This window comes from Microtus oregoni, unplaced genomic scaffold (assembly GCF_018167655.1).
Source record: "Microtus oregoni isolate MIOR12 unplaced genomic scaffold, Mior012 000006F_ref0000085, whole genome shotgun sequence".
NCBI lineage: Eukaryota > Metazoa > Chordata > Mammalia > Rodentia > Cricetidae > Microtus > Microtus oregoni.
The window spans coordinates 39,028,986-39,101,074 of record NW_024543065.1 but is presented as its reverse complement, the minus strand read 5'-3'; the positions used below and the strand labels follow the sequence as shown (position 1 = coordinate 39,101,074).

The window sequence follows — 72,089 nt, the reverse complement described above, 5'->3', positions numbered from 1 at the left end:
TTCTTTGGCAAATGTGAGGCCTCCTGGAGGCTCAAAATTTCAACAGTCCTTTTTGTCTGTATATTGCTTTGTGTATATAGGTGAGGGCAAAAGCATACCTGCTGTTAGTATAGACGTTCCCTCTGCCATCTGTAGAGCTTGTATCAAAGCCACAAGTTCAGCGTTCTGGTCGGGCCGCCATCCCTGAAGGGAGGTTACTGGCCCAGATCATTTGCTTCCTGTCCATCAATGTTGCCCCCGCCTTCCGTTTACCTTCAGTCTTGTGTACCTGCTTAGCTCGGACCGCCAGCCTTGTGCCCCTGGCAAGCTTAGCCCTCATTTTCGGCTCTGCCTGGCACAGCTTAGCCTGCCATTTTGCCATTCGCCTGTCCTTTATGCAGATGCTGGTAGGATAGGATCCATAGTCCGTCGACGTCAGCCCAGCACAGGAGCAGTAGTCTGGCACAGGAGGGCACCTGTGGTAGTATGGTGACTGCTGTATCGCAGTCTGACATGGGTGAGGGGAGCGAGACTGTAGAGTGAGCAGTCAGGGCTCATGCAGGCTTTAGAGCAAGCACAGCACCAAGGCAGTTGCTAGGAGGTGAGGATTTCTTCAGCGGTGAAGGCAGGGAGAGGTGGTCATCCTGGCGAGGAGGGCGTGGTAGAGGCAGAGGCGGACAAGCAGCCTGTGTCTCCTGCAGAACTGAAAACAGCATTGAAAGCAAAAGTCCCTCGTTTGGTCAACAAAAGGCTTTGGTCATACATTCAGAAGTGACCAGGGAGGAACGAGTCATTTATTTGTCTTTTTCCCGAATTTATAGTTCGTAAGGTGTCCAGTTTGAATTCTTTACTCAGTTCCAGTGTCCCTCTTCATTTGTCTTTGATCTTCTGTTGCCCAGGCTCCTTATCTGTCTGAGTCCTGTCTTTCTTTTGCTTCCCGCCTCTCTCTCTCTCGTTTAACTTTTTTTTTTTGTCTCTCCAAATTTTACTAGGTATAATCTTGTAACCTATCTACTTGCTGTAACTTTTTTCTTATATCTGATGTTGCCTGTCCTATGTAGGCCATGGCTACTGCTGTCTGCTGACCTTCAGATGTTAGGTAAAATGCCTGTAAACTTTTATTAATCATTTAAGGAACACAGATTTTAACTGGCCCCTGGAGAACCTCTCTTACCTTGGCCTTGCAGCCCCCCCCCCTGAGATTTGCCATGAGCCCAGCATTTTGACTGTCAGTTTCTCCCTTTAAGAATTAATTAGACATTATCATGTAGAAGAATGAAGATAGATCCATATTTATCTCTATGCACAAAACTGAAATCCAAACAAATTAAAGACCTTAACATAAAACCAACAATATTGAACATTTTATACAAGGAAAAAAAAGTTTAAAATTTATTTTCAAACACAGCCTCAGTGGCAGAGACATTGAGAGAAACAATCAATAAATAAGATTTTTAGAACTGAGACGCTTTTTGTATAGCAAAGGATATAATCAACGGAACGTAATATCAACCTGTAGAATGGGGAGGTATCATAAAACATATAAGGAACTTAGGAACTTAATCCTCATAAAAACAAATATTTCAGTACAATTATGTCACAGACCAAAACTGTAAATTCTCAACAAATGAACTTGAAATGACTGAAAGATATTTAAAATTTGCTTAAATACAACATCCTTAATCATCAGGGAAATGCAAATTAAACAATTCTGAAATTTTTATCTTATTCTTGTAAAACTGACCAAGATTAAAAATATCATTTGACAATTTATGCTTACAGCTACTTTGAACATTAGCATGGTGGCTTTTCAGAATTAGATAACATATTACCTTAAAAACTTAGCGACATCCTTTATATTATCATTGACAGAATCTGAAAACAACCCAAAATGCACCTTTTTTATATTAATAATAAATGAGAATCTTCGCCATGTTTTTTTTAAAATAGCCATAAACATTATAAAGAGTCAAAAGGGCCATTTTAACTCAACCTCATCATTTAGTAACACCCCCTTTGCCATCGTAGTGGGGTGAGAGGCTTTAGCAGATCTTTGCCATGTGGGGCAACTCGGGGCCCCCACCTTATCACAAGCATTGTGAGAAGACAAGTGTTAAATTCAGATCTAAACATGGGCTGGCTTAGAAGCTCAGCTGGGCTGTTCATATGGCCCTGGCCCTGTGCCAGGGCTTTTACAGCAATAGTTCTTGAAAACAGTGTAGTCCTGCATCCACCTAAACAGAGCTGGGAATTTACTTTCCTCTGGACACACTGCATAGTAAGAAATATAGAAACCAACAATCTGTAATTTTGAGAGATGCTATCAGGACTGGTAGGCCCTTTTAATGTCAGCTTACTCCACTACCTGCCACTCCAGAATCCACATTCACCATTTACCAACAGCCACAGGGATATTTACTTGCAATCTCTTGCCCTACTGCCAAAACGAAAAGGTCCAGGTTCTTTAGGGGACCTTTGCTTTTTAATAGGGTATCCGACCCCAGAGAAATAGCCTTCTGCAGGTTCCCAGGCTTACTGGGTCCTGTGGGGGAGGAATTAGCACCAGCTTGGACCCTACTGGCTGGCATGTGTCTCCACAGGAGGCCTTAGTTCCGTGACCCTGGCGCTAGCACCAGCTACTTCCCATGGGCAAGGGCCACAGATCTTTGGCACAAGGTTTTACATGGCATTTGCAGATGGGGGCTGCCATTCAGTCTCTAGCACCTTATTTTCCAAGGAAAACAAGCCTTCTCCACAGGGAACCCCACTGGGGATCCTCCCAGGACCTGGCTTCGGCCTCAGCTCCGTCCACAGTGAGCTCCTAGTTGTATAGCACAAGCTTCCCACACCCCACCTCAGTACTCACAGCAATCTAGCAGCTTTTCTCTGAATGGGATTCCAGAGGTCCCAGGAGGCATTCCCTCCAGGGAACTTGTGAGGTCAGGATTGGTCGGCCATCTGGAAGCCTCAACTCAGTTCCTTGGGGATGCCACATCGGCTCCTCTTTAGCCCTCACACTGCCAGTAGCAGCTGGGAAGACCTTTGCACTGGCTGTAGGGGGAGGGAACACCTTGGACTGTCTAAGGCAGCCCTCCTCCCCCAGTCCTCCCGTGCGGTGCTGGTGGACTTCAGGACAGCAAGGGAGGACGTCACTCTCAGCACAGGGATTTCAGGGGAGGCCACGGCTGCCCCCTTCTCTGACTCGGGCCAGGGTTGCTGCCATGCCCCGCCCTGCGTCCTGCTGAGAGGTTTGCTCAGAGCTGGAGCTGGTTGACCCCCCTAGGCCTGGCTCCAGGCTGTGCCGCAGGAGATCACAGCCCTGCTCCCTCCCCCCTCGCAACAGCAAGCAGGGCAGTTCAGCAGCACAGCCTCAGCAAGGCACAGCCTAGAGAAGTGAAGGAGGGGCAGACTGTCAGCGTTCCTTTTGGATTTTCACAGAGTTAGAGTCAAAGAGATGGTTACTTACTGCCCCATGGTACCAGATTTAGACTCGAGTACAAACAGATATACAAAACAAAGAACATATTAAACCCGAAAATACAACAATTAGACACAGACAACACAGACATGCTGCGCAGCTTCGGTGTAAAGCTGAAAGCAAAATTTCAGACGGAGACTATGGGAGTCCGGACCTCCCTTCTCCAACCAGATCCACATATCCTTCCAATACGGGTTGAGCCCCGAAGGCACCAGACACCCCTAGAACGTCTTCCAGGGCTGCAAGGGAAAGTCCGGGCCCATCAGCCCCTTTCTTCCTCGCCAGATTCAGAGCACTCAGATCTGAGTATACAGAGCTTAACAAAGAACACAAATGACAGACACAGACTAACGAATCGGTGCCGGCCAGCTTACCTCCCGGTGGTGAGTCAGTAGCTCCTGGGTGGGGGTCTTCAATTCCCGGCCAATGCACCAAAAGAAAGACCCTCAGAGAGGACCTTTTCCTCCAATGAAGTCCCCAGAACCAGGACACTCCGAGTCCAGACCACAGGATGCAATTAGCAAGAGGTTTATTGAGTAAACACAGGTACCTGCTGGCAGCAAAGTCTTTCGGAGGACTTGCACACCTGCCAACTGGAGAGCGGGCTTTTTATAGGGAAGAGCAAAAAGCAAGTTTACAGAAGCAAAAGCGTGGTTATCGGAATGAGGGGGGGGGGGCATGACTGTTCCTATCTCATAGATATCCTGTTTTGCAGTCAACCTGCTTTGTTGATGTCCTATCTTATTGACATCCTGCCCTGCAGTCTTCCTATCTCATAGACATCCTGCTCTCTCAAGCACTTGGGATGTTCTTACGAGAGCAGGCTGGCTGCTAATCTGGAGAATTTTTTTAAAGCAAAGAGGACGTTCCCCCGGGAGCATGCTAGCTGCGGGTTTTGAGGAGGGGGTCTGTAGGGTCTTTCAGGGGTAGTCTTGACCTTGACCAGGGTATAAGCCTCTGACGCCAAACCTACGTGCTGATAATCCTGTAATATTATTAAAAGTCTGTTTAGAAATCTTTTGGTTCTTTTTGTGAAGAAATCAAGAGAAGTTTCTAAAGTAGTGTATGACTAGTAGTATTTAAAAAAGGAGGAAAAGGGGTAAGAGTGGTAATATCCAGCTCCATTTTGGGCTTTCAGTTGTTCCCTGGCCAGAGGCGTCAAGCTGTCTTGTGTTTTTAGAGACCCATCTGGACTTGTATATTATCTATTGCTATACCTGACTGATTGACATAGAAGCAACATTACTTCCTGAGAAAGACAAAGATGACCTTGCTGTAGTGTTGGTAAATCTAACGTAGCCAACATTATAGAACTGTGGGGACCAGTGAGTCTGTTCGGCCTTGGAGGGTGAGGATGTCCTGAGGCACTTAATGGAGTTCCAGGATGAATTTAGATGAAAACTAATGGTAAATAGGGAAGTAGTTAGTTCTGCTACTCCAGTTGCAATGCTCTCAGGGCTTTGTGCAGAGATCTCCTGTTGTAGTTCCTCAGCAGTCTAGATTATGAGGGTGAGAATGGTTTTCAAGTCTCCCTTGCTCCCCTTCAGGGTTCCTGGGCAGACTTCTGCATGAGCGTGAGCTGTGTGTGAATGAGTCTCACGTCTCACAGAGTAAAGTGAAATCCTCAGAGAAAGAGACATTTGTCTTGATATTTTTTCTCTTTCCTTCATATTTATCCTTTTGGCCGATATTAGCATCTCTTCTTTTTGTTTCCAGGTGCTTTCTGAAGAACCACTTTCTCATATGCAGTCTCTCATTGTTCAGTAATCCCTGCTCACCTGCCAAGCAGAACAGAGAGCCCTGGATAGAGACGAGAGAGGAGACAGTAGGGTCGAGGTATGTTATAGGGATTGAGGAAGGGATGAAAGGACGGGGAAGGGCTCAAGGCAGAGTAGAACCAGGACATTGGTTTTGCCACATTTTCTGTTATTAGAAATGATTCTAGAGAATTCCACTGAGAATAATCTCAAGATTGTCCCATTGTAGATGTTTGAAGACTGTGTGTTAGGGTTTTTTTTTTTATTGTTTTGTTGTTATTGTTTTGAGACAGAGTTTCTATGTGTTGCTTTTTGGGCCTGCTTTTTTGGGAACTTGCTCTGTGAACCAGTCTGGCCTCGAACTCAGAGAGATCTGCCTGTCTCTGCTTCCCAAGTGCTGGGATTAAAGGTGTGTGCCACCATCACCTGGCTGTGTATAAGTATCAATACTCAGAGGCAAATACATTTTTCTTTGACTATACACGGAAATGATGTTGTCCCTCTTCTATTCACAATGCTAGTTATGTTTTATACCACTACTAAGTGGTTTCATTATTACAGTTTTAAAAAGGTATTTAGTTAGCATCATTGAAGCTTCTTTGTCCTGCACATACAGTTTTTGGAGCATCTCATTGTTACTCCAGGTTTTGCATCTTTTAGGATTGAATTCGCTGTTTTCTAAAATAATGCCAGCAGGATTTTTTTTTTGATTTTTCTAGACAGGGTTTCTCCGTAGCTTTTTGGTTCCTGTCCTGGCACTAGCTCTTTCTAGACCAGGCTGGCCTCGAACTCACAGAGATCCGACTGCCTCTGCCTCCCGAGTGCTGGGATTAAAGGCATGTGCCACCACCGCTCGGCTGCCAGCAGGGTTTTGATAAGATTTGTTTATTACCTCTGGTGAGTACTAAACTCCACCTACATTGTCTTCTCTTCAATATCCACCGTCTGCTTTTGACACTCCATGGTTTGCATTGCTAAAATTTTTATATATTTTGAAATGACCTCTGGGTTTAATCCCTCTCATAATTTTTAAAATCTGTGGTTTCACACAATTTTATAAATCTTAGGAAGAATTTCTCCATATATAAACAAAATGCCTGTAAGAGCTTGCTACAAATTACTTAGAATGTTTGTAGACTATAAGCATTCTTTTTTCATGTTTGAATGAGAACATACTATCAATGAGTCAATATTTTTATGTCTCTTTTTAATTCTTTTCTTCTGTCTACTACTGATGTCATCATTTAGCTTTTTTTTTTTAATTTCAAGTAAAGGCAGATAGAAAAGAGGGATCCTAGGCCAGCGCAAATACTGGCCAACCCTCCCCCAAGAACAAGGATAGGAGGTGGTTCTACACCCTTTTCCCATCAAAATGGGCCCTTTCCTCACTTTTCCGGGACATCCAAGAGGCAGGGCCCCATCTTCCCTGGTGTGAGGTGGTTGGTAACCAGGCTGCTGTGCCCCAACCCCTTTCACCTTAGAGTGTCTTGGGGAGAATGCAGGCAGAACAGGAGGATAAACTTTTGGCGCTGGTAGCAGCAGCAATGGTGGATGTCTAAAAATGAACACTGAACAAAAAAACAACACAACTGTCCAGAGGTAGTTTGTGAACAGGGGAAAAGATAGAACCAGAACCTTGGGGAGCAAAAGGAGGGGGGCAAGGCTAGCTCCTTAGTGCCCTGCTGGAGGAAAGCTAACAGCCTAGGGTGGAAGTGGGGGAGGCAAGTTAATACCTCATCTACCTTAGGTGAATGCCAGAAAATAGGACCTCACCCTGGAGATGGGTGGTGACCCCTATCTGTCACTGTATTGGGTCCCAGATGAGAACAGGTGGGTGGGACCATCATGTCCTACTTCCTGTAGTCCAAGGGGCTTTAACCAACCTAGTTGCAGGGTCAGGAGGGTAAGTTGGGGCAGAAGTGACTGAGAAACTCACCTGGCGACAGCTTGGTGGGGGGGCGGTCATACTGGGATCTAAGTATCCCTGCACCGACCACACCTGCTGTGGCCAGGTCAGCCAATGGGGCTTGTCTGAATTAAGATGGGGATGTGGCCCTTTAAGGCCAGGGAATGTTCCCAGGCCCTATACAAAGAAGCCAGGAACAGCAGAGCAGAAGCAACCTGAAAACCAAGAGCCCAGAGAAAGTTTGGTGGGAAAACCAAACTAAACAATCTGGGATGAATAAGAGTCCAATCAGAAGAGTCCCAGACACAGAATGACTTGGACACACAAAATGGGATAGAAGTAAAGCCTCCAGCCTCAAGGCAGCACATAGGTTAAGAGAAATGGGTCAAGTTGTGAGAGTTAGATATTAACAATCCGGAGCTCTCAACTGAACATTTACATTTAATATTAATTCTCTGGGTTGTTTATTTGGGAAATGGGTGCCAGGACAGGAATATTTCCACCTACAAACGACTTTCAAACATGTATCAACTATATCCACATAAAACCTGAGAGAGCTTGTGAAAGGGTTCTATATGCACAGAAACAGAGCCAAGAGTGACTTTCTAGTCTCATGCCAGCTAAGGCTGCTGCCTAAAGGTTTGAACTTCTAGCTCACCATAAGATAAGCTCCATAGCGGCTTTCTGTAGTCTCTTACATTGGCTATGAGTTTAGCTATGTGGCAGGTTCCTGACATCTCTCATGCAAGCCACCTCTCCTGAGAGCTGCCCCCAACCGTCACACACTACCATCATCCACTATGCTGAGAAATGGCAGTAGCTGATGTGGGATTCTCCTCTGTTTGCTGTGATTACCATTAATGAATAGAAACTTCTTTGGACCTATAGTAGGGCAGAACTTAGCTTTGGACTTATAGTAGGGTAAAACTAAACAGAATGATGGGAGGAAGAAGGCAGAATCAGAGAAAAGCCATGTAGCCCTGATGGAGACAGATGCTGGAACTTTAACAGGTAAGCCAGAGCCACGTGGCAATACACAGACTAATAGAAGTGGGTTAAATTAACAAGTAAGAGCCAATAAGAAGCTAGAGCTAATGGGCCAAGCCGTGATTTAATTAAGGCAGTTTCTGTGTGATTATTTTGGAGCTGAGCTGCCAGGTAGATGGGAAACAAACAAGTGGCCTCTTTACAACAAGTAGCTAACATACCAGTTTAAAATATGACTCATGTGATCAAAAATACTAAATACACAATTAATACAGATTCGGATGGAACAAAAAAACTGATTGAGTTACAGTGTATTTAAAAATATGCATAGATGTGGGAGAGGGAAAAGAAAGAGTATATAAAAATTAGTTTAAGAATCGAATCACAAAATCTTTTAAAAAGGAATAAAATGATATAAAAATATAATAAGACATATAAAGATGGAAAATACACAGAATCTTGGTTCTGTATGTTATTGTTTCCTTTCAAATTTTTGACTGCAGAACCAGGAGGTGTGATGCACACCTTAATCCCAGCACTCAGGACACAGGCAGATATCTGTAAATTCCATGCCAGTGTGGTCTACAGAGTGTGTCCCAGTACAGGCTCCAAAGCTTCACAGAGAAACTCTGCTTTGAAAAACTAAAAAAAAAAAAAAAAAAAAAAATCCTGCTTAGAGATGCTTCCAAAAAAAAAAAAAGAATATGGCATTTAGTATGTTAAATAATCTAACGCTTTTCCTGACAGTGAGACACATCTGCTCTTGGGAGTACCCATTCACTTCAAAGGAATGTGAAGGAACTGAAGAACCTCTATTGCTGTGGGACAATAGTTTGTACCCTGTCACTTATATTTTAAATAAACACTGATTGGCCAGTAGCCAGGGAGGAAGTATAGGCAGGGTGACCAGGCAGGAAGTAGAGGTGGGACAACAAGAATTCTGGGAAGAGGGAAGTTTCAGTCTGCTGTCATCACCCAGACACAGAGCAAGCAAGATGTGACTGCCTTGCTGAAAAAGGTACCAAGCCACGTGGCTAACACAGACAAGAATAATGGGCTAATATAACATGTAAGAAAGAGTTAATAAGAAGCCTGAGATAATAGGCCAATCGGTTTATAGTTAATGTAGGCTTTTGTGTGTTTATTTCAGACTAAACGGATGTGGGACTCAGGCAGGACAGAAAACCTCTGTTAACACTCCATATGGAATTTCTTTTGTTTATGACAAAAGCTAGCCATTTGTGCAAAAAAAAATTACTCTCTCTTCAATTTGCTAACAATGTACTGTTCAAAGTGGACCAGCAGGATGCAAGAAAGGCAACTGCCAAACTTTGCTAAGACAAGGTAGGACAGTTCTTCAAAATTCCCTGCTTCACAGTTTATTCTGTCAGATATGCTAAGCTTGAAGGCCAGAGTTGGATGTCCCAATAATGCAGAGGAAACTTTGGGTGTCTGGCAAGGAAGCCTGATGTCAATATCATTAGGTACCATTTCGTTCTGAAGACTAAATAGTTACACTTATAGCTTTCCTTAGTTACGATAGAAAGCATATTAAGTATAAACTTTGGAGACTCACAAAGATAGAATGATAGTGGATTATTTCTCTGATTATGCCAAATCCAAATGGACTGGATATAGTAACTGTGATTCTTGATAAATGTTTTGTTGCATATAATTTTACTAGGTTAAAATTAAAACATTCCTTTTTTATTAGACAAAAAGCAATAAATGCTGTGGAACAATCTTTGTACACTGCAAATATGTTCTCATTATTAATAAAAAGCAGATTGGCCAGTATCCAGGCAGGAAGTACATGCAGCTAAAACAAACTAATGGTGCTGGGAAAAAGAACAGTGGAGTCAGAGGAATCATCAGCCAGATGCAGAACGAGCTTGATACACAAAATGGGATAAAAGTAAAATCCGTGAGCCTTGGGACAGCACAATGATTAATAGAAATGAGTGGATTTGTAAGAGTAATTTAGCAATAAGCCTGAGCTATCAGTTGAACATTTATAACTAATATTAGGTCTCCAATTTGGTTATTTGGGACTTGGCTACCAGAACAGACAGAATTCCGCCTGCAATATGACATTGTTTGTGCCAGATCTCCTGAGCCCATCATTCCAGTCTCCGTTTCTCTGACCCTCTGTACCTTCCTCTTCAGAAGGCTATCTGACACTGAAGAACAATTTCCTGGTCCGGGTCAAAGGAACACTGTAGAAGACATAGTGGAAAGCCAGGTGGTGGTGGCGCATGCCTTTAATCCCAGAACTCAGGAGGCAGAGGCAGGTGGATCTCTGTGAGTTTGAGGCCAGCCTGGTCTAGAATAGCTAGTTCCAGGACAGGAACCAAAAGCTACCGAGAAACCCTGTCTCGAAAATCAAAAAACAAAAAACAAAAAAAAAAAAACAAAACCAAGACATAGTGGAAAACTGGCAAAAACAGAGCCAGAGAATGGGGAAGAATGCAGTCTCTGATGGTAAAGTTACAATGAGCAAAACTATGCTTCCAAATCAGCCAGCTCTACATTAAATCTCTGCGGTGCATATCTACTCATCAAAAGTATCTTATAGCAAGAAATTGAGGGCAGGAGTGAGTATAAGGGATTAATCATTAAGTTGGATCATCACCCAACCCTAGCAAGGAAGGTACATGAGGTAGTAACAATTGGTCTGCTTTGTATTTTTGGCCTAAGCCAAAATACAAATGTGTCCTTTTGAACTTTAGATTGTTTTCTAGGAATTTTCATCTCAAAGCTTTTATCAAAGCATATGATCTAACCAGTAGTCATTTTATGGCTTTGTTTCAGCTAATAATGCACACTGAAACCTATGACTGTGTCTTTCAGCATTAAGATTGAAGGAATTTAAACTAGGCTGGCCCCTGGAACTCAATTGTTTTTCTTAATCATTAACTTGAACTACGATTTATGTAGCTCCTTAAGTGAAACTCATGACACGTCTTTGTATTTGTTTTTTAATTATCAAAACTCTGTGCATGTTAACATTATTATTAATTAGACACAATAGCTTTGGGAGGAATAATCTTCATAAGCCACAGGTAAAAAATGCCCAGTAGAATAGAATGTTTCCATGGGTTAAACACTACATTACAGGCAGCAAAGTTCTCCCTACACCCATCCACACCATGCAGATATCAGAGAAAGATAGCAGCAGCAAACATGTAAAAGAACAGAAGAAGCAAAAGATGTTCTAGGGTCTAGGGTTTCAGGGCCTTGCCCCTCCAGGTTTACTATCAGGGAGTTGCCTTCTGGTGGGAATATACCTTGAATATCCATTGCTCCTCTGATCTGGTCACCAGTACGTGGTCACATAAATTATATTTTCTTTCAGTATTTTCACATTTTACATAGTTAAAATTTGTACAATTGAATAATCATTAGATTATTTATAGCAGAATCATCCAGAACTGTATCTCTAGAAACAGAATATAGCAAAATCAATGTCATGTCCCATATGTGCCTTTTATTTTAAAACTTTCATTAGGTTTTTTCATTTAAACTTATTAGTAGAAATGATTTGCAGCATGTGTGCCTGTGTTCTGTATTTTTTGCCAGGTGCCTGCTAAGGTGCGAGAAAGGCATCAGATCTCTTGCAACTGAACTTATGAATCAGAAGCTGTCAACCGGTGGGTCTTGTCCTCAAAAGAGATAACGTAACAACTTTAGAAAACACATATTTCTGATGGTCTTAGGAACTGAGACACCACTGCTCTATCAGTAGGCAGGTCTGCCCCCATGCAGGTATGCCCACATGTAGATACATGGAACTCTATTAAATGGCAAGAGCTTTAAGAAGGTTGCTTTTCAGCCAACATGTAAGTGCTGAGAACTGTACTCATGCCCACTTAAAGACATGCAGGTACTACAGACAGTTGAGCCAACACTTCAAGGCTCCTCCCCATTCCATTTCTACTGTTCCTAAAACTCTCCACCAACCTTACTTCAACTCCTCCAAAATACCTGGTCCTCTTGCTACATCCCCCTTTGTCTACATCTTCAAATTCCATTTTTCTGCTTCACACTTGTGCAGATCACGCTTAGTCATGATACCTCCATATAACAAAAAGATTCTTTAGAAAGCACCGGGATCTCTAACACAGTTCTCTGCTCAGTAATAAAGTAGCAAACTAAATAGAAAATGCTACAAATGGTTCACTAACTGTTGCCCAGTATAAGGAGACTTAAAATTCTTTGTAATCATAACTTGAATTCCAGCACTTCTAATCACAGCTCAATGAAAACTAAAGAGAACCAAAAAGGAACTGAATGATTGGAATGACAATATCTTACACTCCTGAGTTTCTTAATGTATAATGGGGAAAAAAAGTACGTCCCAAAACAAACAACATGAAGAACAAACAAAATACCACGCAGTACCTTTCTATCTTCCAAGGACGTCATTTTACTTTGTGAGAGGTGAGACTCATTCACACAAAGTTCATAAATTTGTAAATTTGTAGTATTCCTAAGAATCTTGAGGAGCAATAGAGAATACAAAAAAAAATAGTCTCCTCACACCCAGAACCTAGACTACTGCAGTTCTGCAACATTTTATCTGTATTGAAAGCCCACTGAGCAGGGTCTGCGCTTTTTCCCTCCTCCTGAAGGTAGGCAGCCACAAAAGTGTCATTAAAGACAGAAATTAAAATGTTTATATTTGAGCCAGATTTGTAGAGTCATTCGCTTTAATTCCAGCACTCAGGAGTCTGAGGCAGGTTTGGGCTACATTTGAGTTCTGAGCCAGACATAACTGAAGAGGCCTATCTTAACTGCAGAATAACAATACTGGGACTAGGCCTCACCCCTACAATAATGAGGAAAAACCACAGACTGTACCCTGTGGGGGAACCAATCAGAATCAAGACAAGTACTAGATGCTCTAGAAGATTAGGAATCACTTACCTAGATTATATATAGATGGTCAATATCCTTGCTACACCACCAGTGCTGATCCCTGTTTGACAAGACTTGTCCTCACTTCTGCCCAATTAAAGTTCCAACTCCCATCTGAATCTGGAATTCCCGTACTCCCCCATCCTTTATTCCTTAAAAACTCTACCACAGCTGAGCTCAATGATCTCCTTGATCCAGCCTCTGTGCTGCTGTGTCAGAAGGGACTGAGAGCCCAAGCTCAAGTGTGCAATAAAGGCTTTCTTTTGCATATGAACTCAGATTCCTGGTGGTCTCTGGGGAGTCTCATGACCCAGGCATAACATTACAGGACATGTCCAGTACCTCCCAGATGCATCAGGACCCTGACCAGTGGAACCTTCAACCAGCTGGTGATTATCTGTCTGTCTTGCTTGGCTTCACTTTGTCTCTGTTTTGCATTGTACTCTATACTCTGCCTAGGCCTGTTTCTGTGTTGCCTACAAAAAGTCTAGGCAGATGCGCTTGAAAGACCAGTTTGGGGAACTGGGAGACATTCCAGGATTCTTCTGTATTGGATTGAGCCCTCTGATTTCTCCGAATAGACAGGCAGACCACTCCCACCAATCGCCCACAAGCCATTGTCTCAGTTTCAGTTTTTAATCCAGTTGATCAGGAGGAATCATTCTTTCTCCGGTGGCCAGGTGGGATCGGCAATATTTTCAATATTTTGTTACTTTTATTATTTTTGATAGTCATCAGACATAATTTATTTTTATTGATAATGAAATTTTTTTATTGAAAAAAATTTCCACCTCCTCCCCGCCTCCCATTTCCCTCCCCCTCTCCCCACTTCTCTCCCCCTCCCCCCACTCTTCTCTCCTCTCCCCGTCCCCCCTCTCTTTTCCCCCTCCCTCTACAGTCCAAAAAGCAGTCAGGGTTCCCTGCCCTGTAGGCAGTCCGAGGTCCTCCTCCCTCCATCCAGGTCTAGGAAGGTGAGCATCCAAACAGGCTAGGCTCCCACACATGCAGTAGGATCAAAACCCAGTGCCATTGTCCTTGGCTTCTCAACAGCCCTCATGGTCTGCCATGTTCAGAGTCCGGTTTTATCCCATGCTTTTTCATTACCAGTCCAGCTGGCCTTGGTGAGCTCCCAATAGATCAGCCCCACTGTCTCAGTGGGTGGGTGCACCTCCCGCGGTCCTGACTTCCTTGCTCATGTTCTCCCTCCTTCTGCTCCTCATTTGGACCTTGGGAGCTCAGTCTGGTGCTCCAATGTGGGTCTCTGTCTCTATCTCCATCCCTAGCCAGATGAAGTTTCTATGGTGATATGCAAAATATTCATCAGTATGGTTATAGGATAGGGCCATTTCAGGTTCCCTCTCAGCTGCCCAAGGAACTAGCTGGGGACATCTCCCTGGACACCTGGGAGCCCCTCTAGAGTCAAGTCTCTTGCCAACCCTAAGGTGGTTTCCTTAATTAAGATATATACTTTTTTTTTTTTTTTTTTTTTTTTTTTGCTTTTTCGAGACAGGGTTTCTCTGTAGCTTTGGAGCCTGTCCTGGAACGAGCTCTGTAGACCAGGCTGGTCTCGAACTCACAGAGATTCACCTGCCTCTGCCTCCCGAGTGCTGGGATTAAAGGCGTGTGCCACCATCGCCCGGCAAGATATATACTTTTAAACTGACTGTTTTGTGTCCAACACTTGGCACTGCCATTATGCCACAGAAGCCAAGTACTCCCACTCCCTTGACTAATTCTTGACCATTTTCAGTTTTACTGGTTGTCTGTAGAGAATCAGTCTGTCCATGTCTGTTAGTTTGTAGTTTTGTTTAGAGGCTTAATTGTTACTCTGTGTTTCATAGTACAAAAAAAAAAGTCTCCTTTATAAAATCTGACAAGCTGGCTCTGCTATGGGGGTGCTGTTCCCACGGCTCCTTTAAACCAAATACAATGTGGTTACAGAATGAAGTACTTGGGACTTCCCAGTTTTCTCCATTGCCCCTGAGAATTGAAGCAAACAAGTAGCAAGGCACTGGTCCTTAAAATTTTAGTTGGAGGCTGGCCAGATGGTAGTGGTGACGCCTTTAACCCCAGCACTAGGAAGGCAGAGAGGAGCAGATCTCTCTGAGTTTGAGGTCAGCCTGGTGTACAGAGCTAGTTTCAGGACTGGCTCCATAGTAAGTGAGAAACCCTGTCTCAAGGGATAAAAATAGACCTGAAGGAAGTTCAGAAATGTCTATCTGTTTCAATGTATAAATGTATGAATGGAGCCACTGTATGTTTATATCTGACTGGTCTTAAATGTATGAGTTTACTGTTATATATATATATATATATATATATATATATATCTTGGTTACAAAGTTCAGCTGTTACTGTAGCAACAGGACAATGGAGCTCAAAATTTATCTTCTAGGCATTTTGGCCATTGAAACTAATGTAATAGGTATTCAAATGTCAACTCATTATAGATAATAATAAAGTTGTTTTATACTGTTCTGTTTTTATCAAAAAGCAAGCTTCATATGAAAAACAGGTTTCAGATGGAACATACCCTCCAATGGCGGTTCTCAATAATAACTATTCCTGTCTCTGGTAAAATACACTTTGAAATGATGTTGAGAAAAAAGACAATAATCAAATTGGTCCATATATAAAACAGAACCATAAAATTGGCTCAGTCTAGCTATGTTGAGAGACATGTAACATATGTTTTCCAGGTTATGTTTCTCTGTATGTTCCCTTAATAGTCAAACATAAAAACTTGACAGGACAACTGGTCTTGGACATTAATCTTATACACTCTGTACAACTTAAAAACTTGACTAAAAGTACAATGTTGTTTAAATTTCCTTTAATTGCCTTTTAAGCATAGACTTAAAGATATTTTTCATCAAGCTAACCCAAAGTCATAGCTTTTGCTGTGTCTCCTGGGTGTAGATCTGATCCAGCTATTTTACAGAAACTTGACTTCTTTCTTTACAAATATGAACTTCAGTATAATTAAAATGATAATACATCTAAAACATATATCTTTGGCAAACTAAAAAATCATGTAAGCTTCAAAGAGTCAAAAAGATCATAAGGCTTAAAGCAATATGTCACAGGTAAAATGGACTTCAGATAAATAAAAGTTCCAAATATAAGGTTCCACCTAATTTTTAACTTTTGTCCTTTGTCTGTATATGTCTTGGCAGATTTAACAAACAGCATCCAGGGAGCACCTGTGGATTGCAAACTGTTAAGCTCTGGACTTGCTGAAAGCTGATGTGAACCAATTCAGCTTATGGGATTGCTCCCTGTTCCTTCACCTGGAATCAGGCGCTCCTGATAAATGTCCCATTACTCAGCCTTTGACTAGCTTTTCAGCCTTTCTGGACCCTGACAACTGACACCTCAAATGCAGTTAGCAGCAGTACATGGTCCAGTAAAAGAAAAACCCTGCCCATGCAAAATAAAACTCATTAAGCTGCCCATCTGGATGATGGGCCTGCATCTGGGTTGACCCTATACATTCATGATAATGTCCTAAATGCAGGAAAGGGGTAACGTGTGATTGTCTAGCTCTTCCTGCAGAAGGCCCATTAATTAGAGGTGAAGGGGGGGATGAAGAGGTCTAACTTAACATGAGCGCAGCCATGACATGCTGCAGACTAACAATATTGAGACTACGCCTCATCCTTACAATAACCAGGAAAAACCACAAACTGTACCCTGTGAGAAACCAATCAGAATGAAGACAAACAAGTACTAGATGCTCTAGAGTATTAAAAATAGATAACCTAAACTTGTTTATAGGTTACCAATTTCCTTGCTGCATCACTAGTACCAAACCCTGTTTGACAAGACTTCTGCTACCTCTCTCCTGTCCCAATCAGGAGTTGAACCACCGTCTGGTCTGTATCTGGAATTCACCTACCCCCTCCCAAATCCTTTACTCCTTAAGAAGCCTACCATAGCTGAGCTCAATGCTGTCCCTGATCCAACTGCTGTGTCAGAATGCACAGAGAGCCCAAACTCTAGTTTGCAATAAAAGATCTTTCCTTTTGCATACAAACTTGAACTCCTGGTGTTATCTGGAGGACTTGTAATGCAAGCATAGCAAGAGCAATAGAATAATATATTTATTCAGTAAAGCAAAGCCAGCACCAAACATCAAGCCAATTTGGCCTTGGGATGAGTGCTTTTTATGGATCAACAATATAAGAGACAGTGAATTTCATGTAGTTTAGTGATTAGCATTTTTAACAAAATGAATTCTAATTTTGTCTTAATCTATAGTGCATTTTATAAATGTAAATACAGTGTGGCCCAATTTTCTCTCAAAGAAAACATATTGTGCTTTTCCAGAGTCTCAAATGTAATATTAAGAACTTAGTATTTGAAGACACATTTCTGAATGCACTATTTACATTCGAGAGCATACATCTCAGAGGGAAAGTTAATGTGGAGTAAAGAGTTGCTTAGTAAATGCTAATGTTATCAGCCAATATTGTGACTCAATAAGTACATTATACTTTCATTTATATATTTGATTGAATCAGAAAGTATGATTTACTTTTTTTGCCTTGTGATTTGATCAAATGCCCTGGTTCCACATTAAACTAATTTCCAAATACCTTTCCATTTATGCCTAATCTCTAAGAACAAAGGTCACTTGCTCCAACAGGCAAGAGGGACAACAGTGGAGGTAGAAAGCATGGGTTAGTATAAAACCAAGGTCTTTGTAATTCCCACAACATAACCACGGTTTCATACGAGATAATGCAAATCCTTTTCCAGATTATTCTACCGTATTGGTAACTGTAAGATAAATAAAAAGGATACTGATAAAGTCCAGTTCATAAAATCTAAAGTTTACTAACAGGAATAAAGTTATCCACAACTGAACTTTTAGAGCCTGTATCCCCTGCTCATCAGCAGAGAAAGAAACTGATCACACTTTGGTCCAGTACAATATACCTGTTTTCAGTCTTTCTCTTCTGCTGTTCTTCCATTACCAACCATAGCACAGCACAATCATGACTTCTCCAGCTAGCCCAACAGTGTCCTAGAGCTGAAAGGGTTCCCCTTTCCAAACAAGATCTTGTCTGAGTCGTTTTTTTCTAAAAATGTAGCTTCTAAAACTCCATCTAGGAATGTGCCTTAGGTTCCTATAGTCTGGCTTTTACCACGCTTCTCCACAAATGCTGAAGAATGTACCAATACCACAGAACGCCTGCTGCATTAGCCATCATCCTGCTGATATAGTGATTGCCCCTGCCCCACTGATTTGCATCTGTCCCACTCTATTCATATTCTCTTCTACACAACACCAGCTGTGTAGACCCATTTTATACAGCCTTACCATGTTTGCTGCCACCATAAGAACTCTTCACGAATGGTTACAGATTAAGAAAAATAGTGTAATGTGTACTTTACTGTGAGAAGTCTCTTCACTGTGCACAAGTTAAAAATTTTATCAAGATACTAACTAGAAACCTGTGGTGTATTCGGTCAACGATCTCAAGGTCATCAAGAGGAGGGAGCACTTGAAATTAGATTCTAAGTTTCTGGATGAACTTACACACGAAAATAAAACTGAAGTTAAGTTCTTAGCGAAGCAATTTATTGAATTCCAGTTCATTATGAATAGACTGGGATGCAAACATTAGTATTTTATAAAAGATTTATGAGGACCAGAAATTCAATTTCTTAAGGCCTGTAGAATGGAGTGTTAAAATTACAGAAATAGAGAAGCACACAGCAGACTACAGTATTTATCCACAGGTAGAATTGTTCTGAGGGGCACCAGACTATAGTATTTATCCACAGGTAGGATTGTTCTGAGGGGCACCAGAGTTTGGTTGAACCATGGGAAAGTAGCATGCGTCTGTTCAAGTAAATAACCCAGTTTGGATGGTATCTGCCACTGACATGTTTTCAACTGGTTTGTAAATAACCCAGTTTGAATGGTATCTGTCATTGACATGTTTTCAACTGCTTTTTTTTTTTTCATTTTCCCTTTTGCAGACTTCACTCTTACTCCTCAATGAATGCAAAGAGAAGAGCCCTCTGACTCTCCCCAAGAATACATTCCGTTCCTGTGAAGGCCTTCTAACCACAATTAAGTACTAACATGGAAATAATTCCAGGATGATCGAGCACAATCTTCCTTACCTTAGTTAACTCTAATTCCTTCTCTCTAATACAGTGCTACCAAATTTCTTAATGCTGTGACCCCTTAAGACAATTCCAAATAATTGAATGTGGGCATACTAATATGTGGGTAGACTTGCCAGGAGACAAATGGAAGTGGTGTCTCAGTTCCTAAAACAATCAGAATTTGGGGTTTTTCATTTATCTTGGGAAGCTCCAATGAAAGGATCATAATCTGAAAGAGGTCAAAACCCAGAATGGCTCTATTATCAGTTTCCCACTTACAAGTTTCAAGGCAAATTAATAAATGGGTTCACTACATGTTTTATGAGACACTTCCTGGGGAGATACAACATATAGATCCAACTACTCACCCCAACTGGAAACTGAAAACAGAACCAAATTCAACTTGCTAAATCAATGAGCTTTATTGGGAGTAGCAGGAATATGGGGAAAGTTGCTTATCAGAGCACAGGGGACACAAAGGTAGTTGCAATCCTCAAACTCAAAATGAGCATGTGATATAGCTTATGAATATTGGACACCTGAAACATACTGCACACCTACAGGGATACATACATATTAAGGAGCATCCTATCTTGATGGTCCAGTTTGACCAATCTTGAGTTGCATGATTTATGTCTAAGTTTTGACATTTCAGTTAAACATACTGAATCCTGTCAGTTTCAGGGATATCTTGATATAAACTGAGAATGCTCATTTGTTTCCTGGCCATCCAGACCTGGATAAACAGAAACTATTAATTACAACACTGTTTGCCAATAGCTTAGGCATATTCCTAGCTAGCTTTTACATCTTAACCCATTTCTATTAATCTGTGTACCACCAATAAGTTGTGGCCTACCAGTAGGTTCTGGTATCTTTGTTGGCAGATACGTGGTGTCTCCATGACTCTTTCTCCTGGCATTCACTTTAGTTTTCCTGCCTAGCTCTATTCTGCCTGCCATAGGCCAAGATAGCTTCTTTATTAACCAATGGTAATAAAACATATTCACAGCATAGAAAAGGCAATCCCACATCATCTTGAAGCTATTTTGAGCAGCTTATCTCCTGCCTTAATCAGCTTTCCTTCAGAATGGATCATCTGAGTTCCTAGGAAATTGCTACACAAGACCAAAGACAGGGCTTCAGACGTCTCCATTTTGTCTCCATTATGAATTATTTCAGGTTGAAGAAATAAAAATTGAAGAAAGCAGAAGCCACATCATTTCAAATGGTTTCTTTACTCCCCAGTATGAATTTTTAGATGTTTTCTTACATGTGAAAGGCAAGTAAAGACTTTTTCTCATACAGTGCGCTTGAAAGGTTTCTCTCAGGTATGAATTCTTTCATGTGTTCCTTCTAAGGTTGGATAAAAGACATGTCACTGATTATTATTTGGACTTTTTCTCTTTTGTATGGTTTCTCTCATGTATTCTAAGATACGAGGTACTCGAAAAGGACTTGTCACATTCACTACATTGGTGAGGTTTCTCTCCTGTATGAATTCTCTGATGAGTTCTAAGAGATGAACCATAGGTAAAGGATTTGTCACATTCATAGCACTTGTAGGGTTTCTCACCTGTATGAACTTTCTGATGTCTTCTAAGACATAAGTCAGTGTTAAAGGATTTCCCACACTCACTACATTTGTAAGGATTCTCCCACATACGAATTTTCTGATGAGTTTTAAGATGGCATTTCTGGGAAAAGAGTTTGTTACATTCACTACATTTATAAGGTTTCTCAACTGTAAGGCTTCTCTGATGTCTTCTAAGATATGAGATACTCATAAATGATAGGTCACATTCACTACATTTGTAAGGTCTCTCTCCTGTATGCTTTCTCTGATGTATTGTAAGAAATTCACGACGGGTAAACGATATGTTACATTCAAAACATTTGTAGAGTGTCTCACCAGTATGAAATCTCTGATGTTTCCTAAATTCTGAGCCATAGGTAAAGGATTTCTCACATTCACTACATTTGTAAGGTTTCTCTCCTGTATGAATTCTCTGATGAGTTTTAAGACTGCCTTTCTGTGTAAAAGATTTGTCACATTCACTACAATGGTAAGGTTTCTCTCCTGTATGTGTCCTCTGATGTATTCTATGGGCGGCCTTATTGAAAAATGATTTGTCACATTCACTACATTTATAAGGTCTCTCGCCTGTATGTAATTTCTGATGACTTATTAGACTGCATCTCAGGGCAAATGATTTGTCACATTGACTACATTTGTAAAGTTCCTCTCCTGTGTGTATTCTCTGATGCATTCTAAAATAAGATCTACTCACAAATGATTTGCCACATTCACTACATTTGTGTGGTTTCTCTCCTGTATGAATTTTCTGATGAGCTTTAAGCCTGCTTTTCTCCGTAAAGGATTTGTCACATTCACCACATTGGTAAGGTTTCTCTTCTAAATGTATTTCCCGATGTCTTCTAAGAAAGGACCTACTGGTAAAGGATTTGTCACATTCACTACATTTGTAAGGTCTCTCCCCTGTATGAGTTCTCTGGTGAGTTATTAGAGAGTCTTTCTGGATAAATGCTTTGTCACATTGACTACATTTGTAAAGTTTCTCTCCTGTGTGTATTCTTTGATGTATTCTAAGATACGACACACTCAGAAATGATTTGCCACATTCACTACATTTGTGTGGTTTTTCTCCTGTATGAATTTTCTCATGAGTTCGAAGACCACTTTTCTGCGTAAAGAATTTCTGACATTCACCACATTGGTAAGGTTTCTCTCCTGTATGTACTCTTTGGTGAACTACTATGCTGCCTTTAAACATAAAGGATTTGTCACATTGACTACATTTGTAAGGTTTCTCTCCTGTATGAATTCTCTGATGAATTCTAAGACTGTTTTTCTCAATGAAGGTTTTGTCACATTCTCCACATTGGTAAGGTTTCTTCCCTTCTTTATGTACTCTCTGATGTATTCTAAAATATGACGTACTCATAAATGATTTGGCACATTCACTACATTTGTGTGGTTTCTTTCCTATATGAATTCTCTGAGGAGTTTTAAGAGATTTGTGGGGTTTTTCACTACACTTGAAATTGTAATGTACTTTGAGTTGGAACAACTGCTGAAAGGATTTATCACATTTCATACATTTATAGAGTTTCTCTCCTGTAGGAGCTCTCTGATGACTACTGATGTTTGAGTCCAACTTAGAGCATTTTTCAGAGTTCTTGTTTTGGTCTCCTTTTTTTGCTCTATTGGTTTGTTTCAGCATAATTTTATGTTTGGAGTCAAAAGATTTATCATATGCTATCTTTTTGTGTTCTTTCTTTCCTATGTTGACTCTATGATTTTGGCTAATGTTGTAATACAAATTAAAACAGTTCACATAGTCCTCATTTTTGCAAGAATCTTCTCGAGTGTTTCCACTTTTGTGTCTCTTCATATTTACTGTTTCAACAGAGGTATCTCCATAGTTACCAGATCTGTACTTGTTGCTGTTTTCTGCAGTATCACTTGTGTTATGAGGTCTACATTGGAAGGATTCAATCAGTCTGACAAGCTTATTACAAATATATAACTTCTCTTGGATATTCTCAGGATTGTGCAGGATATCCTTTGTGCCTTGATCCAAGACGTTCTCATATTTACCATGTATGCGATGGGTCTCTGAAAAATTAGTGCAGTTAAGGATAATAGGGATTAATGGTAGAGTACGAAATTGAGTAACATATTTTCTTAAGTTTCCTAAGAGGGATAAACTAGTAATTCTCAGGGACAGAGTTCTTATCAGAGTCCTTTTGTGTTTCACAATCATTAAATGGATGCTCACAAGTGCCTCAATCTAACTATATCAAAGACAAAAATTACCTTCTTGTTCTTAGCTAAACACTGTATCTTAGAGAAGCAAAGACAAATAGGTGATGGAGCAGTAAAGAACTTTGGGAAAGAGGCTCTCTGAAGGATCATATGAACAATGTTGCTATCCAAGTGGTGTGGCACAAGTCTTTAATCCCAGGATTGTGAAGGCAAAAGCAGGTAGATCTATGTGAGTTCAAAGGCAGCATATTCTACAAAGCAATTTCCAGGATAGCCAGGCCTGTTTTACAGAGAAACCCTTTCTGGAAAAAACAAAAAAGGATGTTTCTCAACTTCCTTCTTTATGTTTTGGACACACATTCACACTGTGCAACTAAGAACTCATTGTGTAACCCAGGTTAGCCTGGACCTTGCCATATATTCTTGCTTGAGCCTCGAAAGTGCAAAAGGTAAAGTCATTCTGTGCCAGTGCTAAACAGTGACGACATGTCAAAAATTAAATAGATAAACAAGAATATTCCTATAACAGTTCTTCAATTTAAGGCTTTCTGAGTCTAAAAAATCAGAGATAGGAAGAGTTTAATACAAAAAAAAATTCTACTTATTAAGTGTACTGCAGGGGGCTGGAGAGATGGCTCTGAGGTTAAGAGCACTGACAGCTCTTCCAGATGATATGGGTTCAATTTCAAGCACCCACACGGCAGTTCCTATCTAGCTGTATCTCTGGTTCCAGGGGATCTGGTATCTTTGCAGACATACACATAGGCAAAACACAAATGCACATAAAAAATTATTTTTTAGAAAAAGTGCACAGAAATATATTTTCTTAGTCTTCCTACTTAATTTCTTTTAACTTTGAAGTTTTCATTAAAAACTAGATAGGAGGACTGGGAAGATCAGAGAGAATGTGGCAATGTTTACCTCTTGCAGAGAACACAAGAAAAATTAAAAGGAGATATCATGAAAAATGTTTGTTGCTAACTAGAATTTCCCTTATTTCTGGGATTCTCTATACAGTTCAGAGTGTGTGTGTGTGTGTGTGTGTGTGTGTGTGTGTGTGTGTTTGTGTACATATATATATATATGTATATATATACAAAGACAAATGATGAATCAGGAAATCTAGGAAAAGAGCATTCTTACCTACAAAGATCAGATTTTTATAATTTTCCAACATCACATCCATGTACAATGCTCGCTGATCACAGTCTAGACATTCCCATTCCTCCTGTGACAGGTCCACAGCTATATCCCTAAATGTTAAAGGATCCTGTAATGGAAAATCACTAATGTACCACATGATGATGGACAAAATGCTTTCTGAGGTAAAAGAGAACTAAAAAATAAGAGACACTTTTGTGACACAGATGAGGCATAAACAAGAGTTTTCTAGAATTTCTGTAGAAATATGTCAAGACATAAGCATTGCTGCTCTTTCATAAACAATGGATAGGACTTACTACACTAACATTTATGAGGTCTCCCTTCTTCATGAATTTTGTTATATTTTCTAAGACCTGAGCAGCAGATAAAGTACAGTAACTACATTTGCCATTTTGGTGTCCAGTTTGGATTCTAGAATGACTAAGTTCTTCTGAATTTGGCTCAGTTTCTAAGCACCTTCAGCACCTTCATGGAATTACAAAACAGATTTTAAGCCTAGATCTATGACATACAATGTTCTTTTTGGAACCTTACAAGCAGGAGACATATATAGCCACCCCTGCCACACACACATTCAGGCAAATATACTGATATACATACACAAAACTAAACTAATTTTAACTTAATAATTAATAAAATTTAATAACAAATGAAATTTAACAAAAGGTGGACAGAGACTTAAGAAGAAAAAATGTAAATAACAGAAAATAAACACTTTCAATAACATGGCCAGAGGCAGAGAATTGATATCTTGAAAGGTTTTAACAATAAAAACAATTTCTTAAAAAATTGTAGACATTACACTGACCTGGGGATCATTTACCAGAGAAGAATTCATTCTTCCTATTGTTCTTAGCATTTCTGTCTCAGGAACAAAGACTTGAATCCTTGTTGAAATTTCACATAAAAAGGTCAAGTTAGAGTTAACCTAATTTTGTTATGGGCAATGGCAAAACACATAAAAAGATGCAGAAAAGCTACATGATATCAAAAATCTTCTCAAAATTCCAACAGAATGGAGAGCATGGGAGGATATAAAGTGGGGGAAAAATGACTATGAACCTTATCATTGCACTCAAAAACATGGGCTCTTAAAATTCATGAAGAAAGGGCATATGAAGGTTATAAGATAATAAAAGGTCATCCACTCAAGCAGCACTGCAGATCATAATTGGAGGTTAAGTATATATAGAAAAATCAGAGAGAAAGTATCCATGAAATAAGGATTTCACATAAGGAATAGAGGAAAGCTAGGGAGTGCCAGACTATATCTAACATGCAAAAAACAAAACAAGAAAACTACCACTTTAACTAGAGAGAAGTAAATTAGCAGAAAATTAAATAAAAATCATGAATTAAAAACCCCCATGACATGTAAATCCTAGTAGGAATGGAAATGTCATGAGACAAATGTCATGAGATTTTGTGATTAAACTTCTGAAGAAAACAGGAAGAATTGGAACACAGCTAAACACAGTAAAAGGCACATGTGTTAGACTGAGGCCAATAGAACAGCACAAGGAAAAAATGAACAGCATTAGCAGGAAAACAAGAGAGAAAGATGTATGTGTTCTCCAGCATTACTGAATCCAGAGGCATAAGAATGAGACAGAGAATTTGAACAAAGAAAAAGAATTAAGATTAAAAACACAGTATAGGCACCAAATTCCTTTTGAATGATGTGATCACACAAAAAAACTTGATAAAGAAACTATGGTAATTATTAAATTTGCTAGGTGCTTCATGTATCATTGAAAAGTATAAAACTAACACAAGGAGCTTGTTGCAGGAGCTCTTTCCGCTCCTTCAGCCAATAGCTGCTGAGATACAACTTGTGATTATCATTGGTATTTTTGGAATAATGTGTTTCAGGAACTAGCTGATTATGACCTTGAGTGATCATGAGAGGCAGGGATTTGTCCCCTTGTGATTTTCGGTGACACCCTCCCTGCCTTTTTCGTATTATTTTGCTGTGGTTTCTTCCTATAAAAACCCCTTCTCTAGGTCACATGGGGTCGAACTCTTCCACAGCGTGGGTTATGAGTCTCAGCCCCAGTGCACTGGTTCCCGTCTCATCTGATCATTAAACCGCCTGTGATTGCAGCAAGGACGGTCTCTCGTGAGTTACTTGTGTTATCCCGAGACTTGAGTGAGAGTCTTCCCAGCACTGGGGGTCTTTCACCAGAGGCTTATATCCTACTATTGAAGATCAAGATTGTCCCAAGGACTCTGATGCCAAATTAAGCAGGAAGTAGCAAAATGATAATGTCACAAACCTTTCAAAACTCTGAACAGTAAACAAAAAAAGGAGGATGAAAGTTCTTTGAAGCATGCTATAGGCCAGGTCCCACCACTGAGGATCTCCAACCACCAGAGTCCATACCGAGGTCACTCTAACTGCCCTAATAGGCAGACACAGCCCCTTCAGATACAGGCAGCCAAGCTCTGCCATACAAAGTAGAAGGCCCAAGCTCTGAACTTGAAAACACACCAAATGCCACCCTGGAAAGCTCCACGTGGGCCAAAGAAACATTAGATAAATACTGTCTTCTGCTCAATTCTCAGATGCTTCTTGTCAGAGGAGAAACAGACAGACTCTTGACTTTTTCCCTCTCAAAAAAAATTAAATCTCTTCTGTGAGGTTTGTTGTACAGTGTTAATGTGGTGCTATCCCTTGACTCCAAATTATAGGAATACCTGTCCCTTCATAACTGAAACACCTGCACTGGGGAAACCTTCCCAGTGGGAGCAGACCTGTATCAGCTTCAGTTAGAAAACCTTTTCTCTCAGAGACGTAATGTTTGTACTGAGAAACCTTCCACCATAGAGTTGTAGTACTTTTGCCTTTCCCTTCAGAACTGTGACACCTCCACTGGGGAAAACTTTCCCCACAGAACTCTAACCGTTACACTTTGCTCTTGTGAGAATTTCACTTTCCACTGTTGGATGTGAGACTCATTTGCACAAACCTCAATACTTGCAGGGTAGTTTTCCCTGGAATCCTGAGGAGGAGCAATGGAGATGGAAGAAAACTATTCTCACGCACAAAAAACAGACTGCTGCAGTCCTAGGAGATCCAATCTCTGTACAAAGGCAGCTGAGGAAGCTCAAGCATTGCCCTCCTCCTGAGAGCAGTCCACAGTCACAGTCCTGCCTATCAACAAATCATGAAATTAAAAACAAAAGAAGTGAGTCTTGAGCCTAACTCAGTTCCTGCACACTTTAATTCCAGCACTCAGAAGGCAGAGGCAGACAGGCTGGGACCTGGTGGGACCAGGTGGGTGTACGTGGTGAAATCTGAGCCAGACTCAACAAAATAAAGCCAAAACCAAACATCACCAGGCCAGTTTGGTCATGTGTTATGGGAAGAGTGCTTTTCTTCAAACAAGGAGACAAAAGACAGCTGGTGTCAATTTTTCTCATACACTTGAGTGATAAGAATTGTTTAACAGATACTCTCTAATTTTATTCTAACCTACAGTGCATACTGTGACTGTCAAAGCAGTGTGACCTGATACCGTCTGACAGCATACACACACACTGTGCTCTTCCACACTCTAGGGTGTAATACTAAGCACTACATATACAAAACCACATTTCAGAATACTGTACTTACATCATAACCCGCATAATTCTAGGTTGGAAAATGAAGGGAAAGAAAACAGTTTGCTTAATAAATGATAATCTTTACAACAATGGCCTTTTAGCTTACTAAAACATACTTCCTGATTTAGTGAAAACTGCAGTGGCTCCTTAAGTGAAAGAAAGGAAGGAAGGAAGGAAGGAAGAAGGAAGGAAGGAAGGAAGGAAGAAATTTATGCCTTGGCAATACTGAAACATGCATGGGCAGCCTCTATATGTTGGTTCCATCAAATTTTTCCATAATGGGTTTCATGGTCTAAGTTGATGAGACCAGGTCTATTCCTCAAGAAGGCACCAGATCTCATTACAGATGGTGTGAGCCATCATGTGGTTGCTGAAAATTGAAGGTTCCTTATGTGACTGCTATCTAAAAAGCTCTCAGGGAATGCCTAGATGTCGTGGAAAAAAGGCCACTCTCTTTAATAGGTAACCGTTCAAGAATGGATGACTTTCAATTTCAGGAGCTTTGGAATTGCCACAATAACAAAGAGAACCATGTTTACAGACAACATATAATGTAAATTCTTACCACATCCTGGCAATTATAACATGAATATAAACGTCAGGATACACCCACATGATCTAAAATTTAGTGACAGGATTAAGATCTTCATAGCAGAATATAAGACTTCAGGTATTTTTGTTTGTTTTTCGAGACAAGATTTGGTGAAATTTGACTATGTGCAATTGAAAAATAGCATAAAATGGTAATAAGATTTCCTGGTCAGAAAATTATTACAGATACACAATAAAGACAGATTCAGATAAAAGAAAAAAAGACCTCTAAATGGATCACAGTGTTAGATAAATGTATGTAGACTTGGGAAAAGAAATAGTTACTTAAAAAAAAGTAAATGGTTCTATAAAATAAAACAAAGACTTTAAAGAGATAGAGTACAGACAGTCATAGATTAAAGAAGAAAAACAAGCCACATAAGCATGGAATATACATAGAGAATCTGGATTATGTGTATTATTGTGTTTTCTTTGAATTTTTTGACTACAGAAAGATATTTGATTCTGAGGGCTATTAAGCTAAACCAAAAAATATATTTTAAAGGTATCTTGATTTCAAAATTTGAGTCTAAGGACATGTTATTTTGGAAAAGAGGTTCTGCTTTTGTTTCCACAGAAGATGAGAACCCATAGATTCCTTCCAGATTAATGTAGTTTGATGAACAAAGACTCCATGAAAGGTCTCCGTGACCCCCCAAAATACTTCACCCAACAAAAAGTACGGAGTTTGGAGAGAACTATGCCCAAATTCCCTAAATGATTGTTTATAAATGTTTGCTTTCATTTAAAGGGGGATATGATATAGAGATGAATACTTTGCATTGGTATGGATCTAGGCTTATTGATACAAATTTAAGGTCAATTTTGTTATATGTATATTTCTGCTCTTAATTAAGGTATTGTAATTGTGAAGCTTATTTAAAATGTAATGTATAATTGAGAAATACAGGTTAATAAATAGTCATCTATAATAGTCAAGCTTGCAGTCATGTTAGTTAGGTTTTCTAAATATATAGAGATATACTTCAGTTAGATAATCTTCAACACTTCAAAGACCTATGGAATATGACATTTAAAATGTTTTAAGAACTGAACACTTTTCTCAATAGTGAGACATGTCTGCTTCTGGTACCACCAATTACTTCAGAGAGGTTGATGGGCATTGAAGAAACTTGTTATGGAATTTGCCTTCAATGAGACAAGGCTAATCATTTGGGCAAGAAACTGCTCTTGCCTGGACTGCTTGATGGTATACTGTATGAATTAGACATACAGGACCCACAGAAAAGTGACTGCTGAACTTTGTAAATGGCAGGATGGTCCTCGAAGGTTCCTGTTTCACATAAGAAACTGCCAGATATTCTGCAGGACACAGAATAAAGTTAACTGATGAACTTTGCCATTACAAGACAGAACAGATCTTCAAATTTCCTGCTTCATGGTGAAGTGCTGGATCCTTTGGGCCTGTAGTCTGAAGATGAATGCCCCAATGTTACAGAAGAATTTTGAATGACTGTTCAGGCCGCAAGCTGTCTCTGCCAAATCTAGAACCTTGGAAGTTGCTTACAATGCAGTTCCTTAGGTAGTATCATATCCTTCTGGGGTCTTGAAAAGTTGAAGACAGATACTTATATCCTTAGTTATGATAATAGATAAAGTAGATATGAAACTTTAGACTCACAAAGAAATATTCTAACTATAATTCTTGCTTGATAACACTTTTGTATAGGTAATTTTACTATGTTAAAGCTAAAATCTTAGCTTTTATTTAGACAGAAAAGAGGAGATGATGCAGGATGTCCTTCTGTATATGTGATAGTATTATTGGTTAATGAATGAAGCTGCTTTGGCCTAGTGCAGGGCAGAATAGAGTAAGGTGGGAATTCTAAGCAGATAGAGGAGGAAGTAGACAGAGTCAGGGAGACGCCATGTAGCTGTCAAAGGAGAAAGGTGCCCACTAAAGCCTACTGAAACCTTGCCAGAAGGCCATAACCTCGTCGTGATGCACAGATCGAAATGGGTTGATTTAAGATGATGTAAGAGTTAGTTAGAAATATGCATAAACTAATAGGACAAGCAGTGTTGTAATTAATACAGCTTCTATGTGATTGTGTCTTGGGCAGCCAGGAATGTATGAGTAGCCTCTGCCAACAGTCTACTATGGACACATCTTAAAAATAGAACAAGTCTTTAAACCTAGTAACGATCAATGTTTTAAAAAAAAAAAAAAGTGTTTTCCCAGTGGGGCAATGGTGATACACACCTTTAATACCAGGACTCAGGAGGCAGTGGCAAGCATATCTCAGTCAGTTTGAGGCCAGCCTGGTCTATAAAGTGAGTTCCAGGAAAACCAGAACTGTTACACAGAAAAACCCTGTCTCAATAAACCAAAAAAGTGTCTTCACAAAGTATGCTGAATGCTGACATCAACAGTAGATAGAAGAGAATATAAGACGTATGACTATTGATTTGTTGATCGCATGTTCTCATTCCAACATGGAAAATAATATAAAAGGACCTTCTGTAAAGATTCTAGTAATATGTACCAAGAATTTTCAGGTATTCTTTTTTATGTAAATGTAAAAAAATCTTCCTAGAATTTATAAAATTATGAGACACAACAAAGACTTCATAAATTACGAGAGCAGGATCAAACCCAGAGGTAATTTCAAAATATGTAAAAATTGAAGTAACACAAACCATTGAGTGTTAAAGACAGACAAGATATCAAAGGGAAAGCAATGTAGCTATAGACTAATATTGTGCAGAGATATGAAACAACTCTGATCAAAATCATGATGACATTATTTTAGAAAATAGAGAAATTAACCCTCAAAGACACAGAACCTGAAGGAATGACAAAATGCTCCGAAAACTCTGTGTGCAGGACAAACCAAGAGGTTTCAATGGTTCTAACTAAACACCATACTGATACAATAGTAATGAAACCACTTATGTTGGTATAAAATTACAAGCAGTTATGATAATAGTAGAGGGGCAGCATAAACTCCCAGGCAAAGTCAAAGAAAATTGTATTTGTGTTGGAATATTAGCATTTACATACAGTCTTCAAACTCCTACAATAGGAGAATCTAGGGATTATTCTCAGGGGAACTCTCTAGAATCATTTAGGATAAAATAGAATGAGGCAAAACCAATTTCATGTCCTGTCTCTACAGTCACATGAGCCCTTCCCCATCCCCTTAACCTCTTCCTCAATCCCTCTATCATACCTGGATCCTTTGCTACTGTCTCCTCTCTCTTCTCCATCCAGGGTTCTAGGTTCTGTTTCACAGGTGAGCTGGACTGACTGACAATGTGAATCCTGCACAGGAGAAAGATTCTTCAGAAAGCACCTGGAACTTTGCAAGGAACAAAAACTAAGGATACTAATACCTGTCCAAAGGAAAAACATCAAAGAAAGAGAAAATATCATGAAAAATGTCTCTTCACTTTACTCTGTGAGATGTGATACTCATTCACACACAGCTCACACACATGCAGAGTGGTTTTCTCAAGAGCCCTGGGGAGGAAAAGGAGACAGCATGAAAACTATTCTCACCATCAGAATCCAGACTATTGCAGTTCTGCAACAGGAGATCTCTGCAAAAAAGACTATTGCAGTTCTGCAACAGGAGATCTCTGCAAAAAGCCCTGTGAGCAGAGTCTAGGCATTCCCACTCCTCGTAGAAGTCCACAGTCACAGCACTGTCAACAAATCCTGAAATAAAAAAAAATAAAAAAATAAAAAAAAAACACTTTGGAGAGTTGTTCATGGGCAGAATGTTTTCCTTCAACAGAAGAGATTCTTTTCTCACACAGAAGAATGATCATGATCTCTGCAAAAAGCCCTGTGAGCAGAGTCTAGGCATTCCCACTCCTCGTAGAAGTCCACAGTCACAGCACTGTCAACAAATCCTGAAATAAAAAAAAATAAAAAAATAAAAAAAAAAACACTTTGGAGAGTTGTTCATGGGCAGAATGTTTTCCTTCAACAGAAGAGATTCTTTTCTCACACAGAAGAATGATCATGAATGTTCAAAAGATGCTTTACAATTTTGTTTTCATCTAAAGTGAGTTTACTAATTTGAAAGTAGTGAAGCGTGATATAATCTAACAGCAAGCATGTTTGGCTTCCCTGGACCTAAGGGGTAACATAAGTAGACAGCATATAAAGAAATTTCTGAATGCTCTATTTACATACTAGACTGTATATGTCTCAGATGTAAAATTAACAGGGAGTAAAAGATTTGTTTAATATTTATAACCACATGTATGGCACTCTAAATAATATCTGTTTAATCACATCTACATGGGTTTGTCATGTGATTATTATCTGTGGATGCAGTCACAGAGGCTGTAGGGTCCACAGGTCTACCTCTCCCCTCAGGGTTCATCTTGAGGACAGTTTCTGGCCAGACATCTTGTTACAATTTCCAGTAAACATCCTGCTTGTTCATGTGCTCCCTCTGCCCCGCTGGCGGTTAGCTATAGGGCCATTGTTTACTCCATTTTGAACTTGGTAAATTTCCTACCTGCCTGGAGGGAATTTCATTGTGCAGCAGTTAGGTATATAAGGGATTTCCTAAAGTTGAATAAATGGCATTGGACATTATCTCCTCATGAATGACCCATGTCTCTTGTGTGTTCTTTTAATCTCCGGGCCCTTACCCAGCTTGCAAACATTACAGAGGCAAAGGCCACTCTCTTGCTTAGCCAATTGGTACACAGGGGAGTTAGAAAGCATGGGTGAATTTAAATTCCAGGACCTTTGGAACTGCCAAAATAGCAAAGAGAAAATTGTTTGCAAACAACAGACAATGCAAATGCTCTACTAGATTATCTTAAGAATTATTTTACAGTCAGACAGTGATGGTGCACACCTTTAATCCCAGCACTGAGGAGGTATAGTCAGGCGGATCTCTGTGTGTTTGAAACCAGCCTGCTCTACAGAGCGAGTTACAGGAAGGCCAGGGCTACACAGAGGAACTCTGTCTTAAAAAAAAAAAAAAAAAGAATTACTTTATGAGACAATAAACAGGCAACCATAAGATAGTAAAAAAAAAAAAATTATGGTAAGAACCACATGATGGAAACTCAAACTTACCGACAATGCAAAGCAATCGATAACAGAATATTGAAAGCTGTGTCTGTAAGGATGAAATGGCAAACAATGGGTACCTCTGGCCAGCCAGGGTAGACCATTAAGAGAACTTGCCTCATGCAACATGTATAAGCAAGAGGTTCATTGCAGGAGGAGGATGAGCAAAAGAGTCAAAGGGCATTAGTTAAATAGTTCATAGCTGACCAATGCTACATGTCATGACTGTGTCTCAAAAGCATACACAAGAAAATGGAGAATTTTCCTTCCTATGATCCTTCAGAGAGCCCTTTCTCAGAGTTCACTTTTGTTCAATCAACTATCTGACCTTCTGCAAGGTGTGAAGTTTAGCTAAGAATGAAAAGTCTGTTATCATTCCCTGCATTTTAAGTGAGGATCTTCTGAGCTTACATTTAGTGATTGTGAAACACAAAAGGCCTCTGCTGATAAACTCTATTCTAAAGAATTGCTAGCTTAATTTCCCAGGAAACATCAGATATTGAATCTGTTACTCATGTATCAATCCCTATTATCCTTAACCTTAACCGTCCTAATTTTCCAGACACCTATCAGATGTGGGTTAAATATAAGAAGGTCCTGAATCGCAGCTCAAAGCATTCTGTGCATCAGAATGTGAATATTCAAGAAGTCTTATAAATGTAATGAGCTTGGCAAAATGATTTATGAATCTTCCCAGTGTACACTTTACAACAAAAATGATACTGCAGAAAACTGCAACAAGTACAAATCTAGCAACCACAGAGATGCTTCTATTAAACATCAAACCTAAAAAGACTGTGTAAAATGTTTAAATTTATGCTCCACCCTTAGTCAAATCCTACAAATCCACACTAGAAAGGAAGAACTCAAAAATATAGAGAATGATAAATCTTTTGATTCTAACCAACCCTGAAACAAAACCAAAGAGGAAAGAAACTACAGCAATGTAGACATAAAGGAACTCATACAGAGGAGAAACCCTATAAATGTACAGAATGTAGTAAGTCTTTCCTGCATTTGTCACAACTCAAAGAACATAACAATATGCAAGCGGAAAACTGTAGTAACAGGAGCGGCGGGGCTGCGTCCCCGGCACCCGGCCGCCCACATGGCTAGCTCTATGCCCCAAAATAATTACACGGAAACTGTATTCTTTTAAACACCGCTTGGCCCATTTCTATCTAGCCTCTTCTAGGATAGCTCTCGCACCTGGACTAGCCCATTTCTAATAATCTGCTGTAGCCCACGAGCTGGCTTACCAGGACTGATCTTAACCTGCGTCTGTCTGGAGTGGGAGAATCACGACGACTCACTGACTCAGATTCTTTCTCCCAGCCTTCTGTTCTGTTTACTCCTCCCAGCTATGTTTTAACCTATGAGGGCCAAGCAGTTTCTTTATTGCTTAACCAATGATATCAACAGATTGATATATGACACTCCCCCATCAGAAAACAACCTGACAAATGCACAGAAGGTGATAAGTGCTCTTCTCAGTCATCAGATGTCAAAAGACATTACAGAACCCATGTTAAAGAGAAACTTACAAATTTACTGATTATGGAAAATCCTTCATTTGCAGCTCAGGAATTAGAAAGCATCAGAATATTCATACAGGAGAGAATAGTTACAAATGCAATAAATATTGCAAAGACTTTATCCAGAAACAACATCTTAGGATAGATACATCAGACAATTCATACAGGGGAGAAGCTTGACATATGCAGAGATTGTGAGAAATCCTCTACCAGTAGTTCACCTATGCAATACCAGTGCTACCTAAGGAATGCAATTGGAATGAAATTCAAGAGAAAAAACTCAAAATACAGTCAAAGTCATTTCAACAAAGTCAAGGGACATAAAGAGGAAACAAGCACCAGAGCTCAAAGAGGACAGGAACAAACTGATTGAAGGGCAAGGGAACGCCAGCAAATGTCTCAGGAAATAAGGAGGACAATGCAGGATGTGAACACTGCAATCTAGAGATGGAAATCGAAGGAATCCCTAAAATAATGAAACAAGAAATAGAGAACTCTGTAAGCCTAATACAACTCAGTGGAGAGAGGTCCACCAAGATACAGCATGTAAGCCAGGCGGTGGTGGCGTACACCTTTAATCCCAGCACTCGGGAGGCAGAGGCAGGCGGATCTCTGTGAGTTCGAGACCAGCCTGGTCTACAAGAGCTAGTTCCAGGACAGGCTCCAAAACCACAGAGAAACCCCTGTCTCGAAAAAAAAAAAAAAAAGATACAGCAAGTATAAGACAAATATCAGAGTTTCAGTACAAGGCTAAGGAGCTGGATCATTCAATCAAAAAAAAATGATAGGTCAAACAAATGAACTAAATTCTTGCTGCATTACAGTAGCAATATTAAAAGATAAAAGTGAAATTGAAGCCTGCAATAGTGAGGTAGGTCTTTAATTCCAGCACTCAGGAGGCAAAGTTGGGAAGATCCATGTGAGTTGGAAGCCAACCTGCTCTTCCTATCAGGTTACAGGTCAGTCAGGGCTACAGAGTGAGACCCTGTCTCAGAAACAACAAATGGAAAAGTCAAACAAGAATTTAAAGGTATGGGCTGGAGAGATGGCTCAGCGGTTAAGAGCATTGCCTGCTCTTCCAAAGGTCCTGAGTTCAATTCCCAGCAACCACATGGTGGCTCACAACCATCTGTAATGAGGTCTGGTGCCCTCTTCTGGCCTGCAGGCATACACACAGACAGATACATAATAAGTAAATGAATATTTAAAAAAAAGAAAATCTGATTTCATTAAAAAAAAGAATTTAAAGGTATTATTTTCTACACTGATTTAAAATCCTCTAAAATGTGTGTTCCTACACAATTACAGCATGAATATTAGGAGACTAATTGTATTGGTTTGGATGAGAATATCTCTCATTGACATATATTTGAACCTAAGTGACCAGTTGGTCACAGTGTTTTGGGAAGATTAGTTGCTGAAACAATATTGAATAAAGTATGACACCTGTGGACAGGCTCTAAGAAAAAATGATCCTCAAGCCACCTTAGTATTCCCTCCCCCTCCTTAGGGACTGTGGTTAATTTAAGGATGTGATCTCTTGCTTTCTATTCAACGCACGTGGTTGCTCTCTCCTTGACCTTCCTGCCATGGACTCTGATCCCTCAGAAAGCACTCGCCAAGATGCCTGGCCACAGTGATTTATGAAGGCTACAGACCAAAAGAAATTACAGGAAAATATTTTCTACTGGATTAAAGATTCTCTCTCAGAGAGAGAATGCATGTCACATTCTGAAACCTGATCAAGAACAGGTCGTATAATAGGTCATGAGCGCTACAGGGGCCCTTACTGTTTTTTTTTTTTTCCTAAAAGGTCCTAATGGCAAACTTTCTTTTAAATTGTTGTTTATATTGAAAAGTAAAGTGGTGCACTCAGCCTTCATCAGTCAGTTTTCCTACTGAAGTGCTCAGATGTTAGTACAGAAAACAATACTCATCCATACTAAGGTATTAAATAATGCCAGCATCACGGATGCTAAATAGAACACAGGAATTATGATGCGTAAATTAATCTGAGGCTTTCCTTGAGGTCCTGATGTATGGAGTAGGAATACTATTCTTCCTCTACCCCAGGATTATGTGCCAATAACGGTCAAAGAACTTGGGAATTGTGACTTCTGACCCAGACAGCCCAACTCTTCACAACATAAGGGGTTGGAGATATATGTCCCAAGGCTGAGGTGTGCTTGATCTCTGATGCTGTGATCGCCTGTGTTCCCTTGTACAATGCTGATCGGATTCTCTATACTTTATCTCACGGTATTATAAACTTTTGCGAACACTGACCCATTCTAATTTTTAGAACTGTGTATAAGATACTGTACTTCTTAATAACCCTGCATAAGGCATAAGACATAGCTTACATAAGAACACTTGAACCCATCTTTTCTATTCTCTGGACTTTCCTCTTCAGGAGCTTATCAGTAAAGAACAACCTGCTCAAAGGAACATTCTAGAAGACCTAGTAGAAAAACGGAAGAGCCAGAACCAGAGAATGGAGAACATGCAGTGAAAAAATTTCTGGACCTGGGGCTGGAGAGATGGCTCAGAGGTTGGGAGCATTGCCTGCTCTTCCAAAGGTCCTGAGTTCAATTCCCAGCAGCCACATGGTGGCTCACAGCCATCTGTAATGAGATCTGGCGCCCTCTTCTGGCCTGTGGGCATATACACTGACAGAGTATTGTATACATAATAAATAAATAAATATTTTAAAAAAAAATTTCTGGACCTGAATATGCCTCTGTGTTCATCTGCAAAATGCCTCATGAGATTGAGTCCATCAACATTCCATCAAGGCTAAGAGAGGCACCCTAAATGCATATCTATAGGGTCTACAGGAAGTTCACAGCAGACAATAGATTGGTGTCTATTTCAGAGGTTGAGATATTTAGGAGTTGCCCAGGATCCAGTAAGTAACCCCCAACCCACGTTCAGACAGGCAAATTTAGTTAAACTCAGAAGGTCCCAAAACTAAAGACATGAAAAAAGGACTGATGGTTTCATTCCTACGTTATCTGCCAAAACCCATTATTTGAATCTGTATCAGTGTGGAGGCCTGAAAATGTGAGCCTATTTCCAACCAGAGAGTTGGAATTTACCTCTAGTCCTTCAAGGTTTCTACCTCAAACAAAGGTGCCACCTAGATTTAGACCAGAGAGTTCTGTTCTCTCAATGTTATTGTCAACAAGTGTGGTTAATAGTCAGACCTTGTATTTCAAGTACAGAGAAGTAGAAGTTTTACCTCAAACAAAAGTCTAAGTCTCCAATTAAGGCTTCAGTTCTCTTAGGAGATAACTTTGGATTCTGCCCAGGGAGTGGTTTGCCTACAGAATGTTTGGGTCTAGGGTGTGAACATGACTTATTTTATTCTATCAACAAAATGCTTAACTATGGATGTAGCCTTCAATTGGTATGTTCATTTCCTTGTATTTTGTTAATACAGTGTTTTGTCTTACTCCTACCTTTTGGGGTCAGGTGTATTTAAAGCAATTAAAAGTTAAACAAGGGCGAATTTCAGTTATTACTTTCATTCACCTCTTCATATTCTTTACTATATTTCTAAATCCCACGCCTCTACTCTGGCAGGAGGTATTTTTGTTGAGGCTGGTCCCCGATAGATCAGGTCCAGCATTGTTGCCTTCTCTAACCCAACAAAGAGGTCCAACTACACACCTGCAAGTATGTATACATACCACTTGCACCTATGGAGTCCAGGGAGGTCAGGAGAGGATCAGATCCACAAAATCTGGAGGTATTGAGTGGTAATGGACCATGTGGCTGCTAAGATGGCATCCTGGTCTTTTTCAAGAGCAGTAAGTGCTTTTAGTCTCTGAGTCATCTCTCTAGCCTAAAGGCAGTTCTTAATACATCAAGTTGACAATAAATATTCATTGTGACAACTCTGAGGTCTTTCGGTCCCTGGCTGCTACTATTTTCCTCTATAGAATTAACTTTACACTCTCAAGAAAAAGTAGAACTGTGAGACATCTCTCTACTCTCTTGTCTTATGTAATTGTATATCTCATGCTAATTCCAGGTCACGAAATGGGCATTGATTTTGCATGTGTGGATAATAGATTTTATGTTTACATAATTATAGATCTACTGTATATATGCATACACATATGTCACAGTTACATTTTGTATCATCTTTTTTTTTTTTTTTTTGGTTTTTCGAGACAGGGTTTCTCTGTGGTTTTGGAGCCTGTCCTGGAACTAGCTCTTGTAGACCAGGCTGGTCTCGAACTCACAGAGATTCGCATGCCTCTGCCTCCCAAGTGCTGGGATTAAAGGTGTGCGCCACCACCGCCCGGCTCATTTTGTATCATCTTATATCTTGACAGGTACTGAGAAAATCTAAGATTTCTTATTGAATAACTTTAGGGTAAATATAGGAGAGCAGATGCCAGGGCAGGAGAGATGGCTCAGCAGTTAGGAGCATTGCCTGTTCTTCCAAAGGTCCTGAGTTCAGTTCCCAGCAACCACATGGTGGCTCACAACCATCTATAATGAGGTCTGGCGCCTCTTCTGGCCTGCAGGCATACACGCAGACAGAATATTGTATACATAATAAATAAATATTAAAAAAAAAAAAAAGGAGAGCAGATGCCTCTTGTTACTAACTTCATTCCCAACACATCTTACCCAGTCACGGGGCAGAAGTATCCTATGTTTCTTTCCTATGACCTCAGCAGAATTGTTCAATTTTTTCCCATGATTTTGGAATAAGAGACTCAAATTTCTAAATGATGAAATGCAAACAACAATCAAGAGAATTTTCAAAGGTCAAGATATGTAAAGAAACTAAAGTCTCTAGAAACCAATACAGGCATTTATAAATTCCTTGAGGAATTTACAAGACAGTCAATGAGCTAATCAAGAAAAATAACAAGTAAATGAGGTCAAGAAATTCACAGTATAACAGGACTATTAAAGCAATACAAAGACAGCCTGGCAGTGGTGGCACACACCTTTGACCCAGCAATCAGGAAACGGAGGCAAGCATATGTCTGTGAGTTCAAAGCCAGACTGGTCTACATAGTAAGTTCCAGCATAGCCAGGACTATCTGGAAGAAACCTATAATCAAAAAACTAAAATAAAATAAATAGGCTTTTAAAAATATATTTTAAAAAAGCAATACAAAGACAACAACATGTACTCTGAAAGCTACAATATAAGATAATAGGAGAAAATCCTCAACTTAGAGGAAGGAAAGAGACTCAACGCCTCCACTAATCCTATTCAGCGCAAACCAGAGGACTCATGAAGAACTCATTATCTCTAAATTAATGAAAGGAGGAGGACCTCATGAATAGCAATAGAAAAGGGATATGTCTCATCAGCAACTGGAATTTACTACCATGGAGAGATGAAGGTGAAATGGGGCAAAATCAAACATTCTAGTAAAGAGCACCAGATGTTGCTAACTCTCCTGAGAGAGGAACATGCACGACCTTCAGGACCTCAGAAGCTCAACTGCAAACCACAGATCCTAGTGTGCCAGTGAAAACGCCACTCAATGTATTTGGTTTCAGCACATTTCATATACGAACAGCATGGAACAGTTTGTTCTGTGTGTGTCAATTAACACACAGTCCTTAATCCAATTTATTTTACTGATGCAAAAAACTGCCAAGTCCTGTTTGCTAATCATGAACTATTTGGAGTGGGAATGTGACCTTTCTACATCACAACAGACTGATCAGTTAGGAGAACTGAGATCTAAGGCCTCTGGTGGCACCTAAGAATAAAAAAATTGTGCTGTTTAATACAATTCACTTTTCTTCCATCAAAGACTTCTTCTCTGTTGATACAATGCTGGGTGACAGCATTTTCCTGTACTATAAATCCTGTACAATTAGGGTAGATCCTTTCAGAAGTTACTTCTGTGTTCCTAACTACATAACCAATATGATAAAACCTCTGTCCATAAACAAAATGTTATTTATTTATCATACATAGGGATCATTCTTAACTTGTTGACATGAGGTATTAGAAATCCCACCACATATCCAGGATCCACATTTACTCTCTCACTAATAATCCCACTGAAATCAGGAACAAGAAAAGGTTGTTCACTCTTCATACCTATTCAATATAGTTCTTGGGGTCTTAGCTAGAGCAATAAGATACTAAAAGGAAATCAAGGAAATACAAATCGGAAAAGAAGAAGTCAAACTCTCACTATTTGCTGATGACCCAAAAATTCTACCAAGGAACTTCTACAACTCATAAGCACTTTCAGTAATGTAAAAGGATACAAGATTAACTAAAAAAAAACTCAGTAGCCCAACAGTACTTGGATGATAAAAGGGCTGAGAAAGAAATCAGAGAAATATCACCCTTCACAATAGCCACAAATAGCATAAAATATCTCGGAGTTACTCTCTCACTAATAGTGATACCTCCGAGTTCATTTCTATACTGTTATTTTATTTTGAACCCTTCCAGATCGCTTATATTTTCTTTTAAAAATTATTTATCTTAATTTTATTTGGATGGGTGTCTATGCCTGAACTTAGGTCTGTGCACCTCATGCTTGCAGAGCCTGCAGCAGCCAGAAAAGCACAATATATCCTCTGGAACCTGAGGTCCAGAAGGTTGGTAAGTCCCAAGGAAGGTACATAATACAGAACCTGGAAACTCTAAGAGGAACAAGTGCCCTTAACAGTTGAGTCACCTCTCTAGAACTCGGTTTATTGTTTCTTAATTAGCTACTGTAGAGACTTAAATCAAGGAACAGTGAGACAGAGTTTATGGAGCATTGAAGATACTTTTTTAGTGTGTCAGAGTGAGAGCAGGTCATGAAAAACAATCACACAGGCCGGATATGGTGGCGTACACCTTTAATCCCAGTACTTGGGAGGCAGAAGCAGGTGGTCTCGGTGGGTTTGAGCCTAGCCTGGTCTACAAAGCAAATTCCAGGATGGCTAGAACTGTTAAACAGAGAAACCCTGTCTGGAAAAAAAAAAACTAAATAAATAAATAATGATAATAAAGTTAATAAAAAAGATAATCACACAGAAGTGGGGTGACAAAGACACATTGACAAGTTTTTGTTAGCAAGAGGCACTGGTTATAAAAGACATTTGTCCATAATTATGAACCTGGGGGTTTACAAGCTGGTGAACAAGTCAATCTGAAATACTATGCAGGAAGATGTTGGTAAACTTATGTAGAATTTATGAAATAGAGACTCAAAGATAATACAGTGGTGCAACACGACAGACTAGTTTCTGTGAAGAGACTAAAGTACTGACAAAGCCTTGTTCACATAATCTAAACTAAAAAAGTGAATCCATGTGCTTTAGAACTGGAGCTGGAAAGGGAACACTGAAATGCATGACAATAATGCCAGTGTTACCTCATGGAATGCTATGGAAAGTCATACACAAATAAATCAGAACTGAAGAAATGGATTCTTACAAAGAACAGAATTATCAACCTCCTATATTATAAAACTAAAACACATATTGCCAGGATATATTATGTAGCATGGGTCAGTTGAAGAAACAAGACACTCACTCTAAGATGAAATCTGAAGGCCAATGTGGCAGCAGGAAGGTCAAGTCTCACTGATGGTCTGAACCCAGAATAGCTATACAAAGCGGTATTCATTGTTACACAAATTCCTCACGTTAAGGTCTCTAATTTAATTTACGTCTCTTAATAGAGGAGAGCATCACACAACACCATGACTCTAGTGTAATGGTCTGTTATGTCTCTTTAAGAAACAAGTCCCACCCACTCCCTCCCCCACCCCATTCCTCCCCTGCTCTTCTCCCTTCTCTAGTTCCTTTTCCATCCATAACCCACTAAATCAATACCCACTTTTCTCTGCATGGCGTGCCTATCTGTCTCTGCCTCTCACCCACTGTGTGGCTCCCTGCCTGGGACCTGCTGGCCCTCGTGGCCCACAGGCCACTTGAATGACTACGTCAATAGATACAAGAAAGCCCTGTGGCAGTATAAAAGTATAAAAGCTCTCAAGCACATGAGAACAGGAGGAACATACCTCAGCATAATAAAGATGAAGAGACACAAAGCTAAACCAAACACTACAAAAGAAGGACAAATGGAATTACTCCTCTTGAATGAGGACTAACTCAGCACAGTGCCATCAGTGGGTACACATAGGAGAGTCAGAAGTCAAGTGGACCTTCCTGAGGAAGCTCAGGACAGACCACTCACCCAGTCTGCAGATATCCTGAACTCCCAGGTCATAACAGTCATATTGTCAGACAATGCTATGCAGACTGGGGCAGGGGGCCATAATCAGATTTGGATCCCGTGTGATGTAATCCCAATCTGTCAGGCAAGGCATACCCACTGGTGTCATAGGGGCAATACTATTTCATGGGTACCAGAAGCTATTCTGGTTCAGTATGAGGCCAGGTCTACAGAAGGAAATACATGGATGGTACAAGGAACCTGCACAAGAGCAAGAGGTAAGTCATAGGCCCTAGACAGGAAGTCAGTACTGATAACTGCTACACATACAAATACTCAATCTGGCCGGGCGGTGGTGGCGCACGCCTTTAATCCCAGCACTCGGGAGGCAGAGGCAGGCGGATCTCTGTGAGTTCGAGGCCAGCCTGGTCTACAAGAGCTAGTTCCAGGACAGGCACCAAAGCTACAGAGAAACCCTGTCTCAAAAAACCAAAAAAAAAGAAAAACCAAAACAAAAAAAAAACAAATACTCAATCTGCCTTTAAATGGCTCAGTTCACACCCATAGCCTGGTTCTGCTTTCAACCTGGGTCAAAGAAACTTTGGCTTCAATGGGGAAGAGCTATTTCAGAAACTCATAACTCATCAAATACAGAGAATAATTGACTGCTTACTACACAGCCAATAATGGGAAATCCATACTACCACATCTAATATTATTCTCAGTGAAAATTTCCATAATCATTAATGTACTAGAATCTGCCAAAAGCAAATTTATGTCCTGATTTTACTGTTCCATGAGACCTACCCCACCCCCTTCCTCAATCACTGTAACAGACCTGGATCCTTTGCTACTACTGTCTCCTCTCTCTTCGCCATCCAGGCCTTTGTTCTGCTTTACAGGTGAGCAGGACTGACTCACAATGTGAGACCTGCATTTGAAAAAGAGATTTTTTTTTTTTTTTTTTTTTTTTTTGGTTTTTCGAGACAGGGTTTCTCTGTGGCTGTGGAGCCTGTCCTGGAACTAGCTCTGTAGACCAGGCTGGTCTCGAACTCACAGAGATCCGCCTGCCTCTGCCTCCCGAGTGAAAAAAACCTGGAACTTTAAATGGAAGAAAAAAGATGATAACACCTGCCAGAAGGATAAACATAAAGTGAGAAAATACCACAAAAATGTGTCTATCTCCGAGGATATCACTTTATTCTATGAGATGTGAATCTTCATTCACACACAGCTCACAGATGTGAAGAGCAGTCTCTTCAGGAGCCCTGAGGAGCAAGGGAGACTAAGGAAATTATCCTGATCTTCAGAATCCAGACTGCTGCTCTTCTCCAAGAGGAGACCTGTGAAAATGTGCCCGCGAGCATTCCTACTCCTCCTCCAAGACCACAGTCGCAGCACTGAGTGTCCACAAACCCTGAAATAGAAAAGGGCAGTTCGGGCCACATGTGTGTGGGCAGAGGGCATTTCTTGAACTAAGAAGGCATTTTGCTGATATAGGTGTAAAATCATAATTAATCAAGGTAATTTCTTTTCTTTTTTTATTTTTTGAGTGTAGAGTTCATTGAGAGAAGGGTAAAGGGGAGGGAAGATCGAGAGGCAGACAAAGAAAGAGGGAGAAAGAGAGCTCAAAAGGTACTTTCTAATTTTGTTTTAATCTATAAGGAGTTTTCTGTCTATAAAAATACTATGGCTTAATAGCATCTTCTCACAGCATGCATATTGGGCTTGCCTGGACCTTGTCAAATGGCTGAGGTGACTTCTTGACCTCTAGGTCCTCTCTTGGCCTCCACCTGTGTTCAGTCTTCCTCCCCTCTCTCAAGCACCAGTTCATTCTGGACCCTCGCAGATGCCTCTGGCTATTTTCTCCCTCATACCTACGATAACCACGTGGTGGAGCAGTTGTGTCCTCATTTTTCACTCAGCTAAGCATATGAAGACACATTTCTGAATTTTGTTTTTACTACAGAGTGTATACATCTCAGGAAATGCTAATGTTTACAACCATAACTGTGGTGATTTATAATGTATTATTTTCCGATCCAATCAAATATACAGAGGTATCTCATTTCACTAATACCTATGGGGATTGTTATTCTTCGCGCTGAAGGCCACTCTTCAGTAGGGAGGTAGTGGACTACCTGAGTTAAAAAACCAGAAGCTTTGTAACTGTTACAGTATGAAAGAGAACACCTTTGCAAACTACAGACACTGCGGATGCTCCACGAGATTATTCTGTGAAAATATTCTGACAACCATAAAAGATTTAAAAAAAACATCACGATTAAACCCCACTTCATAGGATCTCAACCTTATCGACAACCGAAAGATATTCACAACGTAATTTTGAAAGCCGAGTCCTTCTGAGCAGCCTCAGCGAGTACAGCCCCGGCCCCTTCCCTCCTGGGTCCCAGCCCCGCAGCTCCTCTGACCTGGGAGGTTCCAGGGCCGCTGGGCTGCGGTTCCCGCCACTGCGCTGCTGACTTTCCCTGGAAATTCCCCGGCATCTGCGGCTCTGAGGAATTTTCAGGTCCCCGATCTCACAGCGCGGTCTACCTCATCCAGTTCCGAACCACGCGACTCCCCGAGTCCAACAGGGAATAGCGCAATTCCCTGTCCTGGTTCCCTGGAGCGGCTCCTCCTGACCCGGCACAATACACCCCACTTCCGGTGACGTCTTCTTTACGCGGGCTCTTTTTAGTTTCCTAAGTCGGTGTTTCTACCTCCCCTACCCCCACAAACACCTCTCGCAGGTGTCCTCTCTCCAACAGGGACCCGGCCCTTCTACTCCATCTCAGGCTGCTGTTAGGAATATTTTCTATTTCCGTGGGACCTCCAAGATGTTAGGAATATTTTCTAACACGAGCTCTCTGCCGAGCAAAAAAATCCCAACCAAGCCAAATCAAAACAAAAACTAAAAGATACCCAGGTTTAATTGGACTCCAGGGCTCTCCGGTGGCCACGGGAAAACCACGTGTTTGTTTGTTTGTTTGTTTTAGGAGAAGTTTAAATAGCCTGGGGGAGTGGTCTTGACCTTCTCTGAGGAGGGGGCCAGGTGCAAGGAGCTCAAGGGCGGGGCCTAGAAAGATGGAGGACAGATACCAGGATTTACAGCCGCCTTCCACAGAGCTCCAGCTGCCCTGGACCCGCTCTGCACAGCCTCCTCACATGCTTGCTGCCAGTCTAAAGTAGAACTGGATCTAGAAGGACGCTGCACCCCACTTCTGACTCCCCCCCCCCAGTTTTGAAACCTTGGGATATATGTTATCATGCACGGAGTTAGCATAACAGAAGTTATATTTTATTATGCTGAGGGTCATCACACTCTATAAATTCCTAACTAACTAACTAGGGTTTCCCCAAGGCTGTTCGCCTGTTGGACGGTGTATCTTAGCTGAAGGTCAGGCTCGGTCTCTAACTGAAATCTTTAATTTGATGGTCACAATCCTAGGGGAGACTGTTGAGTCACAGGGCACGTCAAGGTGGCCTCTCTCCGGAGATGCAGAGCAGAGTGTCTCTCTGCTCTCTGTTTAAATACTGTCCACTAAGGGTAAAGATATCTCGGACTGTATTTGGGTATCTTGAGTAAGTGACGTCACTAAGTTCTGGTTGTCAGGTGCAGCCTTAGGTGTATCCGGGGTTTCCTAACTAAGCTATTGTTACGTGTCTAAAAGGATTTTTTTCTTTGTTTTGGTTTTTACTATGCTCATTACGTCCTGCCTAATTTCTCATCTTGGAATACTAGTCTCCTGGCTTAAAAACGCATACCGGAAGTCAAAAAACTCCCTAAATTATGAGACTCAGATGCCATTCTTTCTCCCAAAAATTAAAACTAAGATGTAACGTCCTTGGCTCAAAGCATAAAACATATTTGTTTCCCCCAAGGAGAGCAACTGAAATGATATCCGATGTACAGAACTCAAAAACTAGAGTCAAACACGTAAACCATGTGAATGAACTCAGAGAAGATAGGAACAAAATAATCCCTTGGCAAGGACACGCTAGCAAATGCCTGAAGGAAATGAGAACACTGTAGGATATGAAAAATGAATTCAATAAGTAGAAACACTGAAACATGCAAACTGAAATGAAACAAGAAATGAAAAATGCAATAAGCCTAATAATAACACAAAGAGATCAGTCCATTAGGAGACAGGATATCAGGCTTGCAGATAAGGTAGAGGAGCTGTATGGCTCAGTCAAATAAAATAATGAATTAAAACGTTCCTTGCAAGTAGCAGTACTTAATGATAAAAGTGAAGTTTCAGCTGCATGTTCTGTACTTATTTGCAATATTCTAAATTTTTGAGACAGTAGCTCATGCTGGAGAGCCACCTCTATCCTTTCCTCCCAGACCTCCACTACTGCCAATCAAACATCCAGAATTACACTATTAGCAAAACTGATATTCCAACATGAGGCAATATAGAATGTGAGCAAAGAAAGACATCAAAACAGAACTAGAAAAATTAAGTTGTTTTTATGTTAGGAATGGGTCTGAACATCTCAAAATAATGGCAAGGTAAAAAAAAAATCTTACGTCTATGCGAGCAAACATAGCTTTGCCAAGTCCAGCATGCAAACACATTCAGCAAGGGTCCCACTAGGACTTCATTTCTTTGAGTGGTCAGAGCCCACCTCACATACTTATGTCAATGGCTAAGTTAAAAACAACACAATTGACAACCTAACAACAATTTTGAGCACCATTTTTTAACATTTTGACCCCAAAAGTGTTGACCTTCGAGAAGTTTGAAATTCTCCAAGGAGCTTTTTTACATTTTTTTGAAATGGAATTGTGTCTTGTTTCAGTCTTTGACAAAAAAAAAAAGACAAGAAATTCTGTTTACATTTCTCACACTTATATGTACAATTCTAAATTTTTGATGAATTCCAGGAGTGGTGGTTCATGTCTTTAATCTCAACCCTCTGGAGGCAGAGGTAGATGAATCTGTCAGTCAAGATGAGCCTGGTCTACATGGTGAATTCTAGAACAGCCATGGATTCTCAGTGAGGCCCTGGCTCAGAAAAAAAAATATCTGAGAGCTGGAGAGGTGGCTCAATGGTTAAAGCACTGACTGCTCTTTCAGAGGACGCAGGTTCTATTACCAACACCTACATGACAGCTCACAATCATCTGTAAATCTAGTCCAGGGGATCTGTTGACCTTTTCTGGTACTTTCTGAACTTTGTGAGTACTGCATGCATATGGTCCAAAGACATATATGCAGATAAAGCACCCAAATATATAAGCTGTGGAATAATGCTTTTGTACACTGTAACGATTTGTCACTCATATTGGTTTAATAATGCCTCACTGAGAAAAGGTATCAAGCCACATGGCTAACCATAGACAAGGATTATGGGGTTTTTTTTTTTTTTTTTTTGAGACAGGGTTTCTCTGTGGTTTTGGAGCCTGTCCTGGAACTAGCTCTTGTAGACCAGGCTGGTCTCGAACTCACAGAGATCCGCCTGCCTCTGCCTCCCAAGTACTGGGATTAAAGGCGTGCGCCACCACCGCCCGGCTGATTATGGGTTAATTTAAGTTGTAAGAGCTACTTAATAGGCCAAACAGTTTATAATTAACATATAAACTTCTGTGTGTTTCTTTGGGGCTTAAACAGCTGCAGGACTGGGTGGAACAGAAACTTCTGTCTACACACATAAAATAAAAATAAATAAATGAGCCAGGCATTGGTGGCGCACACCTTTAGTCCCAGCACTCGGGAGGCAGAGGCTGACAGATCTCTGTGAGTTCGAGGCTAGCCTGGTCTACAAGAGCTAGTTTCAGGACAGGCTCCAACTTCAGAGAAACCCTGTCTCGAAAGGCCTAAAATAAATAAATAAATAAATAAATAAATGATTTTATAAAAAGCCCAATAGAAGCCAGGTGGTGGTGGCACATGTCTTTAATCCCAGCACTCAGGAGGAGGAGGTAGAGATAGGCAGATCTCTGTGAGTTCAAGGCCAACCTCCTCTAAAAAATTAGTTCCAGGACAGCCAGGAATGTTATACACAGAGAAACACTGTCTTGAAATACCAAAACAAACAAAAAACAACCACAATGGAACCATCTGTGGTGTGGTGTTCACTCAATGAATAACATCGACAAAGAGAAAAAGAAGTATATCTTCTTTATCTGGCTTTAACAGATAAACCTGAACTTAATGCAGTCTTATTTTTAAATAGATTTTATTTGTTATGTATGAAGTGTTCTGCCTGCATGTATGCCTGCTATCCAGAAGAGGGCACCAGACCCCATTACAGATGGTTGTGAGCCACCGTGTTGTTGCTGAGAATTGACTCAGGACCTTTGAAAGAACAGGCAGTGCTCTTAACCACGAAGCCAGCCCTCAGTGCAGTCTTAGTTCTACAGGGACTACTCTAACACACTGCTACCTTGGTTTTTAACGTTGCTAATGATTTGTTCTGCATTACGTGCTGGGGATCAACTCCAGGGACCCACACCTAACAAGGACCTTATGACCCATATACCTCAATAGTCCTGCTAGCGATTGTTGAAGTCTTTGCTCACAAACACAATCGGCCTGTCTCCTGTGATGAACAGTGGAAGCATCATTTTATGTATCCCAAGAGGCTCACTATAATTGGAAACTTGTATTTTCAGGGAGGGATTCTGAAAGACCCCCAGTGCTGGGGAGACTCTCACTCAAGTCTCGGGGTATCGACTTCCCAGTAACTCACAAGAGACCGTCCTTGCTGCAATCACTCGAGGCTTTAATGATGAGCTGAGAAGGGAACTAGTGCTCTGGGGCCGAGCCTCATAGCCCACGCAGGGGGAGAGTTCGACCCCGAGTGACCGAGAGAATCGATTTTTAAGGGAAGAAACCACAGCCCAGTGATCCGGAATTGGCAGGGAGTATGTCACAGAAAATTCCGAAAATACCAGTGAAGATTACAAGGGGGCAACCCCCTGCCTCTCAGGACCACTCCCAAGGTCATAATCAGCTAGTTCTTAAAACACTTTACAATGACAATCACAAGGGGGAAACTCCCTGTTTATCAGGATTATTCTCAGGATTACAACCTAACTTTATCGTCAGCTAGTTCCTGAAACACAGTCACTAACCGGCTAATCCTAGATTTTTGATTCTTCTCTTCCTGCTTGGATTTTTGGCTATTTTCTTCCTGCTGGGGAGGTCTGGATTTACCCAGGTCTTTCAGATTCAAGAAAATATGATGAAATCAGATCAGATTTTCTGACGTAATTAGGGGCACACTGCACTGTAAGGTGTTCCCTGTCTTTTAGATGAACTCATTTCTGAAGAAGACACACTTCACTAATTTTGTTGGAGAAGCAGTGAATATGACCGGAAAGAAATACTGCAGGCAGAATATGACATTTTCCAGATTTGTAATTTCACACATAGTCTTGGACTTAGGGTGAAAATAGACAAGTTTAGATAATGACTTCCACATGGTCAACAGCACTATTATCTGAAGATATGATAGAATGTGTCACAGGAAGTGGACAGATGTGCTTGGCCTAATATTACTGACTTACACTACACAGCTGTAATCTACTTGTGTTTCCTAACTCACTAAACTGAAATGGATCGTCAAATAATCAATTTTTCTCTCTTAGAATTTTGACAGCAGAAATCATAGCTGTAAAATGTATTTGGGGTCACATACATCCAACATTTCACTTGCAGATTTCCAGAAAATGAGTTCTTTTCTCATTTCCTATTTATTTAGGTTTTTTTTTTTTTTTTGGTTTTTCGAGACAGGGTTTCTTTAGGTTTTTTTGAGACAGAGGTTCTGTAGCTTTTGGAGCCTGCCCTGGAACTTGCTCTGTAGACCAGTCTGGCCTCAAACTCACAGAGATCTGCCTGTTCTCTGTCTCCTGGGTGCTGGGATTAAAGGCATGTACCACCACCATCTGGCCTCACTTTCTCTTTTTAAAAGGGCATTTTTGCTTATTATTTGAGTATTCCAGGCATGTATACAGCAATATTCTCTTGGTATCATTCTGATTACTGCACAGTTGTTTTCTTCTCTACTACTGGATCTCTGACCCAGATGTTAAAAACATTGAGACTAATTGTAAGTAAAGAGTTAGAGACAAAAAAAAAAACTCAAAAAACATGCAGGTCACTAACTTACATTACAAAATATTGTTCAAGCATTTTTACCAAGAGGACAAGAATTTCTAACGTCTCTAAACACACATTAACATTTTCATGGCCCACAATAGATATTTTATGAATTATAACCTTGGTTTTACTTAGATTTATTTATTTTCATTTTAAGTGCATGAGTGCTTTGCCTCCATAAGTGTGGATGCACCACAAGACTGCCTGACATCTATGAATATCGGAAGAGGGATTCGGGGCCCCTGGAAATGCAGACAGCTTTGACCCCTCTGTAGGTCCTCTTCAAGAGCATCAAATGGCTGGGCGGTGGTGGCGCACGCCTTTAATCCCAGCACTCGGGAGGCGGATCTCTGTGAGTTCGAGACCAGCCTGGTCTACAAGAGCTAGTTCCAGGACAGGCTCCAAAGCCACAGAGAAACCCTGTCTCGAAAAACCAAAAAAAGAAAAAAAAGAAAAAAGAAAAAGAAAAGCATCAAATGCTGCAGACAACTGAGTCATCACTCCAGCCCCCAACCCTAACCCATAGAGGAAGTGCTCAGCTGATGACTCTCTCTTTGTCTCTTTCCTTCTGGCACAATTCCTTTAAACAAATAGGTTGTTAATCATCTTTATCTGGGTGAAAAAATATGGGAACTTGTACCCGTCCAGCAGGTCCAGTTATTCCAAGGTCCTGAAGAGGCGCTACCACAAAGAAACATGGGTGGGAGAGAGAATGAGACCAAGCAAAGTCCTGTTGTCAAGGTCTCTCTTTATTAGGGTAATGGTTGTGGCTTCTACAGCTCTCGAATGAGGAATTTGGCTTGGGATGGGGGGCAGGGGCAAGAAGGAACCTTGCCTGGGCAGCAAAGGTCACCAGTCAGCACACCTAGTGTTCTCTGTGTAAGCGGAAACGTTCCTTTTGTGATTCCAACAACAAACAATTCTCTAGATAGTTGGAATGTGGGGCGGGTTCCATTAACAAATAGTTCTCACTATAGTTGGGGTGTGGGCAGGTTCTGTTAACAAATAATTCTCTAAATAGTTGGGGTGTGGGGCTCTCTGCAAACATCCTTAGGACAATGGTCCCTTCCATGGCCTTTAGGACGCTGGCCCCTGACAGGAACTAATATATATTTGCCTTTCAGGAGTGCTGCAAATGAAATACTGAGTTTGTGTTTCCTTGGCAATTTTAAGGTATTTTTCTAATGTGTCTGGTTTTATAATATTTGCTCAGAACTACATGACTTATAAGTTGTGTGCTGAAGTTGAAAGGTTTTAGCATTAGGAAAACCTGCAGTTTAGTCTGAAGTGTTATCTCTGCTTGCTCAGATGGAGTGAAATCTTAGAGTGATAAGGAGAATATTTCTCAGAGAACAGAACTCATAGGCTGAAATTTAGCTTACTGAGGTATAAATGCACTTCAAGGGAGAGTAGTAAACTTCAAGCTGCCAAAACAGGCCCTATTTCAACATTGCAAAAGCATCAACTGGAAGAAAAAGGAGGGCAGAAAAACAACCCAGTATATGCCCTATTCCCAGATATACTTATGCTAGTGCAGAAACAAAAGACAAGTGAAGCTATCAATACGACAGGACTCAAAATGCCACAGTCATGTCCTTAGGGGGAGAGTAAACTCAATGATATACTAAACAAAGAATTCAAAGAATGGTTATGAGAATACACTAGAAAATCAAAGCGGGCACCAGTCATTTCCTGAGGGAAGTCAGTGAAATCCTAACCACTTGCATATCATAAAGAATGTATTTAGTTAGGATGTGACAGAAATTCAATAAAGATATTGAAAAATTGAAATAGAAGTGGTCACACACATGCCTCTAATCCGAGATTATTAGTCTTTTGTTTATTTGTTTTGATTTTCATCTTTGAAAACTTGTAATTTTTGTATCTTGTTTTATTTTGTTCCTTTTTCTTTATTTTAATTTTTAAAATAAATCTTTATTATGTGTAGTATTGTGCCTGCATGTATGCTTGGACACAAGAAGGGGGCACCAGATTTCATTATAGATGATTATAAGCCACCATGACCTCTGGAAGAGGGATCAGTGTTCTTAACATCTGAGCCATCGATCCAGCCCTCTTTTTTTTTTTTTTTTTTTGGTTTTTTCGAGACAGGGTTTCTCTGTGGCTTAGGGGCCGGCCTGTCCTGGAACTAGCTCTGTAGACCAGGCTGGTCTCGAATTCACAGAGATCCGCCTGCCTCTGCCTCCCATGTGCTGGGACTAAAGGCATGTGCCACCATCGCCCGGCCCTCTTTTTCTTTTTAAAGAGAAAGAAAACATAATGTTTAGTGCATATGGAGTTTTGGAATATTTGGACTCTTTGTGAGGTTATAAAATTGATCAAAACATTGCATGAAGACATATTTCAATAAAAGATACTAAAGGAAAATAATTCAAATCACTAAATAAAGAAATAGAAGATTTCAGAAGATGGAAATATGTCACATGCTCATGGACTGGTTGGAGTAATATATAAAAAAAAATGATCATCCTAAATAAAGCAAACAACAGATTCAAATCCCCATCAAAATTCCAACATAATTCTTGTATGTTTTTTTTTCTTCAGTTCTGGTATTTGGAGACATGGTTTCTCTTTATAACCTTCTTTGTAGACCAGACTGCCTTCAACTCAGAGTTCTGCCTCCCTCTGCTTGCAGAGTAATGTGATTAAAGGCATGTACCACCACTGCCAGGCATCTTCACGGATCAAAAAGGGACAATTTTCAGTTTCATATGTAAGTACACACACACACACACAAACACACACACACACACACACACACACACACACACCAGGATAGCCAAGACAAACCTGAATAATAAAGAAACTCTGGGGTGATGCACTAAACGCTTTATCAGTAAAAACAAGACAGCATTGGAAAAGCAGACACAATGATGAATTGTGCAGTTACTGGGCTAAAAATCAGCTAAAAAATGAAATATTGGTGGACTTCCTGCTCTAGGGTGTTAATTCCCAAATCAGATGGTTTCATTAATATGGCATACAGCGAGACAGACTGGACTGGTTTGGAAGCTTCAGAAGACAGAAGGAAAGTGTGCTATGGAATTCTGTAAGTGACATACATTCTCCAAACGGAGCTGGAACAGTGAATGGACACTGAGAGCATGGTTTGACCATTATGATTCAATGTCTGGGAAACATTTGTTTATTTATGCAAAATGTAATAATTTATTAGAAAAAAACTCACAAATGACCACAAAAGACAGATTTTCCTTACACTGTATGGAATGCCTTTCCCTAAGTCCCACATCCTATCCTGTAGTTGTAATTCTAGCTGAATCCTTGCCTGATTATCAGGCACGGCTGGTGTTCTAACCCAATCATGACCCACAATTTCCATATCTCAACTTCTCAGCCTCTCCTTATGCAAATGCTATGGTTTTGGCTCACATTTTACACATAAGAAACCAGGACATGACTAAAATTCCAGGTCTGAAATAGGGTGTCCACAATCAGCTCAGGGATGCTCAGGAATGGTTTCATGCAATAGAGCTTTGCTTAGTAATTATTTTAGACATACAAATCAGCTTAAAGAATACTTATTAATGTAAACTTTGTTTAGAAGACAAAAAAGTTTATTTCCTCCAAAGTTGAGAAAAACTCCAATAAGTTTTTTGGTTTGTTTGTTTTCGAAACCAAGTCTTTCTATAGCTATAGAGCCTGTCCTGGAACTAGCTCTTTTAGACTAGGCTGGCGGTGGTGGCACACGCGTTTAATCCCAGCATTTGGGAGGCAGAGGCAGGCGGATCTCTGTGTTTGAGGCCAGCCTGGTCTACAGTACTGGAACTCCAGGACAGCCAAGGTTACATAGAGAAACCCTGTTAAAAAATGAAAAAGGCAAGGAGAAACCCTGTCTCGAAAAACCAACCCCCCACCCCCAACCCAAAAAAAAGCCCTCAATAGGCGGGTTTAGAGGGAATACGTAGCCGGAAGTGGTTGTAGTGGGCGGGGCCAGGAAGAATGGCTTCGGAGAACCAGGCTGAAGTGACCGGAAATCCCGCTAGTCCCTTTTGGTCTCAGGGAACCGCGTCGTCTGGAACCGGGTGAGGAAGACCCCGCTGTGTGTTCGGGGACCTGAAAACTCCCCGGAGCCGCAGCCTCCACGCCGGGCGGCCTGGGAAAGTCAGCAGCGCAGTGGGGGAACCGCAGCCCGGGGCCTTGGAACCTCCCAGGTCAGAGGAGCTGAGGGGCTGACACCCAGGAGGGAAGGGATGGGGCTGTGCTCGCTGAGGCTGCTCAGGACGCTGTCAGCTCCCGCAGTCCTGCCCGTGGCTCTGGCGGAGGCGGCGGCAGCTCGCTTCTTCACCTGCAGCCATGTGCTTTCTTATGCGCCACGCGCACCCCTTAAACTTGTTCATCCGTCCTTTACAGTTCTCGCTCTCGCTCCTCGCAGGCTCTCTTACCTGGTGTCTGTCTGCCTTGGCTCTATTGCTCATCGTCCTCCCCCAGCGTGTTCTCTTAGCTGCTACCCTGGCCTACCGCCAATGATACCCGGTTTTCCACTTCTTTAGCCTTATAGAGACTGCTTTCAATATTATGTTGTTTGTGTTTTGGTATGCTGTGTTCCTATGTTACACCTAAGGACCAGGCAAGCCCAACTTGTATGCTGCGGGAGTATATCAGGCCACACTATTTTATAGTTAGCAAATGCACGTTAAACAATATTATAAATCTTTTTTTAAAAAAAGAATATTTATTTATTATGTATACAATGTTCTGTCTGTATGCCTACAGGCCAGAAGAGGGCGCCAGACCTCATTACAGATGGTTGTGAGCCACCATGTGGTTGCTGGGAATTGAACTCAGGACCTTTGGAAGAGCAGGCAATGCTCTTAACCACTGAGCCATCTCTCCAGCCCTATAAATCTTCTTTTAAGTATTTATGATCACTCACCTGTATCAGAAACACGTCCCTTTTGTTGAGGAAAAGCACTCTGCCTAAGTACACATGACCAACATTTTTTTTTTTTTTTTAATTTCAGGATTTGTTGACATTTAGTGCTGTGAATGTGAACTTCTTGTAGGAGTGGAAATGCCTAGACCCTCCCTGCTCACGGGACTTTTAGCTGAGATCTCCTGTTAAAGAGCTGCAGCAGTTGGGATTCTGAGGGTAAGAATAGTTTTCTTGGAGTCTCCCTTCTTCTGCTCCGGGTTCCTGGGAAAACTACTCTGGATGTGTGGGATCTGTGTGTGAATGAGTCTCATATCTCACAGAGTAAACTGAAATACAAGGAGAAAGAGACATAAGAGACATTTTCATTTATTTATTTATTTATTTGTTGTTAGTTAGTTGGTTTTTCTTTTTTTTTTCTTTTTTTTTGGTTTTTCGAGACAGGGTTTCTTTGTAGCTTTGGAGCCTGTCCTGGAACTCCCTTTGTAGACCAGGCTGGCCTCGAACTCACAGAGATGCGCCTACCTCTGCCTCCCTAGTGCTGGGATTAAAGGCGTGCGCCACCACCGCCCGGCAGTTAGTTGGTTTTTCAAGACAGGGTTTCTCTGTAGCTTTGGAGCCTGTCTTGGAACTTGCTCTTGTGGACCACACTGGCCTTGAATTCACAGAGATCTCTCTGCCGCTGCCTCCCCAGTGCTGGGATTAAAGGCGTATGCCACCATTGCCTGGCTAGAAATCTTTTTCTTTCTTTTTTTTTTTTTTGGTTTTTCTTTCTTTCTTTTTTTTTTTTTTTTTTTTTTTTTTTTTTGAGACAGGGTTTCTCTGTGGTTTTGGAGCCTGTCCTGGAACTAGCTCTTGTAGACCAGGCTGGTCTCGAACTCACAGAGATCCGCCTGCCTCTGCCTCCCGAGTGCTGGGATTAAAGGCGTGCGCCACCACCGCCCTGCTAGAGATCTTTTTCTTAATATTTTCTCTTTCCTTAATCCTTTGGGAGGTGTCAGCATCTTCACTTTTTGCTCCTTGAAAAGTTCCAGGTGTTTTATAAAGAATCTCTTTCTCTTGTGCAGCCTCACATTGTTCAGTCAGTCCTGCTCACCTGGGAATCAAAACAAAGAGCCCTGGATGGTGAAGAGAGGAGACAATAGCAAAAGATCCAGGTTTGTTACAGTGATTGAGAAAGGCGTAAAGAGACTGGGAAGGGCTCAAGTAACAGAAAAATAGGACATGAAATTGGTTTTGCCACATTCTGATTAATTCTAAATGATTCTAAAGAATTCCACAGAGATTAATCTCAGGATTTCCTATTGGTAGATGTTTGAAGACTGTGTATGTAAAAAATTAATACTCAGAGGCAAATATAATTTTATTTGACTTTGCATGGGAATGATGTCCCTCTTTAATTTCCATCTCTGGTTGTGTTTTTATATCACTATTAAGTGGTTTCATTAGTATAATTTTTTTTTTTTTTTTTTGGTTTTTCGAGACACGGTTTCTCAGTGGTTTTGGAGCCTGTCCTGGTACTAGCTCTTGTAGACCAGGCTGTTCTTGAACTGGCAGAGATCCACCTGTCTCTGCCTCCCGAGTGCTGGGATTAAAGGCGTGCGCCACCACCGCCGGCGTGTATAATTTTTTTTAAAGAATTCATTTATTGCCGGCGGTGGTGGCGCACACCTTTAATCCCAGCACTCGGGAGGCAGAGGCAGGCGGATCTCTGAGTTCGAGGCCAGCCTGGTCTACAAGATCTAGTGCCAGGACAGGCTCCAAAGCTACAGAGAAACCTTGTCTCGAAAAACTAAAAAAAAAAAAAAAAGAATTCATTTATTTATTATTTATACAGCGGTCTACCTGCATGTGTGTCTGCACACCAGAAGAGGGTACCAGATCTCATTATGGATGGTTGTGAGACACTATGCGTTTGCTGGGAATTGAAGTCAGGACCTCTGGAAGAACAACTAGTGTTCTTAACCTCTAAGCCATCTCTCCAGCCCCTCATTACTATAATTTTAACATGCCATTTAGTTGGGACTATTTAAGCCTCTTGGTTGATCCTGTACACAGAGTTTTTTGAGCATCTTAGAGTTCCTTCAGGTTCTTTTAGGTTAATTTCTCTATTTTCTAAAATAATACCAGCAAAATTTTGATAAGGTTTGTTTACTATCTCTGCTGAGTTTTTAAGCTCCATTTGCATTGTCTTCCCTTTGATATTCCATTGTCTGTCTTCAACACACTATGGTTTGCATTGCTACAAGTTTTATATATTTTGAAATTACCTCTGGGTTTGATCCTTCTGTCTTTGTCTTTGCAGTTTTTTGGTTTCTCACAATTTTATAAATCTTAGGAATTCCTGACTTTCTGCATTTATAGAAAAACTGCCTGTAAGATCTTGGTATAAATTATTGAGAATATTTACAGACCATAAACATCGTTTTATATTTCTTCCTGTTTGAATGAATGAGAGCATGCATTCAGTGAGTCGGTGTTCACATGCCTCTTTTGTATTCTCTGCTCTTTCTAATGTTGATGTCAGTATTCTAGGTTTTTGGAGAAGACACTTTTTATTTATTTATTTATTTATTTTTTAAACAGAGTCTTTTTTTTTTTAAATATTTATTTATTTATTTTGTATGCAATATTCTGTCTCTGTGTGTTTGTAGACCAGAAGAGGGCAGCAGAGCAGACCTCATTACAGATGGTTGTGAGCCACCATGTGGTTGCTGGGAATTGAACTCATGACCTTTGGAAGAGCAGGCAATGCTCTTAACCACTGAGCCATCTCTCCAGCCCAGAAGACACTTTTTAAATATTGATCTCTACTAGGTTCGAAAAGTTGCTCTATTTTTAAGAAATGGCCACACTGGAGGATGCTCATTGAAGTTAGAGAAAACTGGGCACCTTCTGATGTTTAGTGGATGGTTCTCTGCAGGGCTGCTAGGCATTATTGGTTTTCTGTTTATGGTCATCTTGCTCAGTGGTAGATATTGAAGCTTCCTGTATCATTGTCTATTTGCTTCCTACAGGTCGGTCATTGATTGCTTCATGTAATTGGAAACTTGTAAAATACATTCATATTGATCACATACCTTTCTGGAAATGGACCCTTTGATCATTTATTAATATTCTTTGTTTTTTACACTTATAGATTCGTCTTTTCCTGTTACCTACCATAATCATGACCAACCCTCATCACAGGAAATCTATAAAGTTTCTTCATTCTTAGCACTAAGTATGATTATGTTTGAAGTAAATACTTTCATAGGAAGTATATATTTTGATTTTAGGATTATTTAGGGCTAGTATATATTTTGGTTTTAGTATTATCCTGTTTTCATGTTTGGTTTGGTGCATATTATCCATATACATTTCAAGAAATCATTGAAGAAAATTATAAACACTATTTTGTGATTTTTTTTGTATTATGTTTCTTTTCCTCTTTCTATTTCATTGATAGTTTGCAATTTATTTCATTCCTTTAAAATTTGAGTAGTATCTTCACTAAGTTTTATCTTTTTAAAAAAAAGATTTATTTAGTTATTTTGTATACAGTGTTTTATTTGCATGTATGCCTGCAGACCAGAAGAGGGCACCAGACTTCATTACAGATGGTTGTGAGCTACCATGTGGTTGCTGGGAATTGAACTCAGGACTTCTGGAAGAACTATCAGTGCTCTTAACCTCTGAGCCATCTTCTCCAACCCTAGGTTTTACTTTTTTATTGTTTAGTTGTCCATAAAACTGCACACTGACTTTTCTGCTGTTGCAGTGAGTGCACTGAGTTGGATTCCCACTGAAGAACACGGTCTCTGTGTTCTTCCTTCTGCCTTTTCTCTAGTGTTTGCTATTTAACAGCGTGAGTGTAGATACTGACTGGGCAGAGAATTGTCAGTGTACACAAAAAGAGCATTTTCTTCATCCGTAAATGTGTGGAACATGTGCTATTTACATTTAGGCTATGCTACAGCTTTTTTGCATTGTCACTTTTTTGGTTTATTTCTTGATTAAAATATTTATTTTGCTTTTTTTTAACTTCTTGGTACTATAAAATGTTTGCTAATAAATTTCACCATTTAGTATGCTGTTTCTTTATACTTTGGGGTATACATTTTTTTCAATTTCACACAGTCAAATTTCACCAATTTATTGATTTTCACCTATTTTCATTCTTTTATATGTGGATATGAACCTTTCCCTTCAACACAGGTTGATGAGGCATGTGTATGATAAATTTTTGGTATTTTCAGTTGGTCACCCAGGTTGGGTTGATTCTGGATCTGCTGCTCACAGTCCTTTAGGTGTCCCCTCTTCTGTCCCTGCCATGGTGCTATTGTGCCTCTAGTTCTACAGTATCATCTGAAATCACAGCTAGGATGACTCAAGTTTTACTCTCTTTGTCCGGGCTTGCTCTGGCTCTTAGGGTCTTTGGTATTTGTAAGTAATGTGAATTTGTATTGGTCTCCTTTCTGTGCCTGTGAGGTAAATCATGAGTAGTTGGATTGTCACAGATTTGTAAGACTGCCCTTCCCACAAGAATGCATTCTGTCCTATGTGCATGCCCATTTTTGCCTTCTTCCAGTGTTTCCTCTATTCCTTCAGTGAATTCACGTTTCTATTTCAATGATCTCTCTTGTGCTTGGTTCGTTTTTTTCTCTTTTTAACCACTGTTTTGATTGTTTACTGCTCAATTTGAATTAAATAATAGAAGCAAAAACAGGTAGTATAAATCTTGTCTAATTGGTTGGTTGAGTACATAAGAAACAAGTTCTACCTCCAAATAGACATTGGTATCTCCTCTTAAGTTTTATTTCTATAAATTTTGTTCAATTTTGATAATAAAATATTGATAATTAATGAATGCACATTTTAATTTGCTCATTCTTACCCTCTGGTGATGCCCTGTCTTATCAATGGGTAGATGTGCTTTCTTCCCTGTTGTCCATCTCATATTTCATGTATGATTTTGGGCAAGTTTAGGCTGTGAACAAGGCTGTAATGTGTTGATAATTCTAATTGTCATGTCATATGGCAAAAGAGTTTTTCATATGCCACATTCCTATTTTCCAGCTTTTAAATCTTTTATCTCCTCTTCAATAATGTTCCCTGCAATTTAGATGTGGGGATATGTAATTCCCATCATAGCCTGTGCAGTTAGCATTCAGTTTTTCTCAGTTTTTGATGAGGTATAATTCTCTGAAATAACTATTGTCCATTGAAAACAGAGTTTCTTAGACCCTTGCCGAAACCAACACCAAGCTGTGGTGTGTTCAGAATTAGTAAAAAGGCAGTTTGAATATTTGTACACGTAGCAGAATGTCAGTAGTGAATTCTGTATTAGAGCCTTTGACCTTCACCATCACAAGCTTTTGGCTATTCATGTATTTCTTTTTTTTTTAATATTTATTTATTTATTATGTATACAATATTCTGTCTGTGTGTATGCCTGCAGGCCAGAAGAGGGCACCATACCCCATTACAGATGGTTATGAGCCACCATGTGCTTGCTGGGAATTGAACTCAGGACCTTTGGAAGAGCAGGCAATGCTCTGAACCTCTGAGCCATCTCTCCAGCCCCTTCTTTTTTTTTTTTCAAGACAGGGTTTCTCCGTCGCTTTTTGGTTCCAGTCCTGGAACCAGCTCTTGTAGACCAGGCTGACCTCGAACTCACAGAGATCCGCCTGCCTCTGCCTCCCGAGTGCTGGGATTAAAGGCGTGCGCCACCACCACCCGGCCCATTCATGTATTTCCTTCTGTGAACCTGCTTCAGATCAAGCCAGAAGACCTGTTACCCACAAAATAGTCATGCTACTAACACCAATGGCATGTTCGCCTGGCAGGTTAGAATTATAGCATACAACATCCAAATCTGATTGGCCTTTGATAGCTCTGCTCCCTTCCCAGCCTGCGTAACAGTTTTTGACACTATGAATGCTACCATGTTTGTCCTGGGAAACAATTCAGGTTCTTGGTTTAATAATGTTAAAACTGAAACACTGTATCTTTTACTGGAACAGGAATTTTTGATTGGTTGCTGATAGCGTTGACATTTCTCAGCCTGTATGTTATCCTGGTATTTTCCCATGAAAACGCATGTATTGATATGCCCATTTTTCCTTGTCATTCTGATGCTGACCATGATGAGCCCCTGTGCATCAAATTTTAAATATTGTAAATTCACCACAACTTTAACCCGGCTCTCAAAATTCTGTTGTGTTGTCACTAAATTTTCATTTACATGAACTGAGGCATATCCTGATCTTTTCACTCTTATTGTGGTTGTTGAAATATTTAAAGGTGTTCTGGTAGAGTATTTTCGTTATCCATTTTCTTTGGTATTGTGGCTATTACAAAGTTCCTAGAGTTTAACTTTTTTAATTTATTTATTTATTATGTATACAATATTCTGTCTGTGTGTATGTCTGCAGGCCAGAAGAGAGCACCAGACCTCATTACAGATGGTTGTGAGCCACCATGTGGTTGCCGGGAATTAAACTCAGGACCTTGGGAAGAGCAGGCAATGCTCTTAACCACTGAGCCGCCATCTCTCCAGCCCCCCCCCCCCCCCCCCGGAGTTTAACTTTATCCATACTTTTTAACTCCCCTGGTCCACCGCTTGCACCTGGAGCTTTCTAGAGCGTGTGCACAGTTACTCATCATTCTCTGTTACTCCTAGTTATCCACATTTTTTATTGCATTAGTTCCATTGTGTTTCATGTATGTTTTGAGGCAGATTTTTGTATCAAGGTAAACTCAGCTTTGTGTGATGATGGTCTAGCTTTCTTTTTCTTTCAGTTTTTGACAATATTCTTTTGAGGGTTAGTGTAGGAATTTGTAAAGGAATTAGAGAAAGAAGGGAACCCCTGCACCCCGGGGGCTCCCCCCCAGACCTGGAATTAGGCAAAAAGTATATCCAAATACCTGTTTTTACAGAGAGAAATTTTATTGAGCAGGAAAGAAAAGTTAAAATGACCACTTTCTGTCTCTGGCAGAAAAACAGCAGCAAATGACTTCGTAGGTGGAATATTTTTGTTGTTTTGTTTTCTTTTTTTTTATTTTTTTATATTTATTTATTTATTATGTATATAATAGTCTATCTGTATGTATGTTTGTAGGCCAGAAGAGGGCACCAAACCTCATTACAGATGGTTGTGAGCCACCATGTGGTTGCTGGGAATTGAACTCAGAACCTTTGGAAGAGCAGGCAATGCTCTTAACCACTGAGCCATCTCTCCAGCCCCCTTGTTTTCTTTTTTGAGACAGGGTTTCTCTATGTAACAGCTCTGGCTGTCCTGGTACTCATTCTGTACAACAGGCTGGCCTCGTACTCAGAGAGCTGCCTGCCTCTGCGTTCTGTGTTCTGGGATTAAAGGTGTGCGCCACCACTGCCCAGCTTCAGGGTTTTTTGGGGGGCGGGGACAGGTCATGAATATCTTTATTGTCAAACAGCACGTGTAGATTTTATCTTTTCTATGTTCTCTGCATGTAGCACTGAGTGGGCAAGCAGCTTGCATGAGGCACGGGTGAGCACAAGAGCCAGGCTTGTGAATAAAGGGGTTTCGTTTTCAAGTCCACTTTGTGAACAGGTGTCGTGATTTTCATGGCCAGGACCCTGGGTATGCTGGGAGCCCAAGCATCTCTTCAGCTCGAACAAAAGAGAAAAAGCCATTCCAGGGGAAAAGGCCCCAACACTCCTTTTCACCCAGGAGCCAGAGACAGACAGAGCCTGCTGGCTTTTCATAGCAAAGCCTTTCTAGATCACGTCAATGCCGAGCCATTATCAGAGAGTATGTTTGTGCTCATGGGGGCAAATGGAGAGTGCAGTGGAACCACGTTTATTACCTAAGAAAGGGAAAAGTCATCATCTCTTCAAACAACTCAGACAAACGTTTCTAAACAGGACACATAGTCGATGCAAAAGCTCCAGTTAAATTGCTCAATTAAAAACGAATTTAATAACTGGCAAGTGTGTGCCAGCTGCCATCCTGCCAGCCCTGTGGACAGGAAGAATTAGGTCCCCTCCGAATACTGCTGACACCAGCTTTCATTAGAAGAACAGCCATTTATTTCCACTAATATGAAATTGAGTCTTTGTTTACAAGATGCCTAAGGAGCATGATAATGGATACAAGTGCCGAGGTCGGCAGCCTGCGCCTTACATGGTTGCTGGTTGAGTGGGCAGTTTTAAGGCAGCATCCAAATCAGTGGTTTTCAGTCTTTAGTGAAAATTAGAGTCACCTGATTGAAAAAGAGAAAAAAACCTCTGTTGCCCATGCAACCCCCCTCCCACTCAGTATACCAGGACCTCCTGGGTGAGGACTGGGCTCAGTGGATTTTGGAGTGCCTCTGATAGCAATGTGCACCTAAGACTGCATGAATGATGCTTTCCAGGACAAGGCCTTGCAAGTGTACTAGCCAAGCGGCCCAGGTGTGGGCATCAGTGAGCATGGCACAGGGCTGGATGTCTGTGCATTGGGGTGGATGGAACCAAAGGTACCCGTAGGCTTTCTGCTCTTGGATTGGTGGCCTGACTAGATCTTACTTTTAGCATGATATTGATGTATCATGAGGAGGGCTTTGGCTTTTGTTAAATTGTCAGCTGGCTTTCTTATAACCCTGATACAGAACAGGTAGAATTCTTAAGAGAAAAAGGGAAAACTCTGTGTTAGAATGGGATAAGATGCTTTGGTAAAGGAGACAGCGGATGAGGGAGAAGGGAACAAGGGAAAGGGAGCAGGGATATTTGTCCTAGAGGGACAGAACACTGCCTCTGAATAGAGGGGATAGAGTGGTGACACATAGGCAAATGTCAATTCAAAAAGGTGAAGGGGGAAAGCCCATGTTGGGAAGAGGTGATTAATTTGACATATTAAATAGTTGAACAAAAGGGGACTTCTGATTGATAGACTTCAATTCTTCCATAGCTGGACCTTGGGAGAAACCTCGTGAGAATGAAGTGGCCAAATAAGGGAATAAGCCTTGTTGGCTAGATCTGGGAATGTAATCTAATCCATCCAGAGGCACATGTTCCAGTGGGCTAGTGTCCTTTCAAAGAATTCAGTGTTGAAACAATCCAGTCCTCAGGCACTGTTAGTGGAAACTGACTGCATCAGTTTTAGTACTTAGTTATGCCTGGCCTCGTTTTATGAAAGAGAAGTTTGAATTCTTCACTTGTCTTTAGGACATCATCCTTTTTCTCCTTCCTTCCTTCCTTCCTTCCTTCCTTCCTTCCCTCCCTCCCTCTTTCTTTCTTTCTTTCTTTCTTTCTTTCTTTGTTTTTTCTTCAAGACAGGGTTTCTCTGTCTCTAAAGTGTAGGGCCCTGGTCTCCCTTATTCCTGTGGTGCATTTATGGGGACAGTTTATGATCAACTAACTAAGCTTCCTGTGTGTTTCTGTGCTATGCCTGCCCCACCTGGTGATTAGCTGCAGGGCATTTACTCCATTGTTAATATGGTAATTTCCCACCTGCCTGGGTGGAGATCCTTGTGCTGCAGTCAGGTAGATAAGGACTCCCCCAATGCTGAATAAAGTGGCATTCGGCTGATCTCCTTTCGAATGACCCTGGTCTCTCTGTGTCTTCTTTTCAATCTCCAGGCCCTTGCCCGACTCGCGTTCGGTACAGTGGCGCGCGAACTGTACCGAGGGTGTAACATCAAATCGGGTGTTACACTAAAGAAAGAACTTGAAGACATCAGAAAATGGAAAGACCTCCCACAATGTTGGATAGGTCGGATCAACATAATAAAAATGGCAGTCTTACCAATTTTTTTTTTATCTATTGAGGTTTGTTTTGTTACCGAGTATATGATCCATTTTAGAGAAGGTATCATCAAGTTCCTTGAAGAAGTTATAATCTTTTGTGCTTTGGGTGCAGTGTTCTATAGACATCTGTTAAATCCATTTGAATCATGACATCTGTCAGTTCTCTTATTTATCTGTGAAGCTTTTGCCTGGCAGATCTGTCCATTGGTGAGAGTGAGGTGTTGACTTCTTCTGCTATTAGTGTGTGGGGTTTGATGTGTGATTTAAGCTTTAGTAGCGTTTCTTTTACAGATGTAGGTGCTTTTGTATTTGTGGCATAGATAATCAGAATTGAGACTTCATCTTGGTGGATATTTCAAGCTATGAATTTTGAAATGGCCGTCTTCATCTTTTTTGATTACTTTTAGTTTGAAGTGTATTTTGTTAGATATTAGTATACCACCTATACCACCTTGGTTTTTAGGTCCATTTGATTGGAAAACCTTTTCCCAACCATTTAAGGTAATGCCTGTCTTTAAAGTTGAGGTGTTTTTCTTGTATGCAGCAGAAGGATGGATTCTGTTTTCATATCAAATCTGTTGGCTTGTGTTACAGGGTTGAATTAAAGACACCAGGATGATGGAGGAAGGTCATTGGCTAATAAAGGAACTGCCTTGGCCCATTTTATTAGTTAGAAGATAGGTGGGAGGAGAAAACAGAACAGGATACTGGGAGGAAGAGGAAGGGAGCTCAGAGTCTCGACAGCTTTCCTCTCGGGAGCAGACGCCTGAGAGAGACACCATGCCCTGCTCCCGCTCCCAGGATGAAGCTCCAACCCAGGATGGACATAGGTTAGAATCTTCCTGGTAAGCGCACCTTGGGGTGCCATACACAGATGATTAGAAATGGGCTAAATTAATATGTGAGAATTAGCCTAGAAGAGAATGGGCCAAGCAGTAATTAAATAAATACAGTTTGTATGATGTTATTTCGGGGCATAAGCCGGGCAGGCAGTCTGGGTGCTGGGAACGCAGCCCCGCCACCCTTATTACTACACCAGGATGAGGTAAAGGGGCTAAAAATCTGATGGCAAAGACGTCTACTCACAATGGGAATTGTCTGTCTATGTTTCCTTATTCTTCTCATATTCCATCATTTCTCATATTGCCTTCTTGTTCTCTTTTTTTCTACCCATTACAAATATTCCCAGTCATTTATACCCTAAAACTAGTAATTTTTCAGCCCTAGCATGTTTCAGGGTCAGAATTCTTTTGCCCCATAGACAATCAGATAAGGATTTTTACATATGCACCCCCATACAGATCCATGAGAGTGGCTAATACACATCCAATGAACTTCTTAATGGAAAAAGTTAGTTAAGAAAGGAATTAAACCATCAGGCAATTCTAGAAGGGAAGGTTAGTGTGCTATGCTACATTTTTAAGGGGTTAGTAAAGGGCTAAAAAGTTATTTCTAGTGTGCCACTTTTTTCTCTCTCCCAGAATGCATAGAATCAAGTAACCAAGCAACCTACCTAAGCAGTCATGGAGAATCTGATGGCTCTTGATCAGATAGCACATTCACCAGATGGTGTATTTTCTACCAGCTTAAGTCTGGAGTTAGACTTACTGCTCTAAGCGAAGAAGAGACCTAGGCTTAGCAATTTCAGGCTATGCTGTTATCAGCCATTCTGATTGTGGGCATTGTGGGTCTTTCTCTGGGTTGCAGTTAATTCTGCTGTTCTTGAGAGTAAAACACAAGCAGTAAACTTCCTGAATTAAAGTCATCAGTAAACCAAGATGAAGGTGAGCTTAAGGAGTTAATCTTTTAAGTTAGGTAAAACCAGAACAGCTTCTTGGGCAGGTAGTAATTCTATGCCCTTAGGTATCTGTGAATATCTTTAATGGGATGCTCTATGCCTAGACCCTAAGCACTGACCAAATGCCTACTGATAAAGATAACTGCAGGAATCCAGATGTCTGCATTTACCTTGGAGAGAGGAACAAGGCCTGACAGTGGGAAACTGTTCTGAACTAGGGAATGAATTCCCAAATATGTAACAGAAAGGAAGTTAGCTACCACAAAAAATCTATAGCAAGGAACAGCCACTTTATTCACAAAGCAATAATGCCAAAAGGCCTTGGTTTTTGGTTTAGCATTTATCAGATCCCTTGATTCTGATAAGTTGCTCGTGAAAAGATGACTGAGCAATTACTGTATAATGTTGCGGGTTGTGGCACCTGTGTCTTTTTTATAGGTGAATGGAGTCCATTGATATTAATGGACATTAATGACCAGTGATTGCTAATTCCTGATATTTTTGTTTTTTGTAGTTTTGGTGACATTATGTCTGTGTTTCCAATCTTTGAAATTTGCTGGTGTGGGATGATCTGATGCCTGTGCTTTTGTGGGTGCAGCTAACTTCCTTGGGTTGGAGTTTTCCTTTTAGTACTTTCTTTAGGGCTGTATTTGTGGATAGGTATTATTTAAATCTGGTTTTGTCTTGAAATATCTTTTTATCTTCATCTATGGTGATTAAAAGCTTTGCTAGGTATAGTAGTCTGGACTTGCATCCATGATATCTCAGTTTCTGCATAGTGCCTGTCTAGGACATTCTCACTTCCAGAGTTTTCGAGAAGTCGGGTGTAATTCTTAATTCTGATAGGTCTGCCTTTTTATGTTACGTAGGTTTTTGTAGCTTTTAATATTCTTTCTTTATTCTCTGTGCTAGTGTTTTGATTATTATGTGGCAAGAGGACTTTTTTTTTTTTGGTCTAGTCTATTTGGTGTTCTTTAAGCTTCTTGTACTTTCATAGGCATGTTCTTCTTTAGGTTGGGAAAGTTTTCTTCTATGATTCTGTTGAATATATTTTCTGTGCCTTTGAGCTGTACTTCTCTCCCTATTATTCTTAGGTTAAGTTTTTTCATGGTGTCCCAGATTTTCTGGATATTTTTTGTTAAGAATTTGTTGGATTTAACATTTTCTTTGACCAATGAATCTGTTTCCTCTATTGTATCTTCAACACCTGAGATTCTGTCTTCCATCTTTTGTATTCTGTTGTTTAATGATTGCATCTGTGGTTCCTGATCATTTACTCAGCATTTTCATTTCCAGAATTCCCTCAATTTGTGTTTTATTGCCTCTATTTTAGTTTTTAAATCTCGAACCCTTTTCTTCACTTGTTTGATTGTTTTTTCTTGGTTTTTATTAAGGGGTTTGTTGTTTTCTTCTAATTTTTTGTTTGTCTTTTCCTCCATTTCTTTAAGGTAATTTTTCATTTCTTCTTTTAGGGCTTTTCTCATAAAGTTATTTAAGGTTATTTTCTTCTGCTTCATCTGTGTTGGAATGTTCAGATCTTACTATTATAGAACCACTGGTTTCTGGTTGTGCTGTATTGCTATTTATGTTGTTGAGTGTATTCTTGCACTGTTTTTCTCTAATCAGAACAGTTGGCACCTGTCCTTCAAAGGTGCCAATGATGAATGGAGCCACAACCTCCAACTGCACCTCTTTCTTCAATTGATGCAGTTGGAGGTTGTGGCTCCATTTATCATTTTTTAAGGAGCAGGCAGGGAGAGCCTCAGGTGATCACTCCTTACTGTGCAGGTAGGCATGAGGCTCAGGCGGTGCCTCCTCCAGATGCAGATGGAGTTATGTGATCACTCCTTTTGGTACAGGTAGGTCTGAAAGCCACTGTTGTCTGCTTCTGAACCTCTACAGCCGCCCTGCACTCTCTCTCTCTGATGCTTTAGGACCGGAGCTGGGACTGTCACCCCTCTCCCTCTCCTTCCCTCCCTCTCTCTCTTTCTCTCTCTCCCTCTTTTTGATGGTTCTGGGCCTGGACAGAAGCTGTGCTCCCTCTATCTCTGATGCTTCCAGGCTGGCACTGGGGCCTCCCCTGCTTTACCTTTTACTCTGACACTTCCAGGCTAGGGTCCTAAATTACTTTTGTAATTGACATTATTAATAAATAGAGAAAGCAGTAATTTTGTGTGTTAGTTTTGTTCTTTTTGATAATATGTGAAGCACTTAGTAAATCTAACATTTTCCCGTAGTGGCGCTGGAAAGTTTTTGCATGATCACGTCATCTTTAAAAGAAAATTTGGTACCTTTCCTATCTGTCTTTCCTTGGTTTTCCTTATTCAAATTTTTTTTCTTTTCTTTTTTTTTTTTCGAGACAGGGTTTCTCTGTGGCTTTGGAACCTGTGTCCTGGAACTAGCTCTGTAGACCAGGCTGGTCTCGAACTCACAGAGATCCACCTGCCTCTGCCTCCCGAGTGCTGGGATTAAAGGCGTGTGCCACCATAGCCCGGCTTGACATATTTCTTAATACTTGTATTTTCATATCATGGGACTCCTATTCATGATTTGTTTTTAAATATTTTTTTGTGGGTAAAATTAGAGGTAGTAATTATCTTATATCTGATAAGAAATGGTAGTTTTTTGGTTTTATATGTTGGAAATAATCTGTTACTCCTCAGTCTCCTATTCATCTATTCCTTTTGTAAAGTGCTTTCTTTTTTGAGTTGTCATGGTTAATTTTTCTCTGATTTTTCTATGTAAACTTTGCCTCTAATTATCATCTGCAGTGCAGCTTGAGTGGATGGCCTTCTTCATTTTATAACCGTTATTATGCACTTCTAATTATCATCTGCAGTGCAGCTTGAGTGGATGGCCTTCTTCATTTTATAACCTTTATTATGCACTTCTAATTATCATCTGCAGTGCAGCTTGAGTGGATGGCCTTCTTCATTTTATAACCTTTATTATGCACTTCCTTCTCCATGAAGTTAAAGAGCCCTTGTTTCTGTGTGCAGTGATAAGGTTCATAGTCATTTTATTTCACCACTGACATCACTGAGCAATTTATAGGAAAGTAGAATTAGATGAGACTCATTTTCTTGAAACCTAATAGTAAATATTTTAGCACCCAGAGAACACATATTATGGAAGTATTATGTGGTTTGCTCTTGCCAGAAAGTTGCTTTGTCTGTGAGGAGATGAAGGTTGCAGTATTATGGTTTCTCTTTTTGCAATATTATGTCACACAGTGATGATGACTGTGTTGACACCGGAAATGTACTTGTCTCAGGACACCTATTCAAAACTAAGTGACTAGCTCTCTTTAGAAAATTCTTATTTTTTCTTTATCTTTTGTTTCCTTATTAACAAGGGGCATAAGCACTGCTGTGCCTACTTTTGTATGGCATTATGTGGAATATAATAGTGGTTGCGCACAACATTAATCCCAGCACTCGGGAGGCAGAGGCAGTAGGATATCTGTGAGTTCGAGTCCAGCCTGGTCTACAAGAGCTAGTTCTGGAACAGGCCCCAAAGCTACAGAGAAACCCTGTCTAGAAAAACCAAAAACCAAAAAACAACAAAAAAAGAATTTTCCAGAGAATACTGACTTAGTGCTGCACATAAGCCATCAGTTTTCAAGCATAAACGAATGTCGCACAGCCGTTCAGTCCCAAAGAAACACGTAGAAACCTACATTAATTATAAACTGTTTGGGCTATTAGCTCAGGCCTTCTTATTAACTAATTCTTACCTCTTACATTAACCCATAATTCTTGTCTGTGTTAGCCACAAGGCTTGTTACCTTTTATCAATGAGGCATTCTCATCTTGCTTCCTCTGTGTGGGGGTGATGACTGCACACTGAGCCTTTTCTCTTCCCAGAATTCTCTTGTTCTGGTCACCGGGCCTATGCTTCCTTCCTGGCTACTGGCTGATCAGCATTTTATTAAACTAGTAAAACTGACAAATCTTTACAGGGTACAAGACCATTGTCCCACAGCACTTTATTCTTTTGGAGAAAGAAGGCCCTCTCTGGACTTTTTTTTTTCTCTCTTCCTAAAGGTTTGTATTACACAGAGTGAAATTCTGAAGAGTTATATCAATGTTTCTATTTCTTGGTTTAAAATAATATTTTATTTACATATATGAGGGTTGATCTGCATATTGTTATATATACTCCATGGTGTAGTATGCCCCTCCATCCCTAAGGTCAGCACCAAGCCCTTGGCACTGAAGTCAGATACTGTAGCTAATTGCCATTTGTTTAGAGAGAACTAAATTAGGTTTCTCTGCAGGAATAGCAAGTGCCCTTTATCTCTGAGCCATGTCTTCAGGCTCCAGGTTTATATTTCTGGTGAACACTTGTGATAGTATATAACTCTGTGTATTCCAGTTTTTGAAAAATGAAGGTTTAATCATAAATACTTATCAAAGCTTAAATCATGTTAGATGAAAGAGCTCA

The 72,089-nt window shown here is 40.4% G+C and overlaps 1 protein-coding gene and 1 long non-coding RNA gene across 7 annotated transcripts; one reads left to right on the top strand and one right to left on the bottom strand.

The window, feature by feature from the left end:
• Positions 1–19,560: 19,560 nt before the first annotated feature.
• Positions 19,561–45,701, bottom strand: LOC121449746 (zinc finger protein 420-like). 6 transcript variants are annotated; one of them, XM_041654426.1, is made up of 6 exons: positions 31,900–31,972; positions 31,822–31,860; positions 31,493–31,584; positions 24,910–24,988; positions 24,081–24,207; positions 19,561–22,787 (listed from the first exon to the last, which is right to left on the bottom strand). In XM_041654426.1, the coding sequence occupies exons 2-6, from the start codon at positions 31,822–31,824 to the stop codon at positions 20,536–20,538; spliced, it is 2,553 nt and encodes an 850-aa protein (XP_041510360.1). In that variant the 5' UTR covers positions 31,825–31,860; positions 31,900–31,972; the 3' UTR covers positions 19,561–20,535. The 6 variants fall into 6 exon arrangements, with proteins under 6 accessions (XP_041510360.1, XP_041510359.1, XP_041510362.1 ...); XM_041654425.1 differs by lacking the exons at positions 31,822–31,860; positions 31,900–31,972 and adding an exon at positions 45,498–45,701; XM_041654428.1 differs by lacking the exon at positions 31,900–31,972 and having other exon boundaries at positions 31,493–31,621; positions 31,822–31,859.
• A 9,462-nt stretch (positions 45,702–55,163) lies between these two features.
• LOC121449263 lies at positions 55,164–57,204 on the top strand. Its single transcript, XR_005974513.1, has 3 exons — positions 55,164–55,375; positions 56,186–56,313; positions 57,162–57,204. It is a non-coding gene; the product is annotated as an uncharacterized LOC121449263 (long non-coding RNA).
• The last annotated feature ends 14,885 nt before the right edge of the window (positions 57,205–72,089 follow it).

What these genes read in the sequence shown, in the direction of transcription:
- LOC121449746 (XM_041654425.1), bottom strand. Translation starts at nt 45,572, where the DNA reads ATGCCGGGGAATTTCCAGGGAAAGTCAGCAGCGCAGTGGCGGGAACCG. An exon ending in GCGGCCCTGGAACCTCCCAG is followed by an intron (nt 31,585 to 45,497) that starts GTCAGAGGAGCT and finishes TCTCCTGTGCAG; the next exon opens with GATTCACATTGTCAGTCAGT. An exon ending in TAAAAATCTGATCTTTGTAG is followed by an intron (nt 22,788 to 24,080) that starts GTAAGAATGCTC and finishes CTAATTTTTCAG; the next exon opens with AGACCCATCGCATACATGGT.